The 71,046-nt window shown below is 43.8% G+C and overlaps 3 protein-coding genes and 1 long non-coding RNA gene across 4 annotated transcripts; all 4 read left to right on the top strand.

Annotated features, from left to right (window-relative positions):
• The first annotated feature begins 18,659 nt into the window (after nt 1-18,659).
• On the top strand, nt 18,660-42,907 carry LOC116503449 (zinc finger protein 721-like). The gene is made up of 8 exons (XM_032209860.1): nt 18,660-18,714; nt 19,104-19,707; nt 19,962-20,076; nt 20,196-20,263; nt 22,108-22,237; nt 26,857-28,767; nt 31,908-31,911; nt 41,536-42,907. The coding sequence occupies exons 1-8, from the start codon at nt 18,704-18,706 to the stop codon at nt 42,785-42,787; spliced, it is 4,095 nt and encodes a 1,364-aa protein (XP_032065751.1). The 5' UTR covers nt 18,660-18,703; the 3' UTR covers nt 42,788-42,907.
• LOC116503467 lies at nt 34,253-34,907 on the top strand. The gene is made up of 2 exons (XR_004254709.1): nt 34,253-34,307; nt 34,725-34,907. It is a non-coding gene; the product is annotated as an uncharacterized LOC116503467 (long non-coding RNA).
• A 5,372-nt stretch (nt 42,908-48,279) lies between the features above and the next one.
• Nucleotides 48,280-59,144, top strand: LOC116502601 (zinc finger protein 708-like). Its single transcript, XM_032208475.1, has 9 exons — nt 48,280-48,317; nt 48,516-48,630; nt 48,746-48,813; nt 50,251-50,380; nt 53,051-54,374; nt 55,942-55,975; nt 57,837-58,208; nt 58,281-58,489; nt 59,009-59,144. Exons 3-9 carry the CDS (start codon nt 48,757-48,759, stop codon nt 59,142-59,144), a joined length of 2,262 nt encoding a protein of 753 aa, XP_032064366.1. The 5' UTR covers nt 48,280-48,317; nt 48,516-48,630; nt 48,746-48,756.
• A 2,928-nt stretch (nt 59,145-62,072) lies between these two features.
• Nucleotides 62,073-68,475, top strand: LOC116503337 (zinc finger protein 420-like). Its single transcript, XM_032209692.1, has 6 exons — nt 62,073-62,144; nt 62,492-63,086; nt 63,307-63,406; nt 63,526-63,593; nt 64,972-65,101; nt 65,728-68,475. Exons 2-6 carry the CDS (start codon nt 62,673-62,675, stop codon nt 67,872-67,874), a joined length of 2,859 nt encoding a protein of 952 aa, XP_032065583.1. The 5' UTR covers nt 62,073-62,144; nt 62,492-62,672; the 3' UTR covers nt 67,875-68,475.
• The last annotated feature ends 2,571 nt before the right edge of the window (nt 68,476-71,046 follow it).

Raw genomic sequence — 71,046 nt, 5'->3', positions numbered from 1 at the left:
TACTGATGGGCTCCAAATCCAATGGCGATGTCCATTTTGCTCTGCGAATTCATGGAGAGCTAACCCTAACCCTAAGTGGAATTTTCCCCAATGGCATTCCCCATGTATTTTACTAGGAAATATACATAAGTCTGGTTAAAAAGTCGTGCTCCCTCCTAACCATACTGATGGGCTCCAAATCCAATGGCGATGTCCATTTTGCTCTGCGAATTCATGGAGAGCTAACCCTAACCCTAAGTGGAATTTTCCCCAATGGCATTCCCCATGTATTTTACTAGGAAATATACATAAGTCTGGTTAAAAAGTCGTGCTCCCTCCTAACCATACTGATGGGCTCCAAATCCAATGGCGACATCCATTTTGCTCTGCGAATTCATGGAGAGCTAACCCTAACCCTAAGTGGAATTTTCCCCAATGGCATTCCCCATGTATTTTACTAGGAAATATACATAAGTCTGGTTAAAAAGTCGTGCTCCCTCCTAACCATACTGATGGGCTCCAAATCCAATGGCGATGTCCATTTTGCTCTGCGAATTCATGGAGAGCTAACCCTAACCCTAAGTGGAATTTTCCCCAATGGCATTCCCCATGTATTTTACTAGGAAATATACATAAGTCTGGTTAAAAAGTCGTGCTCCCTCCTAACCATACTGATGGGCTCCAAATCCAATGGCGATGTCCATTTTGCTCTGCGAATTCATGGAGAGCTAACCCTAACCCTAAGTGGAATTTTCCCCAATGGCATTCCCCATGTATTTTACTAGGAAATATACATAAGTCTGGTTAAAAAGTCGTGCTCCCTCCTAACCATACTGATGGGCTCCAAATCCAATGGCGATGTCCATTTTGCTCTGCGAATTCATGGAGAGCTAACCCTAACCCTAAGTGGAATTTTCCCCAATGGCATTCCCCATGTATTTTACTAGGAAATATACATAAGTCTGGTTAAAAAGTCGTGCTCCCTCCTAACCATACTGATGGGCTCCAAATCCAATGGCGATGTCCATTTTGCTCTGCGAATTCATGGAGAGCTAACCCTAACCCTAAGTGGAATTTTCCCCAATGGCATTCCCCATGTATTTTACTAGGAAATATACATAAGTCTGGTTAAAAAGTCGTGCTCCCTCCTAACCATACTGATGGGCTCCAAATCCAATGGCGATGTCCATTTTGCTCTGCGAATTCATGGAGAGCTAACCCTAACCCTAAGTGGAATTTTCCCCAATGGCATTCCCCATGTATTTTACTAGGAAATATACATAAGTCTGGTTAAAAAGTCGTGCTCCCTCCTAACCATACTGATGGGCTCCAAATCCAATGGCGATGTCCATTTTGCTCTGCGAATTCATGGAGAGCTAACCCTAACCCTAAGTGGAATTTTCCCCAATGGCATTCCCCATGTATTTTACTAGGAAATATACATAAGTCTGGTTAAAAAGTCGTGCTCCCTCCTAACCATACTGATGGGCTCCAAATCCAATGGCGATGTCCATTTTGCTCTGCGAATTCATGGAGAGCTAACCCTAACCCTAAGTGGAATTTTCCCCAATGGCATTCCCCATGTATTTTACTAGGAAATATACATAAGTCTGGTTAAAAAGTCGTGCTCCCTCCTAACCATACTGATGGGCTCCAAATCCAATGGCGATGTCCATTTTGCTCTGCGAATTCATGGAGAGCTAACCCTAACCCTAAGTGGAATTTTCCCCAATGGCATTCCCCATGTATTTTACTAGGAAATATACATAAGTCTGGTTAAAAAGTCGTGCTCCCTCCTAACCATACTGATGGGCTCCAAATCCAATGGCGATGTCCATTTTGCTCTGCGAATTCATGGAGAGCTAACCCTAACCCTAAGTGGAATTTTCCCCAATGGCATTCCCCATGTATTTTACTAGGAAATATACATAAGTCTGGTTAAAAAGTCGTGCTCCCTCCTAACCATACTGATGGGCTCCAAATCCAATGGCGATGTCCATTTTGCTCTGCGAATTCATGGAGAGCTAACCCTAACCCTAAGTGGAATTTTCCCCAATGGCATTCCCCATGTATTTTACTAGGAAATATACATAAGTCTGGTTAAAAAGTCGTGCTCCCTCCTAACCATACTGATGGGCTCCAAATCCAATGGCGATGTCCATTTTGCTCTGCGAATTCATGGAGAGCTAACCCTAACCCTAAGTGGAATTTTCCCCAATGGCATTCCCCATGTATTTTACTAGGAAATATACATAAGTCTGGTTAAAAAGTCGTGCTCCCTCCTAACCATACTGATGGGCTCCAAATCCAATGGCGATGTCCATTTTGCTCTGCGAATTCATGGAGAGCTAACCCTAACCCTAAGTGGAATTTTCCCCAATGGCATTCCCCATGTATTTTACTAGGAAATATACATAAGTCTGGTTAAAAAGTCGTGCTCCCTCCTAACCATACTGATGGGCTCCAAATCCAATGGCGATGTCCATTTTGCTCTGCGAATTCATGGAGAGCTAACCCTAACCCTAAGTGGAATTTTCCCCAATGGCATTCCCCATGTATTTTACTAGGAAATATACATAAGTCTGGTTAAAAAGTCGTGCTCCCTCCTAACCATACTGATGGGCTCCAAATCCAATGGCGATGTCCATTTTGCTCTGCGAATTCATGGAGAGCTAACCCTAACCCTAAGTGGAATTTTCCCCAATGGCATTCCCCATGTATTTTACTAGGAAATATACATAAGTCTGGTTAAAAAGTCGTGCTCCCTCCTAACCATACTGATGGGCTCCAAATCCAATGGCGATGTCCATTTTGCTCTGCGAATTCATGGAGAGCTAACCCTAACCCTAAGTGGAATTTTCCCCAATGGCATTCCCCATGTATTTTACTAGGAAATATACATAAGTCTGGTTAAAAAGTCGTGCTCCCTCCTAACCATACTGATGGGCTCCAAATCCAATGGCGATGTCCATTTTGCTCTGCGAATTCATGGAGAGCTAACCCTAACCCTAAGTGGAATTTTCCCCAATGGCATTCCCCATGTATTTTACTAGGAAATATACATAAGTCTGGTTAAAAAGTCGTGCTCCCTCCTAACCATACTGATGGGCTCCAAATCCAATGGCGATGTCCATTTTGCTCTGCGAATTCATGGAGAGCTAACCCTAACCCTAAGTGGAATTTTCCCCAATGGCATTCCCCATGTATTTTACTAGGAAATATACATAAGTCTGGTTAAAAAGTCGTGCTCCCTCCTAACCATACTGATGGGCTCCAAATCCAATGGCGATGTCCATTTTGCTCTGCGAATTCATGGAGAGCTAACCCTAACCCTAAGTGGAATTTTCCCCAATGGCATTCCCCATGTATTTTACTAGGAAATATACATAAGTCTGGTTAAAAAGTCGTGCTCCCTCCTAACCATACTGATGGGCTCCAAATCCAATGGCGATGTCCATTTTGCTCTGCGAATTCATGGAGAGCTAACCCTAACCCTAAGTGGAATTTTCCCCAATGGCATTCCCCATGTATTTTACTAGGAAATATACATAAGTCTGGTTAAAAAGTCGTGCTCCCTCCTAACCATACTGATGGGCTCCAAATCCAATGGCGATGTCCATTTTGCTCTGCGAATTCATGGAGAGCTAACCCTAACCCTAAGTGGAATTTTCCCCAATGGCATTCCCCATGTATTTTACTAGGAAATATACATAAGTCTGGTTAAAAAGTCGTGCTCCCTCCTAACCATACTGATGGGCTCCAAATCCAATGGCGATGTCCATTTTGCTCTGCGAATTCATGGAGAGCTAACCCTAACCCTAAGTGGAATTTTCCCCAATGGCATTCCCCATGTATTTTACTAGGAAATATACATAAGTCTGGTTAAAAAGTCGTGCTCCCTCCTAACCATACTGATGGGCTCCAAATCCAATGGCGATGTCCATTTTGCTCTGCGAATTCATGGAGAGCTAACCCTAACCCTAAGTGGAATTTTCCCCAATGGCATTCCCCATGTATTTTACTAGGAAATATACATAAGTCTGGTTAAAAAGTCGTGCTCCCTCCTAACCATACTGATGGGCTCCAAATCCAATGGCGATGTCCATTTTGCTCTGCGAATTCATGGAGAGCTAACCCTAACCCTAAGTGGAATTTTCCCCAATGGCATTCCCCATGTATTTTATTAGGAAATATACATAAGTCTGGTTAAAAAGTCGTGCTCCCTCCTAACCATACTGATGGGCTCCAAATCCAATGGCGATGTCCATTTTGCTCTGCGAATTCATGGAGAGCTAACCCTAACCCTAAGTGGAATTTTCCCCAATGGCATTCCCCATGTATTTTACTAGGAAATATACATAAGTCTGGTTAAAAAGTCGTGCTCCCTCCTAACCATACTGATGGGCTCCAAATCCAATGGCGATGTCCATTTTGCTCTGCGAATTCATGGAGAGCTAACCCTAACCCTAAGTGGAATTTTCCCCAATGGCATTCCCCATGTATTTTACTAGGAAATATACATAAGTCTGGTTAAAAAGTCGTGCTCCCTCCTAACCATACTGATGGGCTCCAAATCCAATGGCGATGTCCATTTTGCTCTGCGAATTCATGGAGAGCTAACCCTAACCCTAAGTGGAATTTTCCCCAATGGCATTCCCCATGTATTTTACTAGGAAATATACATAAGTCTGGTTAAAAAGTCGTGCTCCCTCCTAACCATACTGATGGGCTCCAAATCCAATGGCGATGTCCATTTTGCTCTGCGAATTCATGGAGAGCTAACCCTAACCCTAAGTGGAATTTTCCCCAATGGCATTCCCCATGTATTTTACTAGGAAATATACATAAGTCTGGTTAAAAAGTCGTGCTCCCTCCTAACCATACTGATGGGCTCCAAATCCAATGGCGATGTCCATTTTGCTCTGCGAATTCATGGAGAGCTAACCCTAACCCTAAGTGGAATTTTCCCCAATGGCATTCCCCATGTATTTTACTAGGAAATATACATAAGTCTGGTTAAAAAGTCGTGCTCCCTCCTAACCATACTGATGGGCTCCAAATCCAATGGCGATGTCCATTTTGCTCTGCGAATTCATGGAGAGCTAACCCTAACCCTAAGTGGAATTTTCCCCAATGGCATTCCCCATGTATTTTATTAGGAAATATACATAAGTCTGGTTAAAAAGTCGTGCTCCCTCCTAACCATACTGATGGGCTCCAAATCCAATGGCGATGTCCATTTTGCTCTGCGAATTCATGGAGAGCTAACCCTAACCCTAAGTGGAATTTTCCCCAATGGCATTCCCCATGTATTTTACTAGGAAATATACATAAGTCTGGTTAAAAAGTCGTGCTCCCTCCTAACCATACTGATGGGCTCCAAATCCAATGGCGATGTCCATTTTGCTCTGCGAATTCATGGAGAGCTAACCCTAACCCTAAGTGGAATTTTCCCCAATGGCATTCCCCATGTATTTTACTAGGAAATATACATAAGTCTGGTTAAAAAGTCGTGCTCCCTCCTAACCATACTGATGGGCTCCAAATCCAATGGCGATGTCCATTTTGCTCTGCGAATTCATGGAGAGCTAACCCTAACCCTAAGTGGAATTTTCCCCAATGGCATTCCCCATGTATTTTACTAGGAAATATACATAAGTCTGGTTAAAAAGTCGTGCTCCCTCCTAACCATACTGATGGGCTCCAAATCCAATGGCGATGTCCATTTTGCTCTGCGAATTCATGGAGAGCTAACCCTAACCCTAAGTGGAATTTTCCCCAATGGCATTCCCCATGTATTTTACTAGGAAATATACATAAGTCTGGTTAAAAAGTCGTGCTCCCTCCTAACCATACTGATGGGCTCCAAATCCAATGGCGATGTCCATTTTGCTCTGCGAATTCATGGAGAGCTAACCCTAACCCTAAGTGGAATTTTCCCCAATGGCATTCCCCATGTATTTTACTAGGAAATATACATAAGTCTGGTTAAAAAGTCGTGCTCCCTCCTAACCATACTGATGGGCTCCAAATCCAATGGCGATGTCCATTTTGCTCTGCGAATTCATGGAGAGCTAACCCTAACCCTAAGTGGAATTTTCCCCAATGGCATTCCCCATGTATTTTACTAGGAAATATACATAAGTCTGGTTAAAAAGTCGTGCTCCCTCCTAACCATACTGATGGGCTCCAAATCCAATGGCGATGTCCATTTTGCTCTGCGAATTCATGGAGAGCTAACCCTAACCCTAAGTGGAATTTTCCCCAATGGCATTCCCCATGTATTTTACTAGGAAATATACATAAGTCTGGTTAAAAAGTCGTGCTCCCTCCTAACCATACTGATGGGCTCCAAATCCAATGGCGATGTCCATTTTGCTCTGCGAATTCATGGAGAGCTAACCCTAACCCTAAGTGGAATTTTCCCCAATGGCATTCCCCATGTATTTTACTAGGAAATATACATAAGTCTGGTTAAAAAGTCGTGCTCCCTCCTAACCATACTGATGGGCTCCAAATCCAATGGCGATGTCCATTTTGCTCTGCGAATTCATGGAGAGCTAACCCTAACCCTAAGTGGAATTTTCCCCAATGGCATTCCCCATGTATTTTACTAGGAAATATACATAAGTCTGGTTAAAAAGTCGTGCTCCCTCCTAACCATACTGATGGGCTCCAAATCCAATGGCGATGTCCATTTTGCTCTGCGAATTCATGGAGAGCTAACCCTAACCCTAAGTGGAATTTTCCCCAATGGCATTCCCCATGTATTTTACTAGGAAATATACATAAGTCTGGTTAAAAAGTCGTGCTCCCTCCTAACCATACTGATGGGCTCCAAATCCAATGGCGATGTCCATTTTGCTCTGCGAATTCATGGAGAGCTAACCCTAACCCTAAGTGGAATTTTCCCCAATGGCATTCCCCATGTATTTTACTAGGAAATATACATAAGTCTGGTTAAAAAGTCGTGCTCCCTCCTAACCATACTGATGGGCTCCAAATCCAATGGCGATGTCCATTTTGCTCTGCGAATTCATGGAGAGCTAACCCTAACCCTAAGTGGAATTTTCCCCAATGGCATTCCCCATGTATTTTACTAGGAAATATACATAAGTCTGGTTAAAAAGTCGTGCTCCCTCCTAACCATACTGATGGGCTCCAAATCCAATGGCGATGTCCATTTTGCTCTGCGAATTCATGGAGAGCTAACCCTAACCCTAAGTGGAATTTTCCCCAATGGCATTCCCCATGTATTTTACTAGGAAATATACATAAGTCTGGTTAAAAAGTCGTGCTCCCTCCTAACCATACTGATGGGCTCCAAATCCAATGGCGATGTCCATTTTGCTCTGCGAATTCATGGAGAGCTAACCCTAACCCTAAGTGGAATTTTCCCCAATGGCATTCCCCATGTATTTTACTAGGAAATATACATAAGTCTGGTTAAAAAGTCGTGCTCCCTCCTAACCATACTGATGGGCTCCAAATCCAATGGCGATGTCCATTTTGCTCTGCGAATTCATGGAGAGCTAACCCTAACCCTAAGTGGAATTTTCCCCAATGGCATTCCCCATGTATTTTACTAGGAAATATACATAAGTCTGGTTAAAAAGTCGTGCTCCCTCCTAACCATACTGATGGGCTCCAAATCCAATGGCGATGTCCATTTTGCTCTGCGAATTCATGGAGAGCTAACCCTAACCCTAAGTGGAATTTTCCCCAATGGCATTCCCCATGTATTTTATTAGGAAATATACATAAGTCTGGTTAAAAAGTCGTGCTCCCTCCTAACCATACTGATGGGCTCCAAATCCAATGGCGATGTCCATTTTGCTCTGCGAATTCATGGAGAGCTAACCCTAACCCTAAGTGGAATTTTCCCCAATGGCATTCCCCATGTATTTTACTAGGAAATATACATAAGTCTGGTTAAAAAGTCGTGCTCCCTCCTAACCATACTGATGGGCTCCAAATCCAATGGCGATGTCCATTTTGCTCTGCGAATTCATGGAGAGCTAACCCTAACCCTAAGTGGAATTTTCCCCAATGGCATTCCCCATGTATTTTACTAGGAAATATACATAAGTCTGGTTAAAAAGTCGTGCTCCCTCCTAACCATACTGATGGGCTCCAAATCCAATGGCGATGTCCATTTTGCTCTGCGAATTCATGGAGAGCTAACCCTAACCCTAAGTGGAATTTTCCCCAATGGCATTCCCCATGTATTTTACTAGGAAATATACATAAGTCTGGTTAAAAAGTCGTGCTCCCTCCTAACCATACTGATGGGCTCCAAATCCAATGGCGATGTCCATTTTGCTCTGCGAATTCATGGAGAGCTAACCCTAACCCTAAGTGGAATTTTCCCCAATGGCATTCCCCATGTATTTTACTAGGAAATATACATAAGTCTGGTTAAAAAGTCGTGCTCCCTCCTAACCATACTGATGGGCTCCAAATCCAATGGCGATGTCCATTTTGCTCTGCGAATTCATGGAGAGCTAACCCTAACCCTAAGTGGAATTTTCCCCAATGGCATTCCCCATGTATTTTACTAGGAAATATACATAAGTCTGGTTAAAAAGTCGTGCTCCCTCCTAACCATACTGATGGGCTCCAAATCCAATGGCGATGTCCATTTTGCTCTGCGAATTCATGGAGAGCTAACCCTAACCCTAAGTGGAATTTTCCCCAATGGCATTCCCCATGTATTTTACTAGGAAATATACATAAGTCTGGTTAAAAAGTCGTGCTCCCTCCTAACCATACTGATGGGCTCCAAATCCAATGGCGATGTCCATTTTGCTCTGCGAATTCATGGAGAGCTAACCCTAACCCTAAGTGGAATTTTCCCCAATGGCATTCCCCATGTATTTTACTAGGAAATATACATAAGTCTGGTTAAAAAGTCGTGCTCCCTCCTAACCATACTGATGGGCTCCAAATCCAATGGCGATGTCCATTTTGCTCTGCGAATTCATGGAGAGCTAACCCTAACCCTAAGTGGAATTTTCCCCAATGGCATTCCCCATGTATTTTACTAGGAAATATACATAAGTCTGGTTAAAAAGTCGTGCTCCCTCCTAACCATACTGATGGGCTCCAAATCCAATGGCGATGTCCATTTTGCTCTGCGAATTCATGGAGAGCTAACCCTAACCCTAAGTGGAATTTTCCCCAATGGCATTCCCCATGTATTTTACTAGGAAATATACATAAGTCTGGTTAAAAAGTCGTGCTCCCTCCTAACCATACTGATGGGCTCCAAATCCAATGGCGATGTCCATTTTGCTCTGCGAATTCATGGAGAGCTAACCCTAACCCTAAGTGGAATTTTCCCCAATGGCATTCCCCATGTATTTTACTAGGAAATATACATAAGTCTGGTTAAAAAGTCGTGCTCCCTCCTAACCATACTGATGGGCTCCAAATCCAATGGCGATGTCCATTTTGCTCTGCGAATTCATGGAGAGCTAACCCTAACCCTAAGTGGAATTTTCCCCAATGGCATTCCCCATGTATTTTACTAGGAAATATACATAAGTCTGGTTAAAAAGTCGTGCTCCCTCCTAACCATACTGATGGGCTCCAAATCCAATGGCGATGTCCATTTTGCTCTGCGAATTCATGGAGAGCTAACCCTAACCCTAAGTGGAATTTTCCCCAATGGCATTCCCCATGTATTTTACTAGGAAATATACATAAGTCTGGTTAAAAAGTCGTGCTCCCTCCTAACCATACTGATGGGCTCCAAATCCAATGGCGATGTCCATTTTGCTCTGCGAATTCATGGAGAGCTAACCCTAACCCTAAGTGGAATTTTCCCCAATGGCATTCCCCATGTATTTTACTAGGAAATATACATAAGTCTGGTTAAAAAGTCGTGCTCCCTCCTAACCATACTGATGGGCTCCAAATCCAATGGCGATGTCCATTTTGCTCTGCGAATTCATGGAGAGCTAACCCTAACCCTAAGTGGAATTTTCCCCAATGGCATTCCCCATGTATTTTACTAGGAAATATACATAAGTCTGGTTAAAAAGTCGTGCTCCCTCCTAACCATACTGATGGGCTCCAAATCCAATGGCGATGTCCATTTTGCTCTGCGAATTCATGGAGAGCTAACCCTAACCCTAAGTGGAATTTTCCCCAATGGCATTCCCCATGTATTTTACTAGGAAATATACATAAGTCTGGTTAAAAAGTCGTGCTCCCTCCTAACCATACTGATGGGCTCCAAATCCAATGGCGATGTCCATTTTGCTCTGCGAATTCATGGAGAGCTAACCCTAACCCTAAGTGGAATTTTCCCCAATGGCATTCCCCATGTATTTTACTAGGAAATATACATAAGTCTGGTTAAAAAGTCGTGCTCCCTCCTAACCATACTGATGGGCTCCAAATCCAATGGCGATGTCCATTTTGCTCTGCGAATTCATGGAGAGCTAACCCTAACCCTAAGTGGAATTTTCCCCAATGGCATTCCCCATGTATTTTACTAGGAAATATACATAAGTCTGGTTAAAAAGTCGTGCTCCCTCCTAACCATACTGATGGGCTCCAAATCCAATGGCGATGTCCATTTTGCTCTGCGAATTCATGGAGAGCTAACCCTAACCCTAAGTGGAATTTTCCCCAATGGCATTCCCCATGTATTTTACTAGGAAATATACATAAGTCTGGTTAAAAAGTCGTGCTCCCTCCTAACCATACTGATGGGCTCCAAATCCAATGGCGATGTCCATTTTGCTCTGCGAATTCATGGAGAGCTAACCCTAACCCTAAGTGGAATTTTCCCCAATGGCATTCCCCATGTATTTTACTAGGAAATATACATAAGTCTGGTTAAAAAGTCGTGCTCCCTCCTAACCATACTGATGGGCTCCAAATCCAATGGCGATGTCCATTTTGCTCTGCGAATTCATGGAGAGCTAACCCTAACCCTAAGTGGAATTTTCCCCAATGGCATTCCCCATGTATTTTACTAGGAAATATACATAAGTCTGGTTAAAAAGTCGTGCTCCCTCCTAACCATACTGATGGGCTCCAAATCCAATGGCGATGTCCATTTTGCTCTGCGAATTCATGGAGAGCTAACCCTAACCCTAAGTGGAATTTTCCCCAATGGCATTCCCCATGTATTTTACTAGGAAATATACATAAGTCTGGTTAAAAAGTCGTGCTCCCTCCTAACCATACTGATGGGCTCCAAATCCAATGGCGATGTCCATTTTGCTCTGCGAATTCATGGAGAGCTAACCCTAACCCTAAGTGGAATTTTCCCCAATGGCATTCCCCATGTATTTTACTAGGAAATATACATAAGTCTGGTTAAAAAGTCGTGCTCCCTCCTAACCATACTGATGGGCTCCAAATCCAATGGCGATGTCCATTTTGCTCTGCGAATTCATGGAGAGCTAACCCTAACCCTAAGTGGAATTTTCCCCAATGGCATTCCCCATGTATTTTACTAGGAAATATACATAAGTCTGGTTAAAAAGTCGTGCTCCCTCCTAACCATACTGATGGGCTCCAAATCCAATGGCGATGTCCATTTTGCTCTGCGAATTCATGGAGAGCTAACCCTAACCCTAAGTGGAATTTTCCCCAATGGCATTCCCCATGTATTTTACTAGGAAATATACATAAGTCTGGTTAAAAAGTCGTGCTCCCTCCTAACCATACTGATGGGCTCCAAATCCAATGGCGATGTCCATTTTGCTCTGCGAATTCATGGAGAGCTAACCCTAACCCTAAGTGGAATTTTCCCCAATGGCATTCCCCATGTATTTTACTAGGAAATATACATAAGTCTGGTTAAAAAGTCGTGCTCCCTCCTAACCATACTGATGGGCTCCAAATCCAATGGCGATGTCCATTTTGCTCTGCGAATTCATGGAGAGCTAACCCTAACCCTAAGTGGAATTTTCCCCAATGGCATTCCCCATGTATTTTACTAGGAAATATACATAAGTCTGGTTAAAAAGTCGTGCTCCCTCCTAACCATACTGATGGGCTCCAAATCCAATGGCGATGTCCATTTTGCTCTGCGAATTCATGGAGAGCTAACCCTAACCCTAAGTGGAATTTTCCCCAATGGCATTCCCCATGTATTTTACAAGGAAATATACATAAGTCTGGTTAAAAAGTCGTGCTCCCTCCTAACCATACTGATGGGCTCCAAATCCAATGGCGATGTCCATTTTGCTCTGCGAATTCATGGAGAGCTAACCCTAACCCTAAGTGGAATTTTCCCCAATGGCATTCCCCATGTATTTTACTAGGAAATATACATAAGTCTGGTTAAAAAGTCGTGCTCCCTCCTAACCATACTGATGGGCTCCAAATCCAATGGCGATGTCCATTTTGCTCTGCGAATTCATGGAGAGCTAACCCTAACCCTAAGTGGAATTTTCCCCAATGGCATTCCCCATGTATTTTATTACGCAATATACATAAGTCTGGTTAAAAAGTCGTGCTCCCTCCTAACCATACTGATGGGCTCCAAATCCAATGGCGATGTCCATTTTGCTCTGCGAATTCATGGAGAGCTAACCCTAACCCTAAGTGGAATTTTCCCCAATGGCATTCCCCATGTATTTTATTAGGAAATATACATAAGTCTGGTTAAAAAGTCGTGCTCCCTCCTAACCATACTGATGGGCTCCAAATCCAATGGCGATGTCCATTTTGCTCTGCGAATTCATGGAGAGCTAACCCTAACCCTAAGTGGAATTTTCCCCAATGGCATTCCCCATGTATTTTATTAGGAAATATACATAAGTCTGGTTAAAAAGTCGTGCTCCCTCCTAACCATACTGATGGGCTCCAAATCCAATGGCGATGTCCATTTTGCTCTGCGAATTCATGGAGAGCTAACCCTAACCCTAAGTGGAATTTTCCCCAATGGCATTCCCCATGTATTTTACTAGGAAATATACATAAGTCTGGTTAAAAAGTCGTGCTCCCTCCTAACCATACTGATGGGCTCCAAATCCAATGGCGATGTCCATTTTGCTCTGCGAATTCATGGAGAGCTAACCCTAACCCTAAGTGGAATTTTCCCCAATGGCATTCCCCATGTATTTTACTAGGAAATATACATAAGTCTGGTTAAAAAGTCGTGCTCCCTCCTAACCATACTGATGGGCTCCAAATCCAATGGCGATGTCCATTTTGCTCTGCGAATTCATGGAGAGCTAACCCTAACCCTAAGTGGAATTTTCCCCAATGGCATTCCCCATGTATTTTACTAGGAAATATACATAAGTCTGGTTAAAAAGTCGTGCTCCCTCCTAACCATACTGATGGGCTCCAAATCCAATGGCGATGTCCATTTTGCTCTGCGAATTCATGGAGAGCTAACCCTAACCCTAAGTGGAATTTTCCCCAATGGCATTCCCCATGTATTTTACTAGGAAATATACATAAGTCTGGTTAAAAAGTCGTGCTCCCTCCTAACCATACTGATGGGCTCCAAATCCAATGGCGATGTCCATTTTGCTCTGCGAATTCATGGAGAGCTAACCCTAACCCTAAGTGGAATTTTCCCCAATGGCATTCCCCATGTATTTTACTAGGAAATATACATAAGTCTGGTTAAAAAGTCGTGCTCCCTCCTAACCATACTGATGGGCTCCAAATCCAATGGCGATGTCCATTTTGCTCTGCGAATTCATGGAGAGCTAACCCTAACCCTAAGTGGAATTTTCCCCAATGGCATTCCCCATGTATTTTACTAGGAAATATACATAAGTCTGGTTAAAAAGTCGTGCTCCCTCCTAACCATACTGATGGGCTCCAAATCCAATGGCGATGTCCATTTTGCTCTGCGAATTCATGGAGAGCTAACCCTAACCCTAAGTGGAATTTTCCCCAATGGCATTCCCCATGTATTTTACTAGGAAATATACATAAGTCTGGTTAAAAAGTCGTGCTCCCTCCTAACCATACTGATGGGCTCCAAATCCAATGGCGATGTCCATTTTGCTCTGCGAATTCATGGAGAGCTAACCCTAACCCTGTTTTTACGGTTATAGTATCTTTTCTTCAGAGTATTCATTTTTATTATTCTAGTACCTTTCCCCAGAGTTTTCCCTGTTCTCCTCTCTTTCTTACTATCTTGTGGTTTCTTTTTGGAGATATCTCCCCTTTGCTTTTTCTTTGTGACTGTAAATGCCAGTGAAATCATCTGTATTTTATTTTCAATTTTTCTTTCTTTTACCTTATCTTTTTGCTCATTTATGCCCACTTTTACCCCCTTTGATTTTCTATCTTTTTTCAACCAATTAATGTTTCACATGCGCTTTTCAGCATCCCAAATTATTCCTCATACATCCACATCTCCATTTTACAACCTTTTTTACAACCATTTTTACAGATTTTTGAATTTTTGGGTTATGCCACATTTAATTACAAGTTTAAGGTCTTCCAAATTCAATTGTTCAGTTTTAGCATTAAACCATTTTCTGGCGCCCAGCTTGCCGGGCTGGCCCTGTCCCCAATGTGACACATAAGTGCGGGCAAAGGCTGGGAGCAGAATGCAACATGCGGGGGGCTCCCCGCAGCCTCAGCTCGTCTGGGCTGCAGCTGAGTCCACTGACCTGAGCTGGCAGAGGCACCGCAGGGCGCATCTAGGAGCATGCTAACCTTGCCCTCCCTGAGTGCCAGACTCTGCCATTGCCATCGCCCCTGCCCGGCTCGCCTCTGGCTGGCTCCCAAACTAGGAAGCAGCGGACAGTTCCCCTACCCTCCGGATTGCCAGCATGAGTGTGGCTCTCTGGGAGCTTGGCAACAATGTGAGAAAAAAGCACTTTTCAGCTCTGATTGGCCAGGAAGAAGAAAGAGCCACTGTCACTGCCATCTTTGCACATGTGCATCCCTTGGACTTGCAGGTCCAAAGCATGCGCGAAGATGGCGGCAGCTTTTGGCTACTGCCATATTCCCGGGGGTCGCCCATTTACCTAAGGTGTCTGCGGAGGCTGAGAAGTGAACCAGGTAGTGCGTTACTTGCACGCCATGACATGGCTGTAGGAGGCTGAGTGGAGGAGAGGAAAGAAAAGGCCATTCAGGCAGTCCTGCCAGACATCCCCACCAACTGGAGACCAACTCCAATAGACCCAACAGAGATAAGCGCTCCTCTCGGTGGAGCAGCTGTGCTCACCCACTCCTGGCCCGAAGCCTCGTGACCCCCCCCCCCACCTTGCCAAGCGCGGCTCATCTGTGCCAGGAGGCACCTGGCAGTGCTAGCAGTTCTCCATGGCGATCGGCAATCGGTTGCGATGGCGCTGCTTTCAGCCCGGGTGCAGTCGGACCCAGCTGAGCGCTCTCCACACAAGGGTTGCTTCGGAAGCGCCAAGGCCTCGGCTCAAAGGAATGCTCCCAAGCTGGAGGATACGGCACCGCAATGACCGACCATTGCTGGGTTTGGGGGAGGCAGGGCCCAGCTTCTGCCCTTCATGCCACGCTTTCCCCCACGCAGACATTTTCATGCGCACAGCTTCTCTTTGGATCTGGCCTTGCTCCGGCAGAGCTTTCTGGCCCTGCAGCGCTCACTGCACCTGGACCGTGTCAGCCAGCCGAGTGCGGTTTCTCGGAGCAGCACGCCGCTCGAATCAACCTGGCTTATGCCACCCTCTGTAACCCACTCAGCTGTGGCCTCTATGTGCTAGAGCTGCACAGAGTCGAGTTGGTAGCAATGCGAAGACTGAGGGAAGGGGGGCCAGGTAGCAACTTTGTTCTCTGCTTGTGGGCCACAAAGAGAAGCTGCATGTGAAGGAGCCCATGAAACAAAATAAAGGCACTCTGGGGATTTTTTTAAAAAGGCAGCGAAGAGTCCTGGCCTGGTGCGCCTCCCGCTCCTGTCAAAACTTTTTGCCACTGTTTCAGTGGGCGTGAGTTACCCCTGAGTTCCTTGGCATTAAATTCACAGATTTTTGGGATAAACATTTAATCTAAATAGCAGGGAAGGACAGAGAATTGATATAGAACATTTCTGTACCCAACAATCTAAAATTAATATGGCTATCAGTGCATATAAGATAAATGTTTGTGCGGGTAAGAATATCAACCTTGCTGTCAAGCAAAATCAAGCATTTAATAGTGAGTGCTATACTATGTACACTAATCAAACAAGTGGTAAGGAAGTAGGGGAAGTCAGGCAGTTCTGCAGGTTATGTAGAAAGTATATACAGGATCAGTCAAAATGGACTCAAATGTCTATACTGGCTTTGTCCTGGTTTGGATCTTGAGTTAGGGCTAATCCTATATCCCTGGAGCTGAAGAGCCGAGGTGGCGCAGTGGTTAAATGCAGCACTGCAGGCTATTTCAGCTGACTGCAGTTCTGTAGTTCAGCTGTTCAAATCTCACTGGCTCAGGGTTGACTCAGCCTTCCATCCTTCTGAGGTGGGTAAAATGAGGACCCGGATTGTTGTTGGGGGCAATATGCTGACTCTGTAAACCACTTAGAGAGGGCTGAAAGCCCTATGAAGTGGTATCTAAGTCTAACTGCTATTGCTATTGCTTTTAGATACGATGGCCCAGTCTTTCTGGCTGCTTTCCAAGAGCATGTTTCTCCTTTTCACATCCAGTGAGGTATAATATTCTGCCTTTTTAATATTTCCTAGAATATTTCATTCTTCTAGGAGAGGGGTGGGTGCTTTCTACAAGAGCCTTTCCATGGGCACAAGATGCAAATCCCCTGGGGTGTCTCCAGGTGGAGCGAATAATTTGAAAAGGGCACCTGTATGTATTGAATTAAAGAAATAAAAAACAAAGGTAGAAAATTATTTTTCTAGTTGTGGCTTCCTTGCCTGTGTCCCATCTTCCTCCACTTAAGACCGGAGTTCGCAATAACCGCAATACACAAGTTATATTTTTCAGAGAGCCCCTTTGTCCTTTTCTTCTGACTGTCCGGCTGTTTCTGACAGGATTTGGATTCTTTTATGTGAAACTGGAGGGGGGAAAAATACATTAAAAAAATCAAATGTTACCTCCATTCTTTTAAAATGGATTTTTAATCACTTTTACATCATTTTAAATAGTTTGTTTTGCTCACTGTAGCTAACCGCTTTGTGTGTCATTGTCAACTCCAAATGTGGTCAAATATTTTCATTTTGTCTTTTTATTATTGGTCTGATGATATATCCCTGCCTTAAATTATCCAACGCTTAAGCATCCTAGTCACATCTCTTGAATTTCCTACTCAATCCCTATGTAAAAGTGTTTTGTTCCTTATCATAGTTTAGACCAGTGGTTCCTCCGCGTGACTAGCGTTCACTTTTTGAGTAAAGTAAAAATTACCATATTTTTCGAAGTATAAGAAGCACCAGAGTATAAGATGCACCAAGGTTTTGAAGAGGCAAATTTTAAAAAAATTGCACTCTGCAAACCTCCCAAAACTGCTCAATTTTTTGCGAAAATGGCCGTTTTTTGTTTAAAAAGCCTCTAGGCGGCTTATAGAGTGTTCCTGGGGGCTGGGGGGGGGGAAATGAGAAAAAAAAATTCTGCCCTCCCCAGCCCCCGGCAGCTCTCTGAAAGCCTCCGATATGTGTGGCCATTTTGATGAAGGGGGCAGGGTTTTGGGAGGGAAAAAATGCTGTATTCGGTGTATAAGACACACCCAGATTTTCAGCCTTCTTAAGAGAAAAAGGTGTGTCATACCCTGAAAAATATGGTATATGTCATGGGGAGGGGATCAGGATTTTAGAGATGCTTAGGTGGGGCATGCCAAAAAAAAAAGTTGGGAACCACTGGTTTAGACTTATATATATATATCCCTATTCACAATCTTCTTTCTTAGTTTTGTAATTTCATCTTTTCTCCAGTCAGAAATGAAACATCATTTCCCCTTTACGTTTCTGAATTGAGGAGCCTCATTATGAGGTAACATTTCTGGAATATCCAAGGGTTTTCAGCTTCTCCTCCATTTTGGAACTGGTTTTCTTTTTTCTTTCTCTTCAGAGTGTTTGGGGCCAGAAGAGACCGTGCAGCCCGGGGTGTTCGTCAGAAGAGGCTGGAGGGGTCTCTGCCCTTTGTGCTTCCCCCTTCACTGTGAGGTTGAGGGAATAATTTGGGAAGGGCAGCTGTATGTATTGAATTAAAGAAATAAATCAATAAAAACAATCATTTTCCTGATTGTGGCTTCTCTGCCTGTGTCCCGTATTCCTCCACTTAAGGCCAAAGTTCTCAACAAGCGGAAGAACCAAGTGGTGTTTCCCAGAGAACCTCCAGGTCCTTCTCTTCTGACTGCCCAACGGTTTCTGACAGAATTTGGACCCTTTTGAGGCCTCTTCAAGCTTTGCGGATCCTTCAGGGTGGCGAGTTTAAATCCCCCAGAGAGATTTTTCTCCATCTCCACAGACGGTTCTTGGACAAGAAGGAGAAGATGATGGAGAAAGTGCCGCCTCTGCAGACGTTGAAGCCACTGCTACTCCCATCCCCATCATCCCTGCCCTTCCCTCAGGCGCCTTCCTCTTTCCCGCGCTTTGCAGGGAATCCTGTAAATTTACGCAAAATCCACTAGGGGGCGCCTGCTACCAAGAGTAGGGAACATCAGCCGCTTCCCTATTGGCTCACTGGAGTGCGAACGTCACAGAGGGCTTTCCAGAGCATGCTGCGAAGGAAACAGCATCCTATAGCCTGGCCGATCTAGGACTCCGCACTCGCTTCCCATAGCCCCTGGGGCTCCGCAGAAGGCTGAGAGGCTGCGGGGGAGATCCACATGTGGCCCGGGTGAGTTAGGGGCTCTTCCCAGGCAAAGGAAGGCGGAGGAGGAAGAGACACGCGCCCTGCCGTCCTCCGGCTTAAACCCCGGGTCCCATGCTCCTCAGCCGTCCTCACCATGCAGGGGGACGCGGGGATGCCAGGAAGGTGGAGGGGATCCGGAAAAGAACCCAAGGTGGGGAGGAGGGTCGGCCTTGCGGGGGCCCAGCAGGAGAGGAGAGATGCCGGGCGAGGAGGAGGCAGACTTCTCCAACTGCCTCCTTCCCGGCCCTTCTCGGGGGAACATTGGCCCGGCGCTGGGATGAGCCTCTTGGGACTCCGGGCAGGTTGGATGAAGGTTCTTCAGTGGCTGAATTCCATTTTCTAATTCTTGGCGTTCATTTTTCTTTCCATCTCAGATACAGAAACTCGAAGCCATTTGAAATCTTTGCAAGCCAAAATTTTCTCTTGGGGAGGAAAAAAAGGAGCAGAATAACTTGCAGGGATCTGTCCTGGGGTACCAGGAATGGCCCCGTAAAGGAAAAGGCAACTGGAGACCCACCAGAGTCCTTGGACCCATCTGGAGTTGCTCTGCAGGACAGAGAAAGGATGGAGACACAACCTTTTGTAAAGGAGGGAAGCGGAAAAGGCCCATCGGCGCCTCAGCCTGGGAAGGGGGGGAAGCTCTGGAGAAGGACTGGGCAGAAGATCCTGGAGGAGGAAACCATCCTCCCTTCAGAAGTTCAGCCCTGGAACTTCATCCAGTACCGGGAGGCTGAGGGTCCTCGGGGACTTTGCAGTCGTCTCCATGACTTTTGTAGGCAATGGTTGAGACCAGAAACGCACACGAAAGCCCAGATGCTGGACCTGGTGGTTCTGGAGCAGCTCCTGGCTATCCTGCCCCCAGAGATGGAGGGCTGGGTGCGGGAGTGTGGAGCAGAGACCAGCTCCCAGGCGGTGGCCGTGGCTGAAGGCTTCCTCCTGAGCCAGGCAGAGGAGCAGAAGGAGCGGGTCCAATTGCAGGTGAGACACTTTAATCAAGGGAGCTCTAAGGGGAATAAAGAATGTGGTTGAATGCTTCACCCCTCCTTCCCAAACTTCCCTGGGATTTATAATATGTGGATATTGTAAGATATTGATCCATTGTTTTCCCATTCAACCACATGGATATTGATGGATATTTGGGACTTTGAGGTTGCTTTCCTAATATAAGAATGCACTTTATGTCCTGTGATGTACATTAATTCTGCTGCTTTTTCCCTTTCCCCTATTTGAAGTGCTGCACTGTGGAGATCAGAGATCCTAAGGGAAAGAAGAACCCATCAAATCCCCCTCAGAAGCCATTTTTCAGTGGGATCCCTTGGGAAGATCCAAGTCGGGACACCTCAGGAGGTAATCGAAGATCCTCCGATTACCCAGAAAGATCCCATATGTCTTACCTTCTTCTCTCCTGTAGAATACCTCCTCTTCTTTTGTTAAACATGCATTTTGAAATTATTTATTCCTCACAGAGAAACAACGAATGAAGTTTTCTGTTTTTTACGATGGTGCTCAAACAGCGGTTGAACCTCCAAATCAAGTAAGAAAGGGAAACTTCATTAGATTTGTATTCTTCTTTCCTACAGGAAGTGAAGTGGATGTGCAGAGTGCTCCCTCCTTCTATTTCCCACCCTTGTTTGGACTGGATTATTTTTGTGTTCCTGAGCGACATAGAAAGCATAACAGCAGGTTCAAGTTGCTCTCAACCAGCATTACTTCCTCTGTAGATTATTACTGGGATTCAATGGATTGTCATTTCTACCCTCAGATTCTGTTTAGGAAATGTTTTTTAAAGACCACAGATTAACTGGTTCTGCTAGGTACTCATCCAACTATGAGTTTACAAGAAGTAATTTTGTAGAAGTCCTTCAAGAAGTAGGAATAAACATATCACTAGTAGTAACTGCTAGAGACCTTTTTTTTGTCATTCTTTGACTAGGAATTATGCAAGGTTAACGAAAAATAGCTACATTACCATTTTTAAAGAGCCTTGTTAATAACCAGTAGTTCAAAAAATAAGCAAATCATGTTAAAAAATAAAAGCAGTCTTAAAATCCAAATGGAGTGGCTACAGAGACTGTGTAATCACAGTACTTTGGGCTAAAAAATAATTTCCAATCTTCTGATTTGTTCCTGGAGTAAGAGATCAAATGTTCCCGCTTTTCAAAGGCTGAGAAATGACCTTCACACAGAATTTTCTTTTCTTTCTTTTCTTCCATTCAACCATCTCCATAGACTAACTAACTAGATTAATAAATGATATAGAGTGATAGATCACTTGATCCAGAAGTGGGATTACTTTACTGAAAGACACTGTAAATTGTCCAGAATCAATCAACTTAATAAAACTTGCCCCAAATATTCCTTCAGTCAAACAAATTTTGGGAATTATCCATTTACTCACCTAAAATTAGGACTTGTGTGAAGCACAGCCATTTAACTTTGCTTCGGGAATTTGGGAACAATGGAGCAGAATAACAGAGTTGGTAGGGATTTTGGAAATTTAAATGGAAAAATCTGCAATTATCATGGAATATACTACTAGGACTATTATACCTATTTCAAACCATTCCGATAAAATTGGGAAAAAATGTTTTGAGGAACTCAATAAAGTAATAAGATATATTTGGCAGGGGAAAAAAGCAAGAATAAGCTTAGAAATTCGGCAAGATTCGAGAAATAGAATAGGCTTTGGGCTACCAAATTGGGAATTGGAATGGAAGCATTGATTCACTAAAATGTTATTAACATGGAAAATATTGTTAGGTACAAAGATATTTTGAATGAAAAGGGGGAAGTAGAAAAGAATTGAACAAACAACGGATTGATATGGCATGGTACTCACAAGTGCAGATACATTCTACATAAGAGAAAAATGCTAAATGATACTTTTTACAAAAAATTAACAGAATTAGACAAGATATTAACAGGGACAGAAGAAAAATTGATAAAGAAAACACAGCTACTTATTAAGCATTAAACTGGAAGATGAAAAGTTAAGGAGACAATGATAGTGTGGGCAAAAAACTGGTTATACAATAGAGTTAGATAAATGGCAGAAACTGTGGGACAGGAACTGTAAATTAACAATGTCAACTGCATACAAAGAAAAACTGTATAAGATGTTTTATAGATGGCATTTTGCACCAGTGAAGCTGGCAAAGATATTTAAAGATAAGTCATATTATCATATGTGGTGGACATGCTCAAAAGCAAAAAAAAAAAATAGACAAAAATACATACGTGGCTGGAAAAAATGATAAAGCAACATTGATTTAAAGGCAGAAATATTCTTGTTGGATATTTTCCCTGAAAATATAGTAAGGGGAATGCATATTTAATATTTAAGATATTGCAAATCCTCCAGTTCTATTCTTTTTTCAGGAGAGTCTGGTGTCCTTCGAGGAGGTGGCTGTGTATTTCTCTGAGGAGGAATGGTCTCAGCTGGATCCTGACCAGAAAGCGCTGCATTCGGAAGTCATGCTTGAAAACCATAGGAACATGGTCTCTCTGGGTAAGAGTTTCTAGTCCCCAATCAGACAGTTCAAGGAGACAGATTATAGCTAGTTTTTTTAATTAAAACAATCACTGATCAAATATTGTCTCCTGGGTGGGAGAAGGAAAGGATCTGACCTTCTCGTTCTCCAAGGAAAAAAACAGGCAATGTCTCCCACTGCTATAATATAATCATAGCCATGCCCACGGCCCAGCCCACCCCCTTAGCCACCATCTGGCAGCTTCAAGATCCTCTTCTGGGTCCCTTCCCAATCCGCATTGATGTCCCTGGCATCTGGCAGATGTTTTGGCTGATTTGCGGTTGCGCTGGTCAGCTGTTTCAACATAGGGCCAGGCAGCCGTCCCAGACTAGGCCTGAGAACGTCAGCTGTTCAAGCTGCTTGGTCACCACGATGTAAAAAAGATATTGAGACTCTATAAATAGCACAGAGAAGAGCAACCAAGGTGATTATGGTAGGGGAGTGGAGGCTAAAACATAAAGAATGGTTGCTGGAACTGGGTATGTCTGGTTTGATGAAAAGAAGGACTACGTGTGATAGGATAGCCGTGTTTCAGTATCTACAATACAATAGAATAGCAGAGTTGGAAGGTACCTTGGAGGTCTTCTAGTTCAACCGCCTGCCTAGGCAGCAAACCTTATACCTAGCGATGGTGAACCTTTTTGGGATTGAGTGCCATAAGTGAGGGGAGCACGGGGGGGGGGGGAATGTGCATGGACATGCCGCACCCATAATGCAATGTGCGAGCCCCCCCAGTGCGCATGCGCACACTACAGGAGCTTCCCCCCCCCCATTCTTGCATGCTTTTTTCGCCCTCCCCAGGCTCCAGAGGCTTTATAGGAGCCTGGGAGCGATATTGGGTGTATCTAGATATACCCATGTTACACCGAAACTCCGCGAGCTGCACTGGCTCCCCATTGGTCTCCAGACTCGCTTCAAGGTGCTAGTCGTTACTTTTAAATCCCTACATGGTTTAGGACCTAGCTACCTGAGAGACCGCCTCCTGCCACTCACCTCCCAACGACCAATAAGATCGCACAGGCTGGGCCTCCTCCGGGTGCCGTCAACCAGACAATGCCGGTTGGCGGCTCCCCGGGGAAGGGCCTTCTCTGTTGCTGCGCCGGCCCTGTGGAACGATCTACCCGCAGAGATCCGGACCCATACCACTCTCCCGGCCTTCCGTAAAGCCGTTAAGACCTGGTTGTTCCGGCAGGCCTGGGGCTGTTGATGGATATCCAGGCCCCGCTTAGATGTAATGGATGATGTGAATTTTTAATATTGTATTTTTCTATTTTTAAATTTAAACTGTTTCTGTCTTGCTGTGAGCCGCCCAGAATCCCGATGGGAGTGGGCGGCATACAAATTTTAATAAACCTTAAACCTTAAAAACAGCCTCTCCCGGAGGCCCTCCGGAGGCTTCAGGACCTTCAGGAGGCTTCCCTGAAGCCTCCAGAGGGCAAAAAAAGACCCTCCGAGCAAACCGGAATTGACTTATATCGAGCCTCTGGGCAAACTGGAAGTCCATTCCCGAACTTCCGGTTTGCCCATAGGGCCGGTTTTTGGTACACCAGAGGCTTCAGGGAAGCCCATGAAGCCTCCAGAGGGCTTCCGGGGGGGGGGGGGGAAGGATCTTTTCGCCCACCCCAGACTCCTAAAAAGCCTCTGGAGCCTGGGGAGGATGAAAAATAGCTTTAAAAAAGGGTGAACTCACTGACTCGCGTGTACTGACAAATGGCTCCATGTGCCAAAGGTGGCACGTGCCATAGGTTCGCTACCCCGGCCCTATACCGTTTCAGACAAATGTCTATCCAACCTCTCCTTAAAGACTTCCAGTGTTGGGGCATTCACAACTTCTGGAGGCAAGCTGTTCCACTGACTAATTGTTCTAACTGTCAGGAAATTTCTCCTCAGTTCTAAGTTGCTTTTCTCCTTGTTTAGATTCCACCCATTGCTTCTTGTTCTACCCTCAGGTGCCTTGGAAAATAGTTTGACTCCCTCTTCTTTTTGGCAACCCCTGAGATAGTGGAACACTGATATCATGTCTCCCCTAGTCCTTCTTTCTATTAAACTAGACATACCCAGTTCCTGCAACCGTTCTTCATATGTTTTAGTCTCCAGTCCCCTGATCATCTTTGTTGCTCTTCTCTGCACTCTTTAGAGTCTCCACATCTTTTCTACATCGCAGCGACCAAAACTGAATGCAGTATTCCAAGTGTGGTCTTACCAAGGCATTATAAAGTGGTATTAACTCTTCACGTGATCTTGATTCTATCCCTCTGTTTTGACAAACCCATGTTGGCTTTTGGCTATTACTTTGTTTGCTTCTAAGTGTTCGCTAATTCATTGCTTGATTATCTTTTCCAGAATCTTTCCTGGTATTGAGCTCAGGCTGATAGGTCTATAGTTTCCTGGATGTATTTTTTTTCCTTTTTTGAAGATGGGAACCACATCAGCTCTTTTCCAGTCCTCTGCTAGTTCCCTGGTGTTCCAGGCTCTCTGAAAGATATAGTTCAGTGGTTCTGAGATCTCGTCTGCCAGTTCCTTCAGAACCCTGGGGTATAATCCATCCGGTCCTGGTGATTTGAACTCGTCTAGGGTAGACAGGTGCTCACTTACCATTTTCTTCCCTATTTCAACTTGTGTTCCTAATCTGATTTTTGTGGTGCTGTAATTGATAGATTGGACTGTTTTATCCCTTTGTGTAAAGACAGATGCAAAAAATGAGTTAAATAGTTCTGCTTTCCCCCTGTTGCTTGTCACCTTCTTGCCACTTTCTCCTAGCAATGGACCAGTTGTTTCCTTAACTTTTTTCTTGTTTTTAACATGTTGGAAGAAGCTTTTTTTGTTATTTTTTACTTTTGTGGCAAGCCTTTCTTCATTGTGAGCCTTAGCTTTCCTCACTTCGTCTTTACAGCCTCGAGCTATTTGCTGATATTCTGCCTTAGTTAGGTCCCCCTCTTTCCACTTTTTATACTTATCTTTTTTGTCTTTCAATTTGTCAGAGAGTTCTTTATGCAGCCATGCTGGTTTCTTTTGGGAGCTGTTATTTTTCTTCTTCATTGATATTGTGCTATATTGGCCTTTTGTAATGTCATTTTTCAAAATTTATGTTTGCATAATGTTGAATTCCAATATTGTATGGTCACTTGCCTCCAGAGTTCCTGTGGCTTCAACACCTTCTATCATTTCCTCTCTGTTAGTGAGAATTAAGTCCAATATGGCTGATCCCCTTGTTCTCTTCTCTACTTTTGGGGAAACAAAGTTGTCGGCCAGGTTTGTTAGGAACCTGTTGGATCTTCCACTTGGTGCAGAGTTTGTTTCCCAGTTGATGTCAGGGTAGTTAAAATCCCCCACTACTATTATAGTTAGCTGACTAGCAAAAAGTTCATCTACTTCCTCTGTTTGGTTGGGTGACCTGTAGTATAGACCTATGGCAATGTCATTTCCCCCACAACCTTTAATATTGACCCATATGCATTCAAATCTCATCATTGTTGTGCTCAATTTCTGTAGAGATGTAGTTATTTCTTATATATAGTGCAACTCCACCTCCATTGGGGGACTGCCACAAAGAAGTGGGAGTCAAGCCATTCTCCAAAGCACCTGAAGGTAGGATAGGAACCAATGGGAAGAAACTAATCAAGGAAAGAAGAATCACCCAAAAAGATGGCTGCCCACATGGACGTTGCGGCTGTGCGTTCTTTATTTCAGTGTATGGTGTGGATGATTCTGTGTGGGCTTTGGATTTTTGAAGTTTTTAAGAAGAGATTGGATAGCGATTTCTTTGAAATGGTATAGGGTTTCCTGGCTAAGAATGGGGTTAGAATAGAAGACCTCCAAGGTCCCTTCCAACGCTGTTATTCTATTCTATCTCGTGCAGTCCTCAGTTTGTAGAAAACTCAGGTATAAAATACTATAGTGTGAGATCAGTAGAGTGAGACCTTGCATTACTGATCTTGCGTGATCTGGCACTAAAGTAGTTTAGGCATCTGTTCTCTGCTAACTGAGGCCTGTACCAGATTTGGCCGAAGAGACCTTGCAAGCCAATGATACTTTTGAGCAGTGAAATAGCCATTCTTAAAACCTCCCAACCTTTCCAGTCTCGGCACGAAGAGTGTTTAGAAGCCAATGGAAGGCTTCAAAGGATTTCGCCTCAAAGTCTCATTACTGGGATGAAGAAACGGGCCAAGCGGGGGTCTGGCCCGCCAGATACACCCCGCAGAGGAGTTGCTCCAATGTACACTGAGGAAGAAGGAGCTTGTTTCAAAATTATTTCAGTTCTCACAGATTTCTGCTGAACTTTACCCACCCCAAAAAGTCTTAGGTTTTCTCCTAATTCCTTCTTGGATGTTTCCCCTAATTATTCCTTAACTGAAAACTGATTTTGAGTGATATTTGCATATATATAGATAATTGTAAAGAAAGATATTTTCTAGATATTTTCAAGGCTTTAATGACTCATGAATATAGAAATCATCATGTCTATATTACAGCACTGTAGGCATGCAAAATACAACAAGGAATTTTGGACAAATTCAGAAGAATATCCGTTGACTTTCTACAGTTTGATCTTTTTCTCTAACCTTGTTATCGTTTTCATTTCTCTTTTGCTTTGAAGGTAATAATGGGGAGGAGAATCAAGATTCCTATGAACTGTTCCAAGTGATCAATGCTAAAGATGGAATGGAGAAGTTTGGATTTCGAATGGAATTTGAAAGCCATAAGAAAAAACAGTCAAATAATTGGAATCAGGAAAGTTCCTCTTCCACTGATGCTCCGATGCAAGACTTTCTTGCCCAACATGAGAAAATAAGGAAGAAATATTTTGGGAAAAGTGGGAAGCTAATCAATGATATATTACATGTTAATGAACACTGTTTAACACAAAACAAAGGAGAAGATGCTATAAGACAGAACAGAAAAAATTACAAGTCGACATTCATTCTTTCTGTTGGAAATAATTTTCTTACATCTCAAAAAGCGATTGACACAGAAAAGGAGCCTTATCAATGTTTGGAATCTGGAAAACATTTTAGAACAAGCAGGCAACTTACTTCTCATGAAAGGATTCACACTGGGGAGAAACAGTGTTCAGAAGCTCCTCTAGCCCACACACCACAGCCCCTCCAAGCAGCAGGAGAGAAACCATTTCAATGCATGGAGTGTGGAATGACCTTTGCTGATAGCAAGGGACTTAGAAACCATAAAACAATCCAGACAGGGAAGAAGCCATTTAAATGCATGGAGTGTGGAAAAACCTTTACTGGAAAAAGGAGTCTTATTTCCCATCAGGTAATCCACACAGGGGAGAAACCATATAAATGCACGGAGTGTGGAAAAACCTTTCCACATAGCAGTGGTCTTAGATACCACAAAACGATCCACACAAGAGAGAAAGCCTATAAATGTATGCAGTGTGGAAAAACCTTTACTCATAGCAAGGAACTTAGAAACCACAAAACGATCCACACAAGAGAGAAACCATTTAAATGTATGGAGTGTGGAAAGACCTTTACTCATAGCAAAAAACTTAGAAACCACAAAACAACCCACACGGGAGAGAAACCCTATAAATGCATGGAGTGTGGAAAGACCTTTACTGATAGCAATGGACTTACTGCCCACAATACGATCCACACAGGAGAGAAACCATTTAAATGCATTGAGTGTGGAAAGACTTTTGCTCTGAGCAATAGACTTAATATGCACAAAAAGATCCACACAGGGGAAAAGCCATTTAAATGCATGGACTGTGGAAAAACCTTTACTCAACGTGGTCAACTTACTACCCATAAGAGGATCCACACAGGGGAGAAGCCATTTAAATGCATGGAGTGTGGAAAAACCTTTGCTCAAAAAAGGAGTCTTATTTCTCATCAGGTAATCTACACAGGGGAGAAACCATATAAATGCATGGAATGTGGAAAAACCTTTACCCAAAAAAGTAGCCTTATTTCCCATCAGATGATCCACACAGGGGAGAAACCATATAAATGCATGGAGTGTGGAAAGACCTTTGCTAAGAGCAATAACCTAAGAATACACACAAGGATCCACACAGGGGAGAAGCCATTTAAATGCACGGAGTGTGGAAAAACCTTTACTCAAAAACGGAGTCTTGTTTCCCATCAGGTAATCCACACAGGGGAGAAACCATATAAATGCATGGAGTGTGGAAAAACCTTTACTCAAATAAGTAGCCTTATTTCCCATCAGATGATTCACCCAGGGGAGAAACCATATAAATGCATGGAGTGTGGAAAAACCTTTACCCAAAAAAGTAGTCTTATTTCCCATCAGGTGATCCACACAGGAGATAAACCATATAAATGCATAGAGTGTGGAAAGACCTTTGCTAAGAGCAGTAACCTAAGAATACACACAAGGATCCACACAGGGATGAAGCCATTTAAATGCATAGAGTGTGGAAAAACCTTTACTGAAAAAAGGAGTCTTATTTCCCATCAAGTAATCCACACAGGGGAGAAACCATATAAATGCATGGAGTGTGGAAAGACTTTTGCTCATTGTGTTGATCTCAGTAACCACAAAAAGACCCACATTGGAAAATCCATTTAAATGCATGGAGTGTGGAAAGATCTTTGCTGTGAGCAGTAGACTTACTACCCACAAAAAGATCCACACCGGAGAAAAGCCATTTAAATGCATGGAATGTGAAAAGAGCTTTGCTCAAAAAGTAATCTTTTTTCCTATAAGATGATCCACTCAGAAGAGAAACCATTTAATGAATGCAGTGGAAAGATCTTTGCACACAGAGGTAATCTTAATACTCGTCAGGTGATCCGCCCAGGGCAGAAATTATATAAATGCATGGAATGTGGAATGAACTTTTGCTCAGAATGGTAATCTTAATTCTCATAAAAGGATCTATGCTCGGGAGAAAATATATAGCAATAGGAATTCCACTTTAGATTTCTCTACCATTCCTCAAAGCTTTATAGCAGTGTTTCAGCAGTTTACAAAGTCAGTATGTTGTCCCCAGAAATTTGGGTCCTCATTTTATTGACCTCAGAAAGATGAAAGGCTTTTAATTAGAAGATGAACAAGTGAAGGAGAGAATGATAATATGGGCAAAAAACTTTTGTTATACAATAGAGTTAGATAAATGGCAGAAATTGGGACAGGAACTATAAATTTACAATGTCAACTGCTTGCAAACAATCTGTAAGATGTTTTATAGGTGGCATTTTGCACAAGCTAGGTTGGCAAATATGTTTAAAGAGAAGTCTGCAAAATGCTGCAAGTGCTGTCAAATACCTGGGTCGTATTATCATATGTGGCACACATGCTCAAAAGCAAAAAAATATTGGACAAAAGTACATACATGGCTGAAAAAAAATGATAAGGAACATACTGGTTTAAAGCCAGAAATATTCTTTTTGGGGATTTTACCTGAAAAATATGGTAAGGGGAATGCATATTTAATTATTATATATTAACTGCAGCTAAAAATGTATTTGCATGAAATTGGAAAAGTGAAGAGATCCCTACAGAAAATGTGATTAGGAAAATATTATAATGCAGAAATGAATGGATTAACGCTTGCAATTAAGGAGAAAGAACAAACAATATTATATGGGATTTCTTTTATCAATTGTCCAAAACATGCCGTGATGTGATCTGTATAAGATGTCGCTTGACCCGCTATTGAAATGCTTCCCGGCTCTTTACCAAAATGTGCTTGCAGTGGCTGCTGGATACGGAGTGGCCGGTCCCGTGCCTTTGCCTGTGCCACCCACAGCAGTCCCAGTTGCTGCAAACAAGCAGCGAACATGTCAAGTGTTAAAAGTGTGACTCACCTACTGTCAGTTGCGCCGCGGTAGGCGGAAAAACCTAGAAAACAGCTACCCTCCCTTTGGGAAAGAGCCAGGAAGTGTTTCAAAAGCATGTCAAGCCAGGTTTTATTCAGATCACATCCCGGTGTGCTGGGGTTTGCACGGTGGCAGCAACATATTGCAGGATAATTTTTACCCTCCTTCCAAAACATACGGAGGCAAGTCCTGCTTTTCACTTTTTACACATTGCCTGCAGCCACTAAAACGAAAGACTCATGGGGGCTCTTTGTTGGCTGGACAGCAGTGCTATAGGCCACCCTTCAGGACTGTTCCTGCCTAAAATGGAGTGAGCAGGCCCAGATCTACGATCTCTGGAGCGCTCCCCACCAGTCCGACAGGGTCCCTTCCCCAGTGGTGTCCAGTGTGACATCGCCACTGTGTTCAAGCTGCTGAGCCCCGTCCAGCGTGTCTACTCTGTGCTGCAATTCTCTTTTCTTCATTGCATTAAAAATTACTAACACACCAAAGTGTGGATGGCCTGGGAGGTAGCATATTTCGGCTCTTGCTGAGTTGAAGCTATTGTTTCAAATATTGCTTATTAAACGGCCTATGAAAAAATGGAGGGGAAAAAAGAAATAAATACATAAAGAAAAATCAAAGGTTACTTCCATTCTTTTGAATGGATTTTAACCACTTTTACATCATTTTAATAATTTTGTTTTGCTCATTGTATATAACCCCTTTGTCTGTCATTGTCGACTCCAAATGTGGGCAAATCTTTTCATTTTCTCTTTTTATTTATGGTCTCATGATACCCTATCTTGGAGGCCACGCCTCCATCTTGGTTCTCCTTGACCTCTCGGCGGCTTTCGATACCATCGACCATGGTATCCTTCTGCGACGACTGCAGGAGGTGGGGGTGGGAGGCACTGTTTTGCAGTGGTTCTCCTCCTACCTCTCGGACAGGTCACAGTCGGTGTTGGTTGGGGGACAGAGATCGACCATGAGGCCCCTAACATATGGGGTGCCGCAGGGGTCGGTCCTGTCCCCCGTACTATTTAACATCTACATGAAACCGCTGGGAGAGATCATTCGGAGGCACGGGATAAGATACCATCAATATGCGGACGATACGCAGCTGTATCTGTCCGCCCCGTGCCAACTCAATGAAGCGGTGGACGTGATGAACCAGGGTCTTGAGGCCGTCAGGGACTGGATGAGGGCTAACAAGCTTGTACTCAACCCAGAAAAGACCGAGTGGCTGTTGTGTTTCCCTCCCAAAAATTTGGTTAGTGTTCCATCGCTCAGGCTGGGGGGCCAAATTTTACACCCCTTAGACAGGGCTCGCAACTTGGGAGTCCTCCTGGACCCACCGCTGACCTTTGATTACCACCTGTCGGCTGTGACCAGGGGGGCATTTGCCCAGGTTCGCCTGGTGCGCCATTTGCGACCCTACCTGAATCGGGAGGCTCTCACAACAGTCACTCGCGCCCTCGTAACCTCTAGGCTGGAATACTGCAACGTGCTCTACATAGGGCTGCCCTTGAAGAGCATCCGGTGGCTTCAGCTAGTCCAGAATGCAGCCGCACCTCGGTTCACCCACATAACACCTATCCTCCGCGAGCTGCACTGGATACCTGTTGATCTCCGTGTGCGCTTCAAGGTGCTTCTTACTACCTATAAAGCCCTTCATGGTAGTGGATCTGCGTACTTGGGAGACCGCCTCCTGCCAATCACCTCCTCTCGACCCATAAAATCTCACAGATTAGGCCTCCTCCGAGTGCCATCTGCCAGCCAGTGCCGGCTGGCAACTACGCGGAGGAGAGCCTTTTCAGTAGCAGCTCCGACCCTCTGGAACGATCTCCCCGTGGAGATTCGTACCCTCACCACCCTTCAGACCTTCCGCACAGCCCTCAAGATCTGGCTATCCCGCCAGGCCTGGGGGTAAAGAGTATAATCCGCCCCCACCCGAATGTTGAATGAATGTTGCTCGATTTTAATTATACATTGTGTTTATGTGTTATTGTATGTTTTCCCTTCCCATACAAGTTGTTAGCCGCCCTGAGTCCCCTCAGGGAAAAGGGCGGCCTATAAATAAACTCAACTACAACTACAACTATCTTAAATTCTCCAAAGGGCTTAAGTTTCCTAGTCACATCTCTTGAATTTCCTACCAAATCCCTATGTAAAAATGTTTTTTTCCTGATCAGTTTAGATTTGTATTCCTTTTTCACGATCCTCCTTTCTTGGTTTAATAATATCCTCTGTTCTCAAGCCAGAAATGAAACACCATTTCCCCTCTTCATTCCTGAATTAAAGAGCCTCTTTATAAGGTAAATTTTCTGGAATATTCAGAAGTTTCAGCCTTTTCTCCATTTTTTCTTTTTCCCCTGAGTCTTTTCATGGGCACAAAGGGGCAAAGAGGGGGAGGGAGGGAGGGAAAGAGAAGGGGGAGAGAGAGATAGGCAGAGAAACTGAGAAAGGCAGAGGGAGGAAGAGAAAGGAAGGGAAAGGTGGATGGGGGAAAGAGGGAGGGAAACAGAAACGAAGAGCAAGAAATGGGGAAGAGAGGAATGAAAAGAAATATTTTAAAAAGTTTCTTTTTTGTTGCTAAATGTAATATAAAAGCAAAAAAGTGGGGCATAAAAGTGCAATTATCACATTTTTCTTAGAATTAATTGAACTCTGTGTTTATCCTATTTTTGGTAGTAAAGCTTCATTATTCAGGTTAAATTACCCTGTTGGCACTTTGCGATAAATAAGTGGGTTTGGGGTTGCAGTTCAGGCACTTGGTCTCTAAATGGTTTGCCATCACTGCCTTAGTAAGACCACACCTACAGTACTGCATCCAGTTTTGGTCACCACACTATAAAAAAGAAATTGAGACTCTAGAAAGAGTGCAGAGAAGAGCAACGGGGATTATTATGGGACTGGAGGCTGAAACATGAAGAACGGTGACTGGAACTGGGCATGGCTAGTTAATGAAGAGAAGGACCAGCAGTGTTCCAATATTTGAGGAGCTGCCACAGAGAGGAAGGGGTCAAGCTCTTCCCCAAAGTACCTGAAAGCCAGACACGAAAGAACAGATAGGAACTAAACAAGGAGAGGTTCAGCCTGGAAATGAGAATTTTTTTGACAGAGCAATCAACCAATGGATCAGCTTGCCTTCGGAAGTTGTGGGAACTTCATCACCGGAAGCTTTCAAGAAGAGACTGGACTGCCATCTGTCAAAAATGGTGTAGGGTCTGCTTAGGCGGGGGTTGGAATAAATGACTTACAAGGTGCCTTCCAACTTTTAGTCTCTAACCAGATTTATATTCCTTTTTCACAATCTTCCATTCTTAGATTCACTTTTTCTCCTGTCAGAGATGAAAGCCTCTTTATGTGGTAAAATTTCTGAAATACCCAGAAATCTCAGCTTTTCCTCCATTTTGGGCCTGGTTGTCTTTTTTCTTTCTCCTCAGAGTGTTTCATTCCAAACGGGTTGCCTGGGGTGTTTGTCAGAAGAGGCTGGAGGGGTCTCTGCCCTTTCTGCTTCCCCCCTTCAAGGTGAGGCTGTGGGAATAATTTGAGAAGAGCAGCTGTATGTATTGAATTCAAGAAATAAGAAACACATAAAAATCCTTTTCCTAACTGGCCTTTCTTGTGTCCCATCTGCCTCCCCTTCAGGCAGGGGTTCCCAACAACTGCTAGACACAAGCTGGGTTTCCAACAGAGGCTCCTAGTCCTCCTCTTGTGACTGCCCGTCTGTTTCTGATAGGATTTGGACCCTTTTGAGGCCTTCTGCAATCTGCCCAGCCTTCAAAGCGGCTGTTCTTGAGGGAGGCGAGTTCAAAATCCTCCAGAGAGATAGTTTTTTGATTCTCCACAAACAGTTCCTGGAGAGGAAGGAGAGGAAGATGGAGAAAGTGCCACCTCTGGAGACGTTGAAGCCTTTGTCTGACAGGGAGACATTACGAGGGGACCTTTCCTCCTACTCCCAAGCCCATCATCCCCACCCTCTCCCTTCCCCTCAGATGTGCTCTTCTTTCCCGCCCTTTCTACAATCCTGCCAGTTGCGCCAAAGCCACCAGGGGGCAGCATCTGCCAAGACAAGTGAAATACCCGTGCTTCCCCATTGGCCCGCTGGAGGGCGAAGGTTTTCCAGAGGACGCTGCGAAGGGAGTGACGTCACAAACTCTTACCGCTCTAGGACCCCGCACTCGCTCTCCTTAACCCCTGAGTCTCCGCAGGAGGTGGAGAGGCTGCGGGAGGAGATCCAGACGTGGCCCAGGTGAGTTGGGGGCTCTTCCTGGGCAAAGGGATGCGGAGGAGGGAGAGACCCGCGCCCGGCCCTCCTCCGGCTTCAACCCCAGGTCCCATGCTCCTCATCCGTCCTCTCTCTGCAGGGGGAAGCGGGGAAGGCGGAGGGGATCCGGGGAAGAGCCCGAGTGGGAGGTTCGGCATTGCGGAGGCCCAGCAGGAGAGGAGAGAAGCCGGGCGGGGAGGAGGCAGGATTCGCACCAGGCACCCCGAGGGCCCGATCCTGTCTTCGGAGGGGGAGAGAAGCGGGGAGGCCTCTCCAGCTGCCTCCTTCCCGGCCCTGCGCTGGGATGACCCACTGGGGGCTCCGGCCAGGTTGGGTGAAGGTTCTCCAGTGGCTGAATTCCACTTTCTAATTCTTGCCCTTTATTTTTTCTTTCCATCTCAGATACAGAAACCTGAAATCTTTGCAAGCCAAAAGTTTCTCTTGGCGAAAAGAAAAAGTAGCGGAATAATTTGCAGGGATCCGTCCTGCAGCCCCAGAAATGGTCCCGTGAAGGAAAAGGCATCTGGAGACCCACCAGAGTCCTTGGACCCATCTGGAGTTGCTCTGCAGGACAGAGAAAGGATGGAGACACAACCTTTTGCCAAGGAGGGAAGCAGAAAATGTCCTCCACTTGTTCAGCCTGGGAAGGGAGGGGAGCTCTGGACAAGGACTGGGCAGAAGATCCTGGAGGAGGAAACCATCCTCCCTTCAGACTTTCAGTCCTGGGGTTTCATCCAATATCAGGAAGCTGAGGGTCCCCGAGGACTTTGCAGCCGACTCCATGACTTTTGTAGGCGATGGCTGAGACCAGAAAAGCACACGAAAGCCCAGATGCTGGACCTGGTGGTTCTGGAGCAGCTCCTGGCTATCCTTCCCCCAGAGATGGAGAGCTGGGTGCGGGAGTGTGGAGCAGAGACCAGCTCCCAGGCGGTGGCCCTGGCAGAAGGCTTCCTCCTGAGCCAGTCGGAAGAGCAGAAGGTCCAGTTGAAGGTGAGAGACTTTAGGGAGCTCAAAAGGGAATAAAGAATATGTTTGAATACTTCACCCCTCCTTCCCAAACTTCTCTGGCATTCATAATACGTAATGATGTCCCACAAATTCTTTTAGGGGATTGTTCCATTGTTTTCTCACTCAACCTCATTGATGGATATTGGGGGCTTTGAGGTTGTGTTCCAAATATAGGAATCCATTTTCCATTTCATGAGATTTACAGTATTTTGTGTGATGTACATTAAATTTGCTTCTTTTTTCCTTCCTCCTATTGGAAGTGCTGCACTGTGCAGATCAGAGATCCCGAGGGAAAGAAGAATCCATCAAATCCGCCTCAGGAGCTATTTTTCAGGAAGATCCCTTGGGTAGATCAAAGTCTAGACACATCAGGAGGTAATGGAAGAGCCTCAAATTACCTATCTGTCTTACTTTCGCTCTCTCTTCTCTTCTATAGAATACTGCCTCCTCTTTTGTTAATTATGCATTTTGAAATTATTTATTCTTTACAGAGAAAAAAAGAATGAAGTTTTCTGGTTTTTCTGACGGAGGTCAAACAGCAGTTGAACATCCAAATCAAGTAAGAAAGGGAAAAGTTATTAATTTGTATTCTCCCTTCAGCAAGTGAAGTGAGTGTGCAGAATGCTCTTTCCTTCTATTTTCCCCTCTTGTTTGGCCTGGATTATTTTTGTTTTCTTCCACAACACGGACAGCAGAATAGCAGATTCAACCAGCATAGCTTCCTCTGGTTATCTTGTTCATCAGTTTTGCATTTACAAGAAGGATTTTTTAAAAATCCTTCAAGAATTAGGAATAAACACATCACAGTGGCAAGAACTGCTAGGGACCCATTTGTTTTGTCATTCTTTGACTTGGAATTGTGCAGTGCTAATGAAAAAATAAATAAAATCATTACTATTTTTAAAAAGCCTTGTTTATAACTGGTAGTTTAAAAAATAAGCAAATCATATTAAAAAATAAAGCAGAATTTTAAAATGGAAAGTGAATGGCCACATGTAGCAGGTAATTACAATTCTTTGGGCTACAAAATAATTTCCAATCCTCTAATTTGTTCCTGGATTAGGAGATCAAGCATTCCCAATTTGCAAAGGCTGAGAAACAACCTTCACAGAGAATTTTCTCTTCTTTCTTTTCTTCCATTCAGCCAATGGCTCAGACTACTAGATCAATAAATGATAGACAGAGCGATAGATCAATTGATTCAGATGTGGGGTTACTTTACTGTGAAGCAATGTAAGTTCTGCAGAATCAATCTTGGTAAAATTTGCCCGAAATATTTCTTAAGTCAAACAAATTTTCAGAATTGGCCATTTAGGACTTGTGTGAAGCACGGCCACTTACCGTATTTTTTGGAGTATAAGACGCACCTTTTTTTTTCTCAAAAAAACAGCCTGAAAATCTGGGTGCATCTTATACTATACATCGAATACACCTTTTTTTGCTTCCCGAAGTCCTGCCCTCTGCACCAAAATGGCCATGCATATCCTTATGGAGGCTTTCAGAGACCTCCTGAGGGCTGGAGAGGGCAGAAATAAACAAAAAATGGGCCGTTTTTGCCTCCCGCAGCCCCCAACAACACTCTATAAGTCTCCATAAGGCTATGCATGCAATTTTCTTTTACAAAAGACAGGCCCGTTTTCATGAAAAATGGGACATTTCTTTGCTCATTTTTAACCCCCCCCTACTGTATTTCCCTCTCTCCCTCTACCTACCTACCTACCTACCTACCTACCTACCTACCTACCTACCTACTGTATTTCTGTCTGTCTCTCTCCCTCTTATCTACCTGCCTACCTAGGCCCTCTCTCTCCCTACCTCTCTACTGTATCTCTCTCTCTCTCTCTCTCTCTCTCTCACTCTCTCTCACTCTCTCAATCTCACTCTCTCACTCTCACTCTCTCTCACTCTCTCTCACTCTCTCTCTCTGTGACCTGGAATCTGGTAGCAACTATCTTGGCTTTAATTATTTTTAAAAAAATATTTAAATTTCTTTCTTTTTCCTGAGGAGACTGGTGAGGCTCCGCCTCCCTTGCCTCTAGTGACTGCATGTCCCTGCTACCTACACTCTCTCTCCCCTCCTCCCTATCTACTGTATTTCTCTATCTCTATTTCTTTCTCTCTCTCCCTTTATCTACCTACCTACTTTTTTTTAATTTGCGTCTTCAAAACCTTGGTGCATCTTATACTCCGGTGCATCATACTCTGCAAAATACAGTAACTTAGTGCATAACTTTGCTTTGGGAATTTGGGAACAATGGAGAAGAATAACAGAATTGGTACGGATCTTGGAGGTCTTCTAGTCCAAACTCTTTCTCTTTCCTATAACATTTCAGATAAATGACTGCCCAATTTTGTCTTAAACATTAAACAGTATTGGAGCATGGACAACTTCTGGAGGCAAGTCATTCCGCTGATGAATTGTTCTCACTGTCAGGAAGTTTCTTTTCAGTTGTAGGTTACTTCTCTCCTTGATTGGCTTCCATCCATTACTTTTTGTCCCGCCTTCAGGTGCTTTGGAGAATAGTTAGGGCTCTTCTTTGTGGCAGCCCTTACATATTGCAACACTGCTATTATGTCACTAATAACTAGACATACCCAATTCCAGGAACCGTTCTTCATATGTTTTAGCCTCCAGGGCCCTAATCATTTTGGTTGGTCTTCTTTGTATTCTTTCTAGAGTCTCAAGATCTTTTTTACATCTGGCAACCAAAACTTGATGCAATATTCCAGAGTTCTTACCAAGGCATTATAAAGTGGTTCTAACACTTCATGTGATCTTGATCCTGTTCCTCTCCTAATGCAGCCTATGATTCTGTGTCGGGTTTTTTTGGCACCTATAGCATACTGCTGACTCATGTTTAAGTGATTGTCCACTAGGACTCCAAGACCCCTGTGGCACATACTACTGTTGAGCCAGCTATCACCTATTCCCGTGATGGCGAATCTATGGCACAGGTGGCACACAGAGCCCTCTCTGCGGGCATGCCAACCGTCGCCTGAGCCTAGCTCCACCATGCATGTGCATGCGCCTCCTGCCAGCAGTTCGTTTTTGGTTCTGCCACACATGTGTAGGGAGGTGACACATCTAGGGGATGCGTGCGCACATGCATGGGGGTGGGGTTCATTTGCGGGTAGGCTTACATTGCATTTTTGTTGTTTGCGTGCATGCGCGCCCCTCCCCTGTGCCCCATTTCTGGCCTGGAAGGTTTGCCGCACCAACCTGGCATCCATATGGGGTGTGGGAGGGAGTGGTTGCATTTTGGGGTAATGCACTTTGGCCACTTGGCAACAAAAAGGTTAGTCATCACTCATCTATTCTATGTGCAAGCATTTGGTTTTTCCTTCCTAAATGTAAATCGTATCATTTCTCAACGTTGATTTTCATTTTGTTAGATGGGGCCCAATCTGTCGACCCTTCTATATCTTGAGCCAATCTTCTGGAATGTTGGTGTTCCGGTCAATTTGGTCTTGTCTGCAAATTTGATGAGTTCCCCTTCTATCCCCTTGTCTAAATCATTGATGAAGATGAACAGATTTTGCGAATTCTCCTGTTCTGTTCATTTTCCTTGTTCAGGGGAGTCTGGTGTCCTTCGAGGAGGTGGCTGTATATTTCTCTGAGGAGGAATGGTCTCAGCTGGAACCTGACCAGAAAGCGCTGCATTCGGAAGTCATGCTTGAAAACCATAGGAACGTGGTCTCTCTGGGTAAGAGTTTTCTAGTCCCCAGAGTGTTCACGAAGACAGATTATAGTTTTTTTTATTAAAAAATCACTAATCAGATATCATCTCCTGGAAAGGAAACAGAAAGTATCTGGCCTTCTGGTACTCCAAGGAAGGAAATGTCTCTTTGCTTAGATGCTTTTGGGCTATTTCTTATCTGTATTGTTCCATTTCTCTTTGAACTTATCTGTGGAGGCTGAGAAAAATGGCACGTGTTTTTATGTATCCTCTGGAGGTCATGTGAGAAGAATGTGTTGTCATTTGTCCTCTGAAACCTCCCCAAATTGTGTGAGAACAGAACTTTTACCTCAGGCCATGGAAGAGCATTCTCCTTGAATGCTCTTTTGAAGAGCAAAGGCCTCATGAAGTGTGACTCAGAGCATCCTAGGTTACAGGTGATCCCCAAGTTATGACAGTTCACAGTGAGCATTCAAAGTTATGATTCCTCCCCCCACTACTTTAGACCCAGTCCCAAAATTATGAACTCTGAGGCATTCCGTTTCCTCAAAGAACAAATTTATTTAGATGCACCATTTTGGCACTAACTAGCGGAAAGCCAGTACTGAAAGTTCCTGGGCTTTCCACATCACTGTAAATAGGATTTTCTCAATTTTTCAAAACAATATGTCAGATTATCCAACTGGGATAAGAACTGTTTGGTGACTTCCTCTGACCAGCCAGCTGTTGGAACATGGCTGGCTATTGGCCAGTTATGTTATTTGGCTGAAATTCCACCCAGCTCTCCCCCCTTTCAGCTCCCAAATGTGTCCAACTGAATTCATATGAATAACCTGGATACAACCAAACCCGCAATCTAACCAAATTCAGGCTTGACACCCAGATCCAATTGAGGAAATATGCCAACTTCCCCGAGGTTCCGTCAAAAGTTGCCATGAACCTCGGTGGCTGGTGGCGGAGCTGCAGGGGGTGCGGTCTGGCCGCACCGTTGCTGCCGGCAACCACTAGTACTGCATCCACCTCCGGTCAGGGTTGAAAATCCAGCAAGGGGGAATCAGTTTGGCTGGTGGCAGCATGAAGACTGGCTGATGAAAGGATGTGGCTGGTTTTGCCAAGCCCCACTGCTCCAGTTGCTGCAGCAGTCTGGCTCCAGCAGGAGCTAACACTTTGGTGTATTGGACCTGTTGGGGGAGGCAGGGTCGTACTTCATCCCAGGCAGCGTGGAAAAATGCCGTCATCACACTTTTATCTGGGAAGGTGAACGTAGTAGGCTGAGCCAGAATCCATCTCCTCCATCTTCCCTGAGTATCCACACCGTCCAAGTGACGGGTCAGCTCTCGGGGCTCAGGAGCCCGGACAGAATCCTGGCATTCAGGGAGATGGTAAAAGTTTTAAAAGGAGATTCGGGTTAATTTCAGCGTTCCATGTAGCACCCCCAACGAAAGAAGACTCTGAGGCTAGCAATTCCTCAAAGTTCCATTTTACTAGAGATGTCATATTGGCACATCTGGGGGAAACCCGAATCTGAAAGTTCCAGGTTTGTCCCCACCCAAAAGAAAGTCAAAGATCCATCCCCTGCACCCAGAAGTCCATCACATGGCCCAATCATTTCACCATGCCCACTGGAGACAACTCCTGGAGAGTGAACTGGAGTCACTCTCATCCAGTTTCAAGCCGAGTGTCCTTGGCTCCCAGAAAAAGGAATGATGTTATGGCTAATTCTCCACTAACTGCTTGTAACCCTCCCCCCTCCAGTATTCCCAGGCACTAAATGTGGCAGCCCTGAAGCTTCAAAGAAAAAGATGGCTTCCAGGGCTGACATATATTTTCAAGATATTTTCAAAGATTTCATGAATCATGAATATAGAAATCACCACCTCTATGTCACACCACTGTAGACATGCAAAATAAACATAATGGATTTTCGGAAAAGTTCAGAAGAAATTTATTTTACTTTCTTCAGTTTGATCTTTTTCTCTAACTTCGTTATCATTTTCACTTCTCTTTTGCTTTGAAGGTAATAATGGGGAGGAGAATCAAGATTCCTGTGAACTGTTCCAAATGATCAATGCTAAAGATGGAACGGAGACATTTGGAATTCGAATGGAACTAGAAAGCCATGAGAGAAACCAGTTATATAATTGGAATCATGAAAGATCACCTTCTACTGATGCTCCGATGCAAGACTTTCTTACCCAAAAAGAGAAAATAAGGAAAAAATGTATTGGGAAAAGTGTGAAGCTAATCAAAGATAAATTGCATTTAAGCGAACACTATTTAATCCAAAACAAAGGAGAAGATGCTATAAGACACAATGGAAGAAATTACAATGGGACATTCATTCATCCTCTTGGAAATAACTTCCTTATATCTCAAAAACTGATTCACACAAAAAAGGACTCTTATAAATGTTTAGAATCTGGAAAATATTTTAGAACAAGCAAGCAACTTACTTCTGATGAAAGGATTCACACTGGGGCGGAGCTATACAAATGCAGAGAGTATGGTAACAGGTTCAGAAGTGGCAGTAATCTTATCACGCATAAAAGGATCTACTCAGGAGAGAAACCATATAAATGCATGGAGTGTGGGAAAACCTTTACTCGTAGCAATGGACTTAGAATCCACAAAATGATCCACACAGGAGAAAAACCATATAAATGCATGGAGTGTGGGAAAACCTTTACTTATAACAGTGGACTTTGGTACCACAAAATGATCCACACAGGGCAAAAGCCATTTAAATGCATGGAGTGTGGAAAGACCTTTGCTCAGCGTGGTCATTTTATTTCCCATAAGATGATCCACACAGGGGAGAAACCATTTAAATGCATGCAATGTAGTAAAACCTTTACTCGTAGCAATGAACTTACTATTCACAAAAAGAGACACATGGGGGAGAAACCATATAAATGCATGCAGTGTGGGAAAACCTTTATTCGTAGCAATGGACTTACAATCCACAAAATGATCCACACAGGAGAAAAACCATATAAATGCATGGAATGTGGGAAAACCTTTACTCAGAGCAGTGGACTTCGGTACCACAAAATGATCCACACAGGGGAAAAGCCATTTAAATGCATGGAGTGTGGAAAGACCTTTGCTCAGCGTGGTCATCTTATTTCCCATAAGATGATCCACACAGGGGAGAAACCATTTAAATGCATGCAATGTAGTAAAACCTTTACTCGTAGCAATGAACTTACTATCCACGAAAAGAGACACATGGGAGAGAAACCACATAAATGCATGCAATGTGGGAAAACCTTTACTCGTAGCAATGATCTTACTATCCACAAAAAGAACCACACAGGGGAAAAGCCATTTAAGTGCATGGAGTGTGGAAAGACCTTTGCTCTGACCAGTAGACTTAGAAGCCACAAAAGGATCCACACTGGAGAGAAACCATTTAAATGCATGGAGTGTGGAAAGGCCTTTGCTCAAAGCCGTTATCTTGCTTCCCATAAAAAGATCCACTCAGAAGAGAAACCATTTAAATGCATGGAATGTGGAAAGACGTTTACTGAGAGCAATGCTCTTACTTCTCATAACAGAATCCACACAGGAGAGAAACCATTTAAATGCGTGGAGTGTGGAAAGACTTTTGCTCAGAATAGTAATCTTACTTCTCATAAAAGGATCCACGCTCGGGAGAAAGTATCTAGCAATAGCAATTCCACTACAGACTTATTGACCATGCCACAAAGCTTTATAGCAGTATTTGAACAGTTTACAAAGTCAGCATATTGTCCCAAGAAATCTGGGTCCTCCTCATAGGCTGAATCAATCATGAGCTGTTGGTAATTAGCTTGTAGTACTGCATTTTAACTTCTGACCCACCACGTCTATAGATTTTTATGTGTACGCAAATTGTGCCTTTCTGATCCATATGAGACAATGATGAATCCAACAAAGTGAAATTTAATGTGTAGAAAAGTAAGATTTTACCCCTGGACAGAAAAACATTACATGAAACCTGGCTCAAAAATTGTAATACTTAGAGGACCCTCGGAAGTCTGAATGAATGATCACTTGAACATGAGTCACCTGTGTGCGGCAGCAGCCAAAAAACCTAATACAATGTTTGGTTTTATAAACAGAAGCATAGAATCAAATTCCCATGAAATATAGTACCATTTATAAAGCCTTAGCAAGACCACACTTGGAATAGTGCATCCAGTTTTGGACATTACATTACAAAAAAGATGTTTAGGCTTTGGAAAAAGTGTAAAGAAAAGCAGCTAAGATGATTAAAGATCGAAGGACAAAAACATATGACGAGGATTTGCAGGATTTTGGTTTGGCTAGTCTAGAGAAAAATATGGGATTAGAAGTGACATAATAGCAGTATTCCATAGTTGAGAGGCTTCCACAAAGTAGAAGGGGTCAATTTATTTTTCAAACCATCAGAGGACAGGACAAGAAGTAATGCAGATGAACTAAGCAACCTGGAATTAACAAGAATCTTCCTTACAGTGAGGACAATCAACCAGTGGAACAGCTTGCCTTCAGACATTGTGGGTGCTTTTTCACTGGATGTTTTTAAGAGACTGGATAGTCACTTTTCTGAAATGGTCATAGGAGAGTGTTAGCAAACCTTCTTGGCACCAAGTGCTGAAACCAGAATGCACGTATATGTGCTGGAAACCGGAAGAGCAATTGCTGTTCTGTGTTCCAGTGCCCCCATGCACCCTGGCTATCTGGACTTCATACACAGAAGCATCGGAAACCGGAACAGCAGCTGCCCAGTGCACATGTGCAAGCCGGCCAGCTGATTTTTGCATGTGTATGCAGCTGGAAAGTGGAAGAGCAGCTGCCGGGTGTCCATGCACGTGCCACCTGGCCTTCTGCTTTCTGGCACCCACACCCACGCAAAGACCAGCTGGCTAGTGTGCATGTGCATGCCGGAACCCATAAGATCAGGTGTTGACGATGCATGCCCAGAGAGAGGCTCTGCATGCCATAGCTTTAGGAACTGAATGTTTACTGGCTGGCTGCCCTTCCTATCACCAATGCAGAGTTTTGTTCAACAGATATATTCTCATTGTGCCTAGAGAGAAATATCAACCTCTACCTAGGATCGAACTCTGGATTGCGAGATTGGAGATCCAGCTATAGACCATCACACTACTCTAAGAGTTCCACATCTATCCCCTCGTCCAAATCATTGATGAAGATGTTGAAGAGTACTGGGCCAAAAACTGACCCTTGGGGTAGTCCTCCTTGGTGGAAGAGTTGAACACCTTCACCCGCTCCAAAGTGAAAAGACCAGATCCCGTAGCTTTTGCCCACCGGCCTTCTGATTCTCAACCACTCACTCTGCGAACACCAAGTGAGAGCTGTATTGAAGGTTGTGAATCCTAGCAAAGATGCAGGCCCAATGGAGTGCTGGGGATAGTGATAAATAATTGTGCCGATCAATTAGCAGGGGGCCTGACAAGGATCTTTATGCCTTCCACTGGACTTTAAGAAACATCAGTTTGCCTAGAGGGGGAATAGGTCAAGAGACGATGCCATAGCTACTGCTTTACATTCTCTAGTGATCCATCCGGAGATACCCAGGAACTATGTCAGGATGCTTTTCATAGACTATAGCTTGGCCTTCAACACCATTCTGCCAAGCATCCTTATCGAAAAGCGGACTGACTTGGATTTTCCCTTTTCCATCTGCGACTGGATCACTTGATGCAATAAGGTATGGCATGATGGTTTGACAGCTGCAAATAGAAAAACATTACACAGGGTGGTGAGTACAGCACAAAACATCGTGGGCTGCTCCTTGACACCACTAGATGAGATCACTAGGCTCGCTGCCTTAGAAGAGTGAGGAGAATCCTCAGGGATGACTCACACCCTGGTCAGCACTTCTTTAACCTCCTACCATTGGGAAGGAGATATAGAAACATAGCCAGCTGCACAAACAGGCCAAAGAACAGTTTTCATCCCTGGGCTGTCAGACTCCTGAATGAGAAATAACATCATAACTAAGTAGTACAATAGACTTGCAGTGCTGGCGCAATGTGTAACATGTTCACACTGGTGTAATGGGACTGGATGTTTGTTCATACTTCCCTCTGTGTAGATGCAGTTCCATCAAGAATTACATTTGATTGGTTGGTCAGCCAGTTATGAATCCATCTGGTGGTGATGTCTAACTCATATTTTTCTACTTTATCTAGTTATAGGTTATGGTCTACTTTATCAAATGCTTTACTGAAGTCCAAGTAATTTATATCGACAGCATTCCTCTGGTCCATTAATTTTGTCATTTTTTCAAAGATTTGTCTGGCATGATCTGTTTTTGACAAACCTATGTGGGCTTTTGGTTATTACTTTGTTTGCTTCTAGGTATTCACTGATTTGTTGCTTGATTATCTTTTCCAGAATCTTCTCTGGTATTGAGGTCAGGCTGATAGATCTGTAGTTTCCTGGATCTATTTTTTCTCCTTTTTTGAAGTTGGGAACTACATCAGCTCTTTTCCAATCCTCTGGCAGTTTCCCCATGCTCCAGGGTCTTTGAAAGATACACAAGGTCTTGCCTCTCTAATCTTTCCAACAAAGCAGGACTCTTGAAACTCCAGTGTTTCCAAAAGGAGCTTTTATCGGAAGGTTTGTGATTAGAAGAAATCTAGGTAAGAACTGAAGCTTCTCATTTAAAGCCAGCAATGCTAACCAAACCCCTCCCACATTACATCACTGCAGGGAAACAGAAACTTCATATACAGATCACTCCATTCCTTCCCCTCCCCTTTACTCCCACCAAAATGCCAGCTTCCCTGTAGAAATCTCTGGGACCTGACATGCTGCCGCTCATTAAAAAAAAAGGTCTGTCCACCTGAAACAAAACAAAAGCAGGAAGGGGAGATAAAGGAAACTGAAAATCAATGAGGTTTTTCTGTGTCCAATTGATGAAATATACGTACTAATTTATGGGCACGCACATGTTTTTGGTGAACCCATTCATTGTGTGAGAAGGGGAGGTGTTTCAAAGCCACCGGGTACTGAGTGGTCCCGTGGAACTTCCTAAAGTCAAGAATTTCCTGAACCTCAAAAGGGGTCCCCCCCCTCAACCATAATAGGGGGTGGAACAGGGATAGCGGTCGGATGAATGTCAGAAGTGACTTCAGGGTTCAATAAGCTACAGTGGAAAACGGGATGAACTTGTAATGACAGGGAATAATTACACCATGACAGGGTTAATGGGGAACTATGGGGAAAAGCCCAACATATTTCGTGACCCGTCAAAAGCGCGGACGGCAAAAGCGCGATCGACAAAATCGCGCCTTTGACGTCATCACAGCGCGACGTAAAAGATCGAAAAATTCAAATAAAAATTAATAAAAATTAAATTAAACCAAGCCGATTCACATAAAGGTAAGGGTTAGGGTTAGGGTTAGGGTTAGGGTTAGGTTAAGGGTTAGGGTTAGCTTTAGAGCGTTAGCGTTAGGGTTAGGTTAAGGGTTAGCGTTAGGTTTTTCGTTACTTTAACGGTTAGGTTTAGGGTTAGGTTAACAGTTAGGTTTAGGGTTAGGTTTAGGGTTAGGTTTGGGGGGCTTAGGGTAAGGTTTTCGCTTTATTTTTACATTTTTCGAACTTTTTCGTCGCGCTGTGATGACGTCACAGCACGCTTTTGTCGAGCGCGATTTTGTCCTACGCGCTTTTGTGGTGGAACCACATATTTAGGATCCAACTTTTTAGACTGTGGAAAACCCTTCACTAAAAATAGTAGTATTATTTCACATCACTGTTTCTGATAGGATTTCGACCCTTTTGAGGCCTTCTGCAATCTGCCCAGCCTTCAAGGCGGCTGATCTTGAGGGAGGCGAATTCAAATCCTCCAGAGAGATAGTTCTCTCCACAAACAGTTCCTGGACAGAAAGGAGGGGAAGATGGAGAAATTGCTGCCTGTGGAGAGGTTGAAGCCTTTGTCTGACAGGGAGACATTGCGAGGGGGCCTTTCCTCCTACTCCCAGGCCCATCATCCCCGCCCTCACCCTTCCCCTCAGACGTGCTCCTCTTTCCCGCCCTTTCTACAATCCTGCCAGTTTGCGCCAAAGCCACTAGGGGGCAGCCTCTGCCAAGACAAGTGAAATTCCCGTGCTTCCCCATTGGCCCGCTGGAGGGCGAAGGTCACGGCAGGCTTTCCAGAGGAGGCTGCGAAGGGAGTGACGTCACAAACGCTTACCGCTCTAGGACGCCGCACTCGGTCTCTTTAACCCCTGGGGCTCCGCAGAAGGCGGAGAGGCTGCGGGAGAGGCTGCCGGGGGGGGGGGGGGAGATCCAGACGTGGCCCGGGTGAGTTGGGGGCTCTTCCCGGGCAAAAGGAGACGGAGGACGGAGAGACCCGCGCCCGACCCTCCTCCGGCTTAAACCCCGGGTCCATGCTTATCAGCCGCCCTCTCTCTACAGGGGGAAGCGGGGAAGGCGGAGGGGATCCGGGGAAGAACCAGAGTGGGGGCAGCGGAGGGTCGGCATTGTGGAGGCCCAGCAGAAGAGGAGAGAAGCCGGGCGAGGAGGAGGCAGGATTCGCACCAGACTCCCAGAGGGGCCGATCCTGTCTCCGGAGGGGGAGAGAAGCGGGGAGGCCTCTCCAGCTGCCTCCTTCCCGGCCCTGCGCTGGGATGACCCACTGGGGGCTCCGGGCAGGTTGGGTGAAGATTGTTCAGTGGCTGAATTCCACTTTCTAATTCTTGGCGTTTATTTTTTCTTTCCATCTCAGAAACGAAGCCATTTGTGGTCTTTGCAAGAGAAACATTTCTCTTAGGGGGGGGAAAAAAAGAGCGGAATAGCTTGCAGGGATCCGTCCTGGGGCCCCATAAATGGTCCCCTGAAGGAAAAGGCATCTGGAGACCCACCAGAGTCCTTGGACCCATCTGGAGTTGCTCTGCAGGACAGAGAAAGGATGGAGACACAACCTTTTGCCAAGGAGGGAAGCGGAAAAGGCCCTTCAACTGCTCAGCCTGGGAAGGGGGGGACAGAAACTAGGGAGAAGATCCAGGAGGAGGAAACCATCCGCCCTTCCAAAGTTCAGCCCTGGAATTTCATCCAATGCCAGGAGGCTGAAGGTCCCCGACAACTTTGCAGCCGACTCCATGACTTTAGTAGGCGATGGCTGAGACCAGAAAAGCACACCAAAGCCCAGATGCTGGACCTGGTGGTTCTGGAGCAGCTCCTGGCTATCCTTCCCCCAGAGATGGAGAGCTGGGTGCGGGAGTGTGGAGCAGAGACCAGCTCCCAGGCGGTGGCCCTGGCAGAAGGTTTCCTCCTGAGCCAGGTGGAGGAGAAGAAAGAGCAGGTCGAGTTGCAGGTGAGACACTTTAATCGCGGGAGCTCAAAAGGGAATGGAGAATGAATACTTCACCCTCCTTCCCAGACTTTTCTGACATTCATAATGGGTAGTGATGGATATTGGGGACTTTGAGGTTGTGTTCCGAATATAAGAATCCATTTAATGTCATGTGATGTACATTAATTCTGTTTCTTTTTTCCTTCCTCCTTTTTGAAGTGTTGCACTGTGAAGATCAGAGATCCTGAAGGAAAGAAGAATTCCTCAAACCCCACTCAGAAGCCATTTTTCAGGAGAATCCCTTGGGAAGATCAAAGTTGGGACACCCTAGGAGGTAATCCAAGATCCTCTGATTACCCAGAAAGATCCCATCTACCTTACCTTCTTCTCTTCTGTAGTATACCACCTCTTATTTTGTTAAATATGAATATTGAATTTTTTTCTTACAGAGAAACAAAGAATGAAGTGTTCTGTTTTTTACGATGGAGCTCAAACAGCAGTTGAACCTCCAAATCAAGTAAGAAAGGGAAATGTTATTAGATTTGTATTGTTCTTTCCTTTAGGAAGTGAAGTGGGTATGCAGAGTGCTCCCTCCTTCCACTCCCCCCACCCCCTTGTTTGGATATGGACATCATAATAGCGGGTTCAAGTTGCTCTCAACCAGCACAGCTTCCTCTGTAAACTATTACTGGGACACAATGGATTGTCATTTCTACCCTCTGATTCTGTTTAGGAAATTTTTTTAAAGATGACTGGTTAACTGGTTCTGCTAGGTACTCCTCCAACTATGAGTTTACAAGAAGTAATTTTTTAAAAGAGCTTCAAGAGATAGGAATAAATGTATCAGTGGATGTAACTGCTAGAGACCTGTTCATTTTGTAATTTTTGACTTGGAATTGTGCCAAGAGAATGAAAAATAACTAAAAACTCACATTGCCACATTACCAGTTTTAAAAAGCCTTGTTCATAACCAGTTGTTCAAAAAATAAGCAAATCGTATTAAAAAAAGCAGAATTTTAAAATCCAAAGGGAACTGCCACATAGAACATGTAATCACAGTAATTTGGGCCTAAAAATAATTTCCAATCCTCTGATTTGTTCCTGGAGTAGATCAAACATTCCCACTTTGCAAAGATCTTCAAAAAGACCTTCACAGAGAATTTTCTCTTCTTTGTTTTCTCCCATTCAGCCAATGGCTAGACTACTACATCAATCAATGATAGATAGAGCAATACATCAGTTGATCCAGAAGTGGGAGTAACTTTACTGAAAGGCACTGTAAATTTTGCACAATCAATTAGCTTGATAAAACCTACCCCAAATATTTCATCAGTCAAAGAAATTTTAAGAAATTATCCATTTTTTCACCTAAAATTAGGACTTATGTGAAGCACAGCCACATAACGTAATGCATATCTTTGCTTTGGGAATTTGAGAATAAGTTGGTAAGGATCTTGGCGGTCTTCTAATCCAACCCCCTGTTCAGACAGGCAGCCCTATAACATTTCAGATAAATGGCCGTCCAATTTCTTCTTAAACAGCTCCATTGTTTGGGAGGGAAGTCATTCCACCGATTAATTGTTCTCACTGTTGGGAAATTTCTCTTTAGGTGTAGGTTAGTTCTGTCCTTGATTAGTTTCCATCCATTGCTTCTTGTCCCGCCTTCAGATGCTTTGGAGAATAGGTTGGGCTCCTCTTCTTTGTGGCAACTCCTGAGATATTGAAACACTGCTATCATGTCACCCCTAGTTCACCTTTTCATTAAATTAGACATACCCAGTTCCAGCAACTCTCGATCCTTCTATATCACAAGCTTATCTTCTGGAGTTTTAGTATTCCTGTCAATTTTGTCTTGTGTACAAATTTGATGAGTTCCCCTTCTATCCTCTTGTCTTAATTATTCATGAAGAATCCTTTGTGAATCCTTCTGTTCTGTTCATTTTTCCTTGTTCAGGGGAGTCTGGTGTCCTTCGAGGAGGTGGCTGTTTATTTCTCTGAGGAGGAATGGTCTCAGCTGCATCCTGACCAGAAAGTGCTGCATTCGGAAGTCATGCTTGAAAACCATAGGAACGTGGTCTCTCTGGGTAAGAGTTTTCTAGTCCCCAATCAGAGAGTCCAAGAAGACAAGTTATAGTTAGTTTGTTATTTAAAAATCACTAATGTTATAACGTCTCCTGGGAGGGAGAGGGAAACGATCTGGCCTTCTCGTACTCCAAGGAAGGAAAGAGTCAATGTCTCTTTGCTTAGATGCTTTCTATGCCATTTCTTATGTATATCTTTCTATTTCTATTTGAACTTATCTGTGGAGGCTGAGAAAAATGTGTGTTTTCATGTGAGACGAATGTGTTGTCATGTGTCCTCTGCAACTTCCAAAAGTGAGAACAGAACTTTCACGATCAGGCCATAGAACAGCATGTAATGCGAGATCACACAAGATCAGAAGCATGAGACCTTGCACTATTGGTCTCCCGTGATCTCGCACTAAAGACCGAGCGCTTTTAACATCCAGCATCAGAGCTTACCTTCGGGCAATTAGGACGACAAAAAGGACACACATTGCCTCTCTGATTGCTTCCGCCGAGTCGCGCCCAGCCGCCTTGTTCAGGATAACCCGTTCCCTCCTAAATAGGAGGGATACGAGCAATCCTTTGCAAGGCAGAGCTGAGGATTACGTCTAATTCCTCGCGGATAAAGTTGCTCGGCTTTGGACGGACCTGGACTCCAATTGCGCAGAGCCAGCTGAGGCACCAGGGGAGAATCTGGAAGGACATCACTGGATTGATTTTCAAGCTGTTACCCCTGAGGACGTGGACAAGGCCATGGGAGCTGTAAGTGCCTCCACAAGTGTACTGGACCCGTGCCCCTCCTGGCTGGTCGCTAACAGCAGGGAGGTGACACGGGGCTGGATCCAGGCGGTTGTTACCGCCTCCCTTCGGGAGGGGTTCTTTCCCCCCGCTTTAAAGGCGGTGGTGGTGAGACCCCTTCTGAAGAAGCCATCTTTGGATCCAGCAGTGTTAAACGACTATCGTCCAGTCTCCAACCTCCCCTTTGTAGGGAAGGTTGTTGAGAAAGTGGTGGCCTTTCAGCTCCGGCGGTCCTTGGAGGAAACCGATTATCTAGATCCCTTCCAGTCGGGAATATAGGCCTGGCTACAGCACGGAAACCGCTTTGGTCGCATTGATCGATGATCTCTGGAGAGCCAGGGATGGAGGTTATGCCTCTGTCCTAGTGCTCCTTGACCTCTCAGCGGCCTTTGATACCATCGACCATGGTATCCTTCTGCGACGACTGCGGGAGGTAGGGGTGGGAGGCACTGTCCTACGGTGGTTCTCCTCTTACCTCTCGGACAGGTTGCAGTCGGTGTTGGTCGGAGGGCAGAGATCGACCCCTAGGCCCCTGAATTATGGGGTGCCGCAGGGTTCGGTCCTGTCCCCCCTCCTGTTTAATATCTACATGAAGCCGCTGGGTGAGATCATTCGACGGCATGGGATAAAATGCCATCAGTATGCGGACGATACGCAGCTGTATCTGTCCACCCCGTGCCAACTCAATGAAGCGGTTGACGTGATGTGCCAGTGCCTCGAGGCTGTTAGGGACTGGATGGGGGTTAACAAGCTTGTACTCAATCCGGATAAGACCGAGTGGCTGGTGTGTTTCCCTCCTACTAATTGGCCAAGTTTTCCATCTCTCAGGCTGGGGGGTCAAACAGTAGACCCCTCAGACAGGGTTCGCAATTTGGGAGTCTTCCTGGACCCACAGCTGACTTTTGAACACCACTTGTCGGCTGTGACCACGGGGGCATTTGCCCAGGTTCGCCTGGTGCACCAGTTGCGTCCCTACCTGAACCGGGAGGCGCTCACAACAGTCACTCGTGCCCTTGTGACCTCTAGACTGGACTACTGCAACGTGCTCTACATGGGGCAGCCATTGAAGAGCATTCGGAGACTTCACCTTGTCCAGAATGCAGCCGTGTGAGAGATCGTGGGTGCACCTCGGTTCACCCACGTAACACCTATCCTCCGCAAGCTGCACTGGCTGCCTATTGGTCTCCGGATACGCTTCAAGGCGCTAGTCGTCACTTATAAAGCCCTTCATGGTATTGGACCTGGGTACTTGAGAGACCGCCTGCTGCCAATCACCTCCACTAGACCGATTAGATCCCACAGATTAGGCCTCCTCCGAATTCCATCCGCCGGCCAGTGCCGACTGGCGACTACCCGGAGGAGAGCCTTCTCTGTGGCTGCTCCGACCCTCTGGAACGAACCCTCCGTGGAGATTCGAACCCTCACCACCCTCCAGGCCTTCCGCAAAGCTGTTAAAACCTGGCTGTTCCGACAGGCCTGGGGCTAAAGAGCTGTTGCCCCATATCGAATGGTATGACTGTTGTGTGTTTTTAAATTATGTATGGTTATGTTTCGTCTTTTATTTTTTGTCTGTACCCCCCTTCCCTGATTTGAATTGTGAGCCGCCCAGAGTCCCCTTCGGGGGAAAAGGGCAGCATATAAATATAATAATATCAATCAATCAATCAATCAATAAAGTAGTTTGCCACTCATTTTGCAGAAAACAGAAGCCTAAACTACTTTAGTTTGAGATCACACGAGATCAGTAGTGCAATATCTCAGGCTAGTGAACGTGTGATCTTCTTGGATGTTTCCCCTGATTATTCCTTAACTCAAAACTGACTTTGAGTGAGATTTGCAGTTTGATCTTTTTCCCTAACCTTATCATTTCATTTCTCTTTTGCTTTGAAGGTAATAATGGGGAGGAGAATCAAGATTCCTGTGAATTGTTCCAAGTGATCAATTCTAATGATGGAACGGAAAAATTTGGAATTCGAATGGAAGATAAATTACATGTAAACAAATGCTATTTAACCCAAAACAAAGGAGAAGATGCTATAAGGCACAACGGAAAAAATTACAATGGGACATTCATTCCTTCTCTTGGAAATAACTTCCTTACACCTCAAAAAGCGATTCACACAGAAGAGGAGCCTTATATATGTTTGGAATCTGGAAAACATTTTAGAAGAAGCAGGCAACTTATTTCCCATGAAAGGATTCACACCGGGGAGAAACGGTGTTCAGAAGCACTTGTAGCCCACGCAGCCCAGTCCCTCCAAGCAGCAGGAGAGAAACCCTATAAAAGCATGGAGTGTGGAAAGACCTTTACTCATAGCAATGACCTTACTATCCACAAAAAGAGGAACATGGGAGAGAAACCATATAAATGCATGCAGTGTGGAAAAGCCTTTACTCGTAGCAGGGAATTTAATATCCACAAAGAGATCCATACAGGAGAGAAACCATATAAATGTATGTTGTGTGGAAAGACCTTTGCTCAGAGCAGTGGACTTAGTATACACAAAAAGATCCACACGGGAGAAAAACCATTTAAATGCATGGAGTGTGGGAAAACATTTACTCAAAAAGTTAATCTTGTTTCCCATCAGGTGATCCATACAGGGGAGAAACCATATAAATGTATGCAGTGTGGAAAAGCCTTTACTCAAAAAAGTAGCCTAATTTCCCATCAGATTATCCACACAGGGGAGAAACCATATAAATGCATGGAGTGTGGAAAGACCTTTGTTAAGAGCAATAATCTAAGACTACACACAAGGATCCACACAGGGGAGAAGCCATTTAAATGCATGGAGTGTGGAACAACCTTTACTCAAAAAAGTAGCCTTATTTCCCATCAGGTAATCCACACAGAGGAGAAACCATATAAATGCATGGAGTGTGGAAAGACCTTTGCTAATAGCTATAACCTAAGAACACACACAAGGATCCACACAGGGGAGAAGCCATTTAAATGCATGGAGTGTGGAAAAACCTTTACTCAAAATAGTAGTCTTATTTCCCATCAGGTGATCCACACAGGAGAGAAGCTGTATAAATGCATAGAGTGTGGAAAGACCTTTGCTCATAGACGTAATGTTACTTCCCATATGGTGATCCACACAGGGGAGAAACCATATAAATGCATGGAGTGTGGAAAGTCCTTTGCTAATAGCTATAACCTAAGAATACACACAAGGATCCACACAGGGGAGAAGTCATTTAAATGCACGTGAGTGTGGAAAAACCTTTACTCAAAATAGTAGTCTTTTTTTTTTTTACTATAGAAAGTTTTTATTTTCCATTTTCATAACATAATCACATGTATACTATTACATAGTCAATATCATGTTGTATTATTAAGTACATCAACTCATCTTACTGGCTCTTCTGCTCTCCATACACCATATTTATACCTTATCTGACACTTTCTTCCCACTCTCTCCTCCCTCTTTCTACATCCTGTCTTCCCTCCATCATTTTCTACTCTACTTCCCCTTCCTTTCTCCTTCTCCTCTCTCCCCTTACCACTCCTTATACATCTCATCTTCTCCCTCTCTCCTATCCCTCTCTTCCTATCTTTCCTCTGCTTCCCACTCTTCCTCTAATTCACTTGGTGTATTTCAGCTTCTAAGCAAACTCGCTTTTGTGTTGGTGGTATTTATAATCCCATTTCAATATACATAAAAAAGAAAAAATAGCAGTATACATGTACAATCATCCAACATCCCTCCTCCAACTTAGTAAACTCCCTCCCCCCTAACCCCCCCAACCTTCCCCCACCCTGACTTCCCAGAACCAATACAAGGTATAAATATTTAACAAAAACAGTTTAAGATATACTTAAAGAAAAAGTAGAAAGTTAATAACATCTTTGAATTGAGCTTAACTCCTCTTTGCTAGGCTAACTCTAAACAATTTGTATCATTTCTGATCTTAATCATAAGCTATCTGAAATTTCCTAAAGCCATATTTATTTTGAATATAGTCAATCCATTTTTCCCAGTCTCGTTTATATCTCTCGTTTGAATTATCCTTGAGATATGCAAATATTTTAGCCATCTCTGCTAAGTTTGTGGTTTTCACTGTCCATTCCTGGATAGTAGAGAAATCTTCCTTCTTCCAGTATTGCGCCACCAACAATCTAGCTGCAGTTATCAAATGCAAAGTCAAGTTAATCTCTACTGTTGTTCAGTCAGTAACTATACATAACAAAAAATAGGTGGGAGGTAAACTTTATCCTTTTTTTTTTTACAACATTTTGCATAATCCATCATATTTTTGTCCAGAATACCTTAACCTTTTTATAAGTCTACCATGTCATTTAATTTATATTGATGTTTTTTCCCAACCCATAGCAAGGCATTCCCCAGAACATGACCTTTAAAATTCTCATCCACCTCTTTATTATACAACAAACAAGCAGCCATATACCAAATCATACCCTTCAATACTGAGCACTCCATCCCCTGCTAAATTGATCCAATCACTTAACATTCCATATTAGAGACTTAGTTACCATCATTAGCCCCCCTGAAACTTTTTAATAGCCATCTGAACAGCTTGGAATTTAACCTTTGGCCTAGCTTCTCCCACTGTTTCTGATGTAACACCTGTACGCACCTGAACGGTGGCTTGTGTACGTTGCTTTCTTAATTCCTGTTCCATTCGTCTAGTAATCACGCGGTCTTGTCTTTGTTCTTTAGCTTCTTGTACCTCTGAGAGAAAAAGTTGATCCCCCCTTGTTAATACTTGAGTGGTTTGCTTTCCATCATATCCTTCTTGTTCTCTTTGTCTAGATCTAGAGGAAGAGGGTTGTCAGCCCTTCAGTACGTTGGTGTAGAAATCTTGTGCCTTCCATACTGTATTGAGGTGATGTCTTTTTCCAAGGTAGCTAAATGCAATGCTGGCTGGTGCGTCCCAATCTAAACGGTATCTGGTGATTTTTAAGCTCTTCAACTAAAAAGGCATAGTCTTTCCTAGATCTCAGCATTTTAGGTGGTATCTCCTTCAGGACAGTCACCTCCCGACCCCCGATTTGAAGCTTATTTTTGGAGGATTCCTGTAATATCGTATTTCTCACATCTCTAGTGGCGAAGTAGACCACTATATCTCTTGGTAATTGTTTTTGTTTTGCCAGCGAGGAATTAACGCGGTAAACCTTTTCGATTTGCCAATCAAGATTCCCTCCCACCATCAGGTCGAAGGCTTCAGAGAGAGTCTGTTTCAGGTTCTCTTGTGTATTTTCAGGGAGGCTCCTTATCCTTAAAGCAAATTCCATTCGCCTATACTGTAGCATTATGATTTCATTTTCTGCATCGCTAACCTTTTGCTGGACCGCCTCCATCTTTATTACCAAGTTTGTATTAGAGTCACTAAGATCTTCTAACTTTTCTTCAAGGCCATATGCATAACCAGCTAGTGAATTCAGGGCCATCAGAAAGTCCCCTCTAATCATTTGGTTACATGTCATAAGTTCTTCAGACATCTGTTTGTTAGAAGCAGCTATTTCTTCCTTAAGTTTTGCTTCCATCGTAACAGCATGATTTTTTAATGCATCAATTAATTCCTTCTGCAGAATTTCCCTTGTCAGGGGGTCCCCTGCAGAAGTAGAAGGGAGTAATGATTGTATTTTAGCAGAAGGCGCTGGTAAATTTCCGGCACTTTTCGATGCGGGGGGAGGAGGGGGGGATTTTTGCTTAGAAGCCATCTCAAGTTTAATCTTCTTTAGTCAGTTAAAAAATCCAAGCAGTCCAATTATGCAGTAATTGCTATTTGGCTTGATAATAAATCACTTCTTAGTAATACATCACTTTTAGGCTTCGCAAAAATTCTATCCGAGTCACGCCCCTCCTACACAGCTCGGCGCCATTTTTCATAGAACTTTCAGCAATTAATTAGCAGAAGGAATTCTTTGCAGATGGAGCTAAGGATTTATACATACAATTAGATGTTTACCAATATTGGTTCAGCTCGGCTTGAAGACCACAATAAATCATTTGTGCTGAGGATGAGCGAAAACCTTCGTCCTGCAACAAAAGGCAGAATGAATCCCGGTTCGGAGCTGCCATGCTGCAGCCGGTGCCTTCCCCCTTCCTCCCAGTGTTTAGGCTGAAACGGCTAGTTGGAGAGCTTCCGATGGATAGCTTCTTATCTCTCTCTTCTAAGTCCGAAGAGAGGGTAAATAAACTGCCAAACAGCTTGATAGATTGCTGTTTAGACAGATTAACGATGCCAAGATTCCAGAGCTGTTAAAATAACAACCCTCTGTCAGGCTACGCCCACCGGAAGTTCTCAAAATAGTAGTCTTATTTCCCATCAGGTGATCTACACAGGAGAGAAGCTGTATAAATGCATAGAGTGTGCAAAGACCTTTGCTCATAGACATAATCCTATTTCCCATATGCTGATCCAGACAGGGGAGAAACCATATAAATGCATGGAGTGTGGAAAGACCTTTGCTAATAGCTGTAACCTAAGAATACACACAAGGATCCACCCAGGGGAGAAGCCTTTTAAATGCATGTGAGTGTTGAAAAACCTACTCAAATAAGTAGCCATATTTCCCATCAGGTGATCCACCCAGGGGAGAAACCATATAAATTGTATTGTATTGTATTAAATGCATGGAGTGTCATAAAACCTTTACTGAAAAAAAAAAGTCTTATTTCCCATCAGGTAATCCACATTGGAGAAACCATATAAATGTATGGTGTGTGGAAAGACCTTTGATCAGACCAGTGGACTTACTATACACAAAAGGATCCACACAGGAGAAAAACCATTTAAATGCATGGAGTGTGGAAAAACCTTTACTCAAAAAGGTAATCTTATTTCCCATAAGATGATCCACACAGGGGAGAAGCCTTTTAAATGCATGGAGTGTGGAGAAACCTTTACTCAAAAAAGTAGTCTTGTTTCCCATCAGGTGATCCACACAGGAGAGAAACCATATAAATGCATGGAGTGTGGAAAGACCTTTGCTCAACATTGTTATCTTATTTTCCATAAAATGATCCACACAGGGGGGAAGCCATATAAATGCATGAAGTGTGGAAAGACCTTTGTTCTGAACAATAGACTTACTATATACAAAAAGATTCACAGGGGAAAAGCCAAATGCATGGAGTGTGGAAAGATCTTTGCTCAAAGAGGTCATCTTATTTCCCATAAGATGATCCACACATGGGAGAAATCATATAAATATATGGAGTGTGGAAAAACCTTTACTCAAAAAAAAAATAGCCTTATTTCCCATCAGGTAATCCACACAGGGGAGAAACCATATAAATGCATGGAGTGTGGAAAGACCTTTGCTAATAGCTATAACCTAAGTATACACACAAAGTAAGATGGTTTATAGGTGGCATTTTGTGCGAGCGAGGTTGGCAAAGATGTTTAAAGAGAAGTCGGCTAAATGCTGCAAGGACTGTCAGATTACATGTGGTGGACATGATGTAAAGCAAAAAAATATTGGACAAAAATACATACATGACTGGGAAAAAATGATAAAGCAACATATTGATTTAAAGCCAGAAATATTCTTTTTGGGGATTTTACCTGAAAAATATAGTAAGTGGAATGCATATTTAATTATCTATTATATATTAACTGCAGCTAGAAATGTATTTGCAGAAAATTGGAAAAGTGAAGAGATCCTTACAGAGAATGTGATTAGGAAAATATTAGAATGCTGAAATGAATAGATTAACGCTTTCAATTAAGGAGAAAGAACACACTGAATATTATATGACATGGGACTTCCTTTATCAATTGACCAAAACACGCCGTGATGTGATCTGAATAAGATGTGGCTTGACCTGCTATTGAAATACTTCCCGGCTCTTTGCCAAAATGTGCTTGCAGTGCCTGCTGGATACGGATTAGCCAGTCCCGTGCCTTTGCCTGTGCCACCCACAGCAGTCCCAGTTGCTGCAAACAAGCAGTGATCATGTCAAGTGTGAAAAGTGGGACTCACCTACCGTCAGTTGCGCCGCGGTAAGCGACAAAACCTAGAGAACAGCTACCCTCCCTTTGGGAAAGAGCCAGGAGGTGTTTCAAAAGCATGTCAAGCCAGGTTTTATTCAGATCACATCCCGGTGTGTTTTGGAAGGGGAAAGGCACAGCTGCTATTACCAGTGCTGGGGTTTGCACGATGGCGGCAACATATTGCAGGGTTATTTTTATCTTCCTTCCAAAACATATAAATGACAGGCAAATCCTGCTTTTCATTTTGACACACTGCAGCCTCTAGAATGAAGGACTCATGGAGGCTCTTTGTCCGCCTGATAGCATTGCTCTCAGCCACCCTTCATGGCTGTTCCTGCCTGAAATGGAGTGAGCAGGCCCAGATCTACGACCTCTGGAAGGCTTCCCACCAGTCTGACAGGGTCCCTTCTCCAGTGGTTTCCAGTGTGACCTCGCCACTGTGTTCAAGTTGCTGAGCGCTGTCCTGTGTGTCTACTCTGCTGCAATTCTCTTTTTTTCATTGCATTAAAAATTACTAACACACCAAAGTGTTTGGATGGCCGGGGGGGGGGGGGGGGGCATATTTCAGCTCTTGCTGAGTTGAACCAGTTTTTTCAAATATTGCTTATTAAACGGTCTATGAGAAACCAGATAAAAAAAGAAATGAATACATAAGAAAAATCAAAGGTTACTTCCATTCTTTTGAATGGATTTTTTAACCAATTTTACACCATTTTAATAATTTTGTTTTGCTCATTGTACATAACCCCTTTGTGTGTCATTGTCGACTCCAAATGTGGGCAAATCTTTTCATTTTCTCTTTTTATTTGTGGTCTCATGATATTCCCTACCTTAAATTCCCCAAAGGGCTTAAGCTTCCTAGTCACATCTCTTGAATTTCCTACTCAATCCCTATGTAAAATTGTTTTTTCCTAATCATATTTTAGATTTGTATTCCTTTTTCACGCTCCTCCTTTCTTAGTTTAGTAATTTCCTCTGTTCTCAAGTCAGAAATGAAACACCATTTCCCCTCTTCATTCCTGAATTAAAGAGCCTCTTTATGAGGTAAAATTTCTGGAATATTCAAAAGTTTCAGCCTTTTCTCCATTTTTTCTTTTTCCCCTGAGTCTTTTCATGGGCACAAAGGGGCAAAGACAGGGAGGGAGAGAAAGAGAGAGAGGCAGATAGGGAGGGAAAGGGAGGGAGTGAGAAAGGGAGGGAATGAAGAGGATGGAGGAAAGAGAAATGGAATGAGGGAAGAAGAGAAACAGGGAAAGAAATTGGGAAAAGAGGGAGGGAAAGATAAATATTACAAAAAATTTTCTTTTTTGTTCCTAAATGTAATATTTCAAAAGCACTTTGTGATAAATAAGTGGGTTTTGGGTTGCAGTTTGGGCACTCGATCTCTAAAAGGTTTGCCATCACTGCCTTAGTAAGACCACACCTACAGTACTGCATCCCATTTTGGTCACCACACTATGGAAAAGAAGTTGAGACTGTAGAAAGAGTGCAGAGAGGAGCAATGAGGATGATTAGGGGCTTGGAGGCTGAAGCATATGAAGAACAGTTACTGGAACTAGGCATGGCTAGTCTAGTGAAGAGAAGGACCAGCAGTGTTCCAATATTTGAGGGGCTGCCACAAAGAGGAAGGGGTCAAGCTCTTCCCCAAAGTACCTGAAGGACAGTCACGAAAGAACAGATAGAAACTAAACAAGGAGAGGTTCAGCCTGGAAATAAGAATTTTTCTGACAGAGCAATCAACCAATGGATCAGCTTGCCTTCGGAAGTTGTGGGAACTTTATCACTGGAGGCTTTCAAGAAGAGACTGGACTGCCATCTGTCAAAAATGGTGTAGGGTCTACTTGGACAGGGGTTGGAATAGATGATTTACAAGGTGCCTTGTTAGTCTGTAACCAGATTTATATTCCTTTTTCACCATCTTCCATTCTTAGTTTCACATTTTCTCCTGTCAGAGATGAAATGCCATTTCCCCTCTTCGTTTCTCAATTAAGGAGCCTCTTTATGTGGTAAAATTTCTGGAATATCCAGACATCTCAGCTTTTCCTCCATTTTGGAACGGGTTGTCTTTTTTCTTTCTCCTCAGAGTGTTTCCGCTGGCAGAAGAGACAGTGCGGCTGGGGTGTTTATCAGAAGAGGCTGGAGGGGTCTCTGCCCTTTGTACTTCCCCCTTCGCTGTGAGGCTGAGGAAATAATTTGGGAATGGCAGCTGTATGTATTGAATTAAAGAAATCAATAAAAACAATCATTTTCCTGATTGTGGCTTCCCTGCCTGTGTCCCACATTCCTCCACTTAAGACCAAAGTTCTCAACAACCACAAACATTTGGAAATTAACATTTGAATTACTATAAGTCCATGTATTTGCCAAAAGTGAAATAAAACAAGCTGTGTTTCCCAGAGAGCTTCCTGGTCCTTCTCTTCTGACCACCCGGCTGTTTCTGACAGGATTTGGACCCTTTTGAGGCCTCCTCCGATCTCTGCCCAGCCTTCAGGGCGGCTGTTCTTGAGTGCAAATCTTCCAGAGAGATTTTTCTCCATCTCCACAGACGGTTCTTGGACAGGAAGGAGAAGATGATGGAGAAAGTGCCGCCTCTGCAGACGTTGAAGCCATTATTGAGAGGGACCTTTCCACCTCCTGCTACTCCCATTCCGATCATCCCGGCCCTTCCCTCAGACGCCTTCTTCTTTCCCGCGCTTTGCAGGGAATCCTGTAAATTTACGCAAATCCACTAGGGGGCGCCTTCTGCCAAGAGAAGGGAACATCAGGCGATTCCCTATGAAGGGCGAAAGTCACGGCTGCCTTTGTGGACGCGGCTGCGGAGGAAGTGACGTCACAAGCGCTTGCCGCTCTAGGACGCGGCACTCGCTCTCCTTGAGGGTGTGAAAGTGTCCGCTGGAAGGGGGGGGGAGGAAATCCAGACATATCCGGTCTGAGTGGGGGGGGCTGTTTCCGTGCAAAGGAAGGAAGAGGAGCGAGAGACCCACGCCCGGGCCTCCTCCGGCTTCAACCCCAGGTCCCATGCTCCCCAGCCGCCCTTTTCCTGCAGGGGGGAAGCGGGGATGCCAGGAAGGCTGCGGGGATCCGGGGGTCCCTTCCCGCCCCTTGTCCGGCGAAGAACCCGAGTGGGGGGAGTGGAGGATCGGTCTTGCGGAGGCCCAGCAGGAGAGGAGAGAAGCCACGTGGGGAGTCACCAGGGTCCCCTGTCTTCGGAGAGGGAGAGAAGCGGGGCGGCCTCTCCAGCTGCCTCCTTCCCGGCTCTGCGCTGCGATGACCCGCTTGGGGCTCCTGGCAGGTTGGGTGAAGGTTGTTCAGTGGCTGAATTCCACTTTCTAATTCTTGGCTTTTCTTTTTCCATCTCAGATACAGAAACCATTTGTGGTCTTTGCGAGGAAAACTTTCCTTTTGGGGGGAAAAAGAGAGTGGAATAACTTGCAGGGATCCATCCTGCAGCCCCAGAAATGGTCCCGTGAAGGAAAAGGCATCTGGAGACCCACCAAAGTCCTTGGACCCATCTGGAGTTGCTCTGCAGGACAGAGAAAGGATGGAGACACAACCTTTTGACAAGGAGGGAAGCGGAAAAGGCCCTTCGGCTTCTCAGCCTGGGAAAGGAAGGAAGCTCTGGAGAGAAACAGGGCGAAAGATCCTGGAGGAGGAAACCATCCGCCCTTCCAAAGTTCAGCCCTGGAATTTCATCCAATGCCAGGAGGCTGAAGGTCCCCGACGACTTTGCAACCGACTGCATGACTTTAGTAGGCAATGGCTGAGACCAGAAAAGCACACCAAAGCCCAGATGCTGGACCTGGTGGTCCTGGAGCAGCTCCTGTTCCTTCTGCCCCCAGAGATGGAGAGCTGGGTGCGGGAGTGTGGAGCAGAGACCAGCTCCCAGGCGGTGGCCCTGGCTGAAGGTTTCCTCCTGAGCCAGGCAGAGGAGCAGAAGGAGCAGGTCGAGTTCCAGGTGAGACACTTTAATCGAGGGAGCTCAAAAGGGAATGGAGAATGTGTTTGAATACTTCACCCCTCCTTCCCAAACTTTTCTGACATTCATAATATGTGGTGATGGATATTGGGGGCTTTGAGGTTGTGTTCCGAATATAAGAATCCACTGAATGTCATGTGATGTACATTAAGTCTGCTTCTTTTTTCCTTCCTCCTTTTTGAAATGTTGTACTGTGGAGATCAGAGATCCTGAAGGAAAGAAGAATCCATCAACCCCCCCTCAGAAGCTATTTTTCAGGAGGATCCCTTGGGAAGATCAAAGTTGGGACCCCCTAGGAGGTAATCCAAGATCCTCTGATTACCCAGAAAGATCCCATCTAACTTACTTTCTTCTCTTCTGTAGTATACCACCTCTTATTTTGTTAAATATGAATATTGAAATTATTTATTTCTTACAGAGAAACAAAGAATGAAGATTTCTGTTTTTTACGATGGAGCTCAAACAGCAGTTGAACCTCCAAATCAAGTAAGAAAGGGAAATGTTATTAGATTTGTATTGTTCTTTCCTTTAGGAAGTGAAGTGGGTGTGTAGAGTGCTCCCTCCTTCTATTTTCCCCCTTGTTTGGACATGGACATCATAATAGCAGATTCAGGTTGCTCTCAACCAGCACAGCTTCCTCTGTAGACTATTACTGGGACACAATGGATTGTCATTTCTACCCTCTGATTCTGTTTAGGAAATGTTTTTAAAGACGACTGGTTAACTGGTTCTGCTAGGTACTCCTCCAACTATGAGTTTACAAGAAGTAATTTTTAAAAGAGCTTCAAGAGATAGGAATAAATGTATCACACTGGTTCTAACTGCAAAAGACCTGTTCATTTTGTAATTTTTGACCAGTTTTAAAAAGCCTTGTTCATAACCAGTTGTTCAAAAAATAAGCAAATCATATTTAAAAAAAGCAGAATTTTAAAATACAAAGGGAACTGCCACATAGAACATGTAATCACAGTAATCTGGGCCTAAAAATAATTTCCAATCCTCTGATTTGTTCCTGGAGTAGATCAAACATTCCCACTTTGCAAAGACCTTGACCAAAGACCTTCACAGAGAATTTTCTCTTCTTTGTTTTCTCCCATTCAGCCAATGGCTAGACTACTACATCAATCAATGATAGATAGAGCAATACATCAGTTGATCCAGAAGTGGGAGTAACTTTACTGAAAGGCACTGTAAATTTTGCACAATCAATTAGCTTGATAAAACCTACCCCAAATATTTCATCAGTCAAAGAAATTTTAAGAAATTATCCATTTTTTCACCTAAAATTAGGACATGTGAAGCACAGCTACATAACGTAATGCATATCTTTGCTTTGGGAATTTGAGAATAAGTTGGTAAGGATCTTGGCGGTCTTCTAATCCAACCCCCTGTTCAGACAGGCAGCCCTATAACATTTCAGATAAATGGCCGTCCAATTTCTTCTTAAACAGCTCCATTGTTTGGGAGGGAAGTCATTCCACCAATTAATTGTTCTCACTGTTGAGAAATTTCTCTTTAGGTGTAGGTTAGTTCTGTCCTTGATTAGTTTCCATCCATTGCTTCTTGTCCCGACTTCAGATGCTTTGGAGAATAGGTTGGGCTCCTCTTCTTTGTGGCAACTCCTGAGATATTGAAACACTGCTATCATATCACCCCTAGTTCATCTTTTCATTAAATTAGATATACCCAATTCCAGCAACTCTCGATCCTTCTATATCTCAAACTTATTTTCTGGAGTCTTAGTATTCCTGTCAATTTTGTCTTGTGTACAAATTTGATGAGTTCCCCTTCTATCCTCTTGTCTTAATTATTCATGAAGAATCCTTTGTGAATCCTTCTGTTCTGTTCATTTTTCTTTGTTCAGGGGAGTCTGGTGTCCTTCGAGGAGGTGGCTGTTTATTTCTCTGAGGAGGAATGGTCTCAGCTGGATCCTGACCAGAAAGCGCTGCATTCTGAAGTCATGCTTGAAAACCATAGGAACGTAGTCTCTCTGGGTAAGAGTTGTCTAGTCCCCAATCAGAGAGTCCAAGAAGACAGGTTATAGTTAGTTTGTTATTTAAAAATCACTAATGATATAACGTCTCCTGGGAGGGAGAAGGAAACGATCTGCCCTTCTCGTACTCCAAGGAAGGAAAGAGTCAATGTCTCTTTGCTTAGATGCTTTTTATGCCATTTCTTATGTATATTTTTCTATTTCTATTTGAACTTATCTGTGGAGGCTGAGAAGAATGTGTGTTTTCATGTGAGACGAATGTGTTGTCATGTGTCCTCTGGAACTTCCAAAAGTGAGAACAGAACTTTCACAATCGGGCATAGAACAGCATGTAATGCGAGATCACACAAGATCAAAAGCATGAGACCTTGCACTATTGGTCTCATGTGATCTCGCACTAAAGTTGTTTACCACTCATTTCGCAGAGAACAGAAGCCTAAACTACTTTAGTTTGAGATCACACGAGATCAGTAGTGCAATATCTCAGGCTAGTGAACGTGTGATCTTGCACTAATTCCTTCTTGGATGTTTCCCCTGATTATTCCTTAACTCAAAACTGACTTTGAGTGAGATTTGCAGGTTGATCTTTTTCTAACGTTATCATTTCATTTTTCTTTTGCTTTGAAGGGAATAATGGGGAGGAGAATCAACATTCCTGTGAATTGTTCCAAGTGATCAATGCTAATGATGGAATGGAAAAATTTGGAATTCGAATGGAATTAGAAAGCGATGGGAGAAACCAGTCAAATAATTGGAATCAGGAAAGGTCGTCTTCCACTGATTATCTGATGCAAGATTTTCTTCCCCAACAAGAGAAAATAAGGAAGAAATATATTGGCAAAAGTATGAAGTTAATCAAAGATAAATTACATGTAAACAAATGCTATTTAACCCCCCAAAAAGGAGAAGATGCTATAAGGCACAATGGAAAAAATTACCATGGGAAATTCATTCCTTCTCTTGGAAATAACTTCCTTACATCTCAAAAAGTGATTCACACAAAAGAGGAGCCTTATATATGTTTGGAATCTAGAAAAGATTTTAGAAGAAGCAGGCAACGTATTTCCCATGAAAGAAGTCACACTGGGGAGAAACGGTGTTCAGAAGCACCTGTAGCCCACGAAGCCCAGTCCCTCCAAGCAGCAGGAGAGAAACCCTATAAAAGAATGGAGTGTGGAAAGACCCTTACTCATAGCAATGAAGTTACTATCCACAAAAAGAGGAACATGGGAGACAAACCATATAAATGCATGGAGTGTGGAAAAACTTTTACTCGTAGCAGGGAATTTAATATCCACAAACAGATCCATACAGGAGAGAAACCATATAAATGTATGGTGTGTGGAAAGACCTTTGCTCAGAACAGTGGACTTACTATACACAAAAAGATCCACACAGGAGAAAAACCATTTAAATGCATGGAGTGTGGGAAAACCTTTACTCAAAAAGGTAATCTTGTTTCCCATCAGGTGATCCACACAGGGGAGAAACCATACAAATGCATAGAGTGTGGAGAAACCTTTACTCAAAAAAGTAGTCTTGTTTCCCATCAGGTGATCCACACAGGAGAGAAGCTGTATAAATGCATGGAGTGTGGAAAGACTTTTGCTCATAGACGTAATCTTATTTCCCATAAGGTGATCCACACAGGGGAGAAGCCACATAAATGCTTGGAGTGTGGAAAGACCTTTGCTCAACATTGTTATCTTATTTCTCATAAAATGATCCACACAGGGGAGAAGCCGTATAAATGCATGGAGTGTGGGAAGGGCTTTGCTCTGAGCAATAGACTTAATATACACAAAAAGATTCACACAGGGGAGAAGCCATTTAAATGCATGGAGTGTGGAAAGATCTTTGCTCAAAGAGGTCATCTTATTTCCCATAAGATGATCCACACAGGGGAGAAACCATATAAATGTATGGAGTGTGGAAAAGCCTTTACTCAAAAAAGTAGCCTTATTTCCCATCAGGTAATCCACACAGGGGAGAAACCATATAAATGCATGGAGTGTGGAAAGGCCTTTGCTAAGAGCAATAATTTAAGACTACACACAAGGATCCACACAGGGGAGAAGCCATTTAAATGCATGGAGTGTGGAAAAACTTTTACTCAAAAAAATAGCCTTATTTCCCATCAGGTAATCCACACAGGGGAGAAACCATATAAATGCATGGAGTGTGGAAAGACCTTTGCTAATAGCTATAACCTAAGAATACACACAAGGATCCACATAGCGGAGAAGCCCTTTAAATGCATGGAGTGTGGAAAAACCTTTACTCAAAAAAGTAGTCTTATTTCCCATCAGGTGATCCACACAGGAGAAAAGCCATTTAAATGCTTGGAGTGTGGAAAGACTTTTGCTCAAAGATGTCATCTTATTTCCCATAAGGTGATCCACACAGGGGAGAAGCCCTTTAAATGCATGGAGTGTGGAAAAACCTTTACTCAAAAAAGGTGTCTTATTTCCCATCAGGTAATCCACACAGGGGAGAAACCCTATAAATGCATGGAGTGTGGAAAGACCTTTGCTAATAGCAATAACCTAAGAATACACAAAAAGATCCACACAGGCGAAAAGCCATTAAAATGCATGGAGTGTGGAAAAACCTTTACTCAAAAAAGGAGTCTTATTTCCCATCAGGTGATCCATACAGGAGAGAAACCATATAAATGTATGGTGTGTGGAAAGACCTTTGCTCATAGCAGTGGACGTACTATACACAAAAAGATCCACACAGGAGAAAAACCATTTAAATGCATAGAGTGTTGAAAGACCTTTGCTCATAGAGGTAATCTTATTTTCCATCAGGTGATCCACCCAGGGGAGAAACCATATAAATTGTATTGTATTGTATTACATGCATGGAGCTTATTGAAAAAAGGAGTCTTATTTCCCATCAGGTATTCCACATGGGGGGAACCATATAAATGCATGGAGTGTGGAAAGACTTGTACATTGTGTTGATCTCAGTAACCACAAAAAGAACCACACGGGAAAATCCATTTAAATACATGGAGTGTGGAAAGACATTTGCTCGAACAGATAATCTTATTTGCCATGAGATAATCTTATTTGCCATAAGACGATCCACTCAAAAGAGAAACCATATAGATGTATGGAGTGGAAAGACCTTTGCTTTTGAGCAGTAGACTTACTACCCACAAAAAGATCCACACTGGGGAAAAGCCATTTAAATGGATGGAATGTGAAAACAGCTTTGCTCAAAGAAGTAATCTTATTTCCCATAAGACGATCCACTCAGAAGGGAAACCATTTAATGAATGCAGTGGAAAGACCTTTGCACACAGTGATAATCTTTTTTTAAAAAAAAATATATATTTTTGAACAAAGACAAACATAAAAAAACACATCTTCCATTACAAATTGTTGTGTGTCAGTTGGTTACAGTATTTCCATGCATCTCTTCCATAGTTGTCGTCTGCTTTTCATATCAAATCACATATTTTAAATTCACCTATATTCATGTATATCACTATTATATCTCAACCTTAATTTGACTACACTTGTTTTTACATCCTTATATATTTAATATTCAAACTCTAGAATAGGATTATATGATAACATTCTATTAAATCATCCTAAAATGATCCAAACACAATACATCGTTATAACATATACTAGATAAAGATTTTAAACCACCTCTCATATTCTCCATATATTGTTTATATAAAATTTCATATTATCAAAATAATACATCTATATGTATTGTTACCATTATTAATCATTATTTAACTATAACTATTGTCACTTCATTTTATGCATACTACTAGTAAATTAAATTTAGCTTAGTATTTATTATACATTTTCATTGCATCAACCTGTATCTTTCCAGTAATAGTGCAATCTTATATCTCTTGCCATTTGTAGCATTAATATTCTGGTTCCACCACAAAACCGCAATGCCCTTATCCGCGCCGACATAAGTGCGGAGGCAAATCCGCGGCGTCCGAAGTGCTAAGAAAAAAACGACCCTACCGCCACGACAACAGTGCGGTGACAGAAGGGCGTTCTACATGCTTCGTTCTTTGCCTCCAAAGGTAGCCCTCCTCCTCCAGCTGACAGCGGCAGCGGGCACAGGGCAAAGCGGGCTGCCCAGCAGCAGCAGCCCGCGGGAAGGGTCCAGCTCAGCCGCGGGGGGCAGGAGAAAGCGGAGGAGGATGCGGCAGCGGCGGTGGCTGAGGCTCTCCCGGGCCGGCGAAGCGGGCTTGCCCGGCGGAGGCAGGCTGCCCTCTTCTTCCTCAACAACATCTCCTTGGACGGGTGGCCTCCGCCGCCGGCGCCTCCCCCGGAGGAAGAGGCAGGGCGGGCGGCGGCTGAGGCTCTCCCGGGGCCGGCGAAGCGGGCTTGCCCGGTGGCGGCGGCCGCCCATCCAAGGAGATGTTGTTGAGGAAGAAGAGGGCGGCCTGCCTCTGCCGGGCAAGCCCGCTTCGCCGGCCCCAGGAGAGCCTCAGCCACCGCCGCTGCTGCGTCCTCCTCTGCCGCCAGCGTCGGCGGCCCTTCTCGGGCCCCCCGCGGGCTTCCTTCTGCCCCCCGTGGCTGTGCTGGACCCTTCCCACGGGCTGCTGCTGCTGGGCAGCCCGCTTTGCCCCGTGCCTGCTGCCGCTGTCAGCTGGAGGAGGAGGGCTACCTTTGGAGGCAAAGAACGCCCTTCTGTCGCCGCGCTGTTGTCCCCGCGGTGATGACGCGCGGTGATGATGTCGCGACTTTAGCGACGCTATTTAATCTCCGCTATTTTGCGTAGCGCGGTTTTGTCGTGCCACGTAATATTCTAGTTATATCCTTTTATATATAATGTTCAAAATCTAGAATAGGATTATATGATAACATTCTATTAAATCATCCTAAAATCATCCAATCACAATACATCTTTATAACATATTCTAGATAAAGCTTTTAAAGATCCTCTCATAATCTCCATGTGTTGTTTATATAAAATTTCATATTATCCAACACATATATACATACATACATACACACACGCACACACACACACATATATTTCAACATGTTTCCAATAATAGTACGGTCTTATATCTCTTGCCATTTGTAGCATTAATGTTCTAGTTACTTTCTTAATAAATCTTGTATACAGTAAACTTCTCTTTGCAACATGTTGTTGCTTTCTTAGCTCATAAAATCTTGAAACCCAGCATCTGTTCTTTCCATCAGCTTATCTTTGGTTATCATTAGTGCTTCTGTCAAGATTTCTCTCCTTAACTCCGTCAATTTTTCTCTCTTTTCTTCTTCTGTGCTTTGAAGTCTGGGTAGAGTTCCAATCCATATATCTCCCCTTTGCATATTCCGCTCTTGCCATTACCAACCATGCTCACTTTGTTGTCAGTATCCAAAATTATCTCTTTGCTCATTTTTTCTTCCATTTTTTGACCTCTGTCCTCCACTTTCTTCATTTGATAAACATCCTCAGTTTCTCCATCAAATTTTTTTGTTTTGTATTCCATATTCTCCAATCTCTTTTCAATTATCCCTGTCACAACTAATAGATTTTGAATTTCAAATATTATCATTTGCAATGTTACAGTTTCTTTTTCCTGCTGAGCCATTCTTTCAATTTTGCAGACGCTGCCACTATAGGGTTCAAGGCTATTTTAATAAACTTCAAACAGCTTCATTGATTATCTTTCAAGTCAAAATGTTGTCTTCCCTCCAATAGCTAGTGATAGAACTCTCAAAAGACACCTATATAAACAACTTGTGCTCTTCCTACTATCATTCTCAGTAAACAAGCTGAAAGAACCTTGAATTTCAAGTGATCAAAGAGAAAGAAGAAAAAACAATGTATCCAGTCTCCAGCGTCTAAGTGGCAGTGTAACTGTTTTTCCCCCTGTGGTTACAACCCTCATTATAATCCTTATCTTCTTTATATTCCAAGCTTAAGAAAGAAAAAACCCTTAAATGGAGA

This window comes from Thamnophis elegans, chromosome 2 (assembly GCF_009769535.1).
Source record: "Thamnophis elegans isolate rThaEle1 chromosome 2, rThaEle1.pri, whole genome shotgun sequence".
NCBI classification, from domain to species: Eukaryota; Metazoa; Chordata; class Lepidosauria; order Squamata; family Colubridae; genus Thamnophis; species Thamnophis elegans.
This window is presented reverse-complemented; position numbering and strand designations above follow the sequence as displayed.

Bases quoted from the DNA above. Each gene is read 5' to 3' on its own strand.
- LOC116503449 (XM_032209860.1), top strand. The intron at 19,708-19,961 runs GTGAGACACTTT...CCCTATTTGAAG, and splicing joins AGGAGCGGGTCCAATTGCAG to TGCTGCACTGTGGAGATCAG. The intron at 20,264-22,107 runs GTAAGAAAGGGA...TTCTTTTTTCAG, and splicing joins CGGTTGAACCTCCAAATCAA to GAGAGTCTGGTGTCCTTCGA.
- LOC116502601 (XM_032208475.1), top strand. From the start codon at position 48,757: ATGAAGTGTTCTGTTTTTTACGATGGAGCTCAAACAGCAGTTGAACCT. The intron at 50,381-53,050 runs GTAAGAGTTTTC...TTTGCTTTGAAG, and splicing joins TAGGAACGTGGTCTCTCTGG to GTAATAATGGGGAGGAGAAT. The intron at 58,209-58,280 runs GTTCTGAACAAT...GAGTGTGGAAAG, and splicing joins TGAAGTGTGGAAAGACCTTT to ATCTTTGCTCAAAGAGGTCA.
- LOC116503337 (XM_032209692.1), top strand. From the start codon at position 62,673: ATGGAGACACAACCTTTTGACAAGGAGGGAAGCGGAAAAGGCCCTTCG. The intron at 63,407-63,525 runs GTAATCCAAGAT...TATTTCTTACAG, and splicing joins AAGTTGGGACCCCCTAGGAG to AGAAACAAAGAATGAAGATT. The intron at 65,102-65,727 runs GTAAGAGTTGTC...TTTGCTTTGAAG, and splicing joins TAGGAACGTAGTCTCTCTGG to GGAATAATGGGGAGGAGAAT.